This window comes from Pseudophryne corroboree, chromosome 4, assembly GCF_028390025.1.
Source record: "Pseudophryne corroboree isolate aPseCor3 chromosome 4, aPseCor3.hap2, whole genome shotgun sequence".
NCBI lineage: Eukaryota > Metazoa > Chordata > Amphibia > Anura > Myobatrachidae > Pseudophryne > Pseudophryne corroboree.
Genome location: NC_086447.1, coordinates 455,236,054 through 455,308,142, shown reverse-complemented (window position 1 = coordinate 455,308,142; position 72,089 = coordinate 455,236,054).

Below are 72,089 nucleotides of genomic sequence, written 5' to 3'. Positions count from 1 at the left end.
AGTTCTGTGAAAGTAGGGGAGAAGAACAAGCGCCTTATGGTGTAGTAAGTTATTACAAGGTGTGCTCTACACACGCCAATAAAAAGTTGCATACCAGATAGTAACTTGTATCGAGGCCTATCAGTCTCCTTTTTTGTAGCTTCTCACCACTCAGCATGGCCATTTGTATAGTTCATTGTTGAACTTTGCAGACTATCCCCAATAAGCTGATTCTGCAGCAGACTGTGGAGTAGTCCTGAAACAGTATTGGAACAAATTTAAGCCATGTTGCACAACATGGGGATCTGGTGTAACAAAGAAGAAATTCCCACCAGAAACTTGAGTTGCAGCTTTGGTCCCCCTGCAGTGTCCCACATGTGCAACATGGCTTAAATTTGCTCCAATACTGTTTCAGGACGTACTCCACAGTATGCTTCAGAATCACGCCCTGTGTGGCATTGAAACGTCGGTGCTACATCATGCTTTTTGTTATTTGAATATATCACTTTTTTTTCACGAAACCCAATGAGTGCCGCCTGGTTCCTGTGCTGCTGTTGGGGGGGGATTGCTATATTCCTGCCCAGGGGACCTTTCTGCATGTATCTACTTATGGAGGGCACCATGGTTATTACTATTTACATATGGAGTGCCTATTAGTTCGAGATATATATATATATATATATATATATAGAAAAGGTATCAAGAACCCGGCACTCCCTTGTACCATGCGGTATAGCTGCTGCGGTGCCCTCCTGGTGACTCTGTTGGTATATAAGCATGTTGTTTTGTATAATGTTTTCACTTGCTGTTTGGCCCTGAGGACGGGGGTTTCGCCCCGAAACATGTCGGCCACTTTGGTCCAATAAATGACCTGATTATCTGCGTTCCTGAGTCTGTTTGAGTGCCGCCTCCCATGCACGCTACATATAGTGACCTACAGTCACCAGGAGGGCACCGCAGCAGCTATACCGCATGGTTCAAGGGAGTGCCAGGTTCTTGATACCTTTTCTCCACATTGGAACACCCAGCAGGGATTGGCTCATACCCCTACAGTGTTTCCTTCCATGGCACCCACCGACCACATTTACTGACCACCCAGTACTTGAACATCCTGCAGCATTCAGTTTTTATTCTGTCACCTGTTTGTTTACTGCTACTTACAGTGAGGCTCAATTAATTTCTTAGTGTGACATACGCAATCCCTCAATATGACAGAGCTCAATCCGCAACTGGAGGCGGCATTGGACTTGATATACAAAGATGCCAGTGACCGCCTCAGCTTTTCAGATGCAGAGGCACAAGCTATACTTGTCAATCGTAGCATGATTGATGAACCAGCAAAGGACACTAATGATGAGTTATTTAAAGCCTGGCTTAAATTGAAGCAAAAATAATGTGACTACACATACCATTGGATCTCGCTGTCCGATTACTACCGTAATAATATGATACCCAGAGGCTTTAGGGTATGCATCTCACCCACCATAGGCAGATACAATGCGCAATTTTGCCGTAGGTGGGTTGCTATCCTCAATAAATGCTCTATGGACTTGATCCTACTCATCGTGGAGGAATCCACAAGAGAGCATGGCCTCATTACGGAACAACTTACAGCATTTGAAAGTCAACATAAGACAACACTTGGACAGGATATGCAGACCGACTGGATGAATAAGTTATCCACACAGATGGATCAATATCGACAAGACCTTTTGCGATTTAAAAATGATAAACTCATCAAAGTTAAAAAGGACTATGAACAGAGGCTGGTCTATCCCTGGCTGGGTAATTCTAGACCTAACCAGGAGCATCATGTGCCTAATAGACGCTTTCAGACACGTTGCAGAAGGGAACAACTAATTGACAACAGCACTTCAGTGAGTGAAACAGATTACGCTACATCACAAATATCTACTACCGCTGAAGGTGCCACCCCTTTAGGACCTCCGCCTGCAGGAATACAGACACGGTCCAATCGGACCCCAGGCCCCGCCCACAGAAGAGGATGCGGCGGGCACACCAAAACCAAAGGATCCTACACACAAAGACAGCCTCGTCATTAAAGGAACTTGTATTCAATTCATCTTCAACACTGCTTACGGAATCTGAGTACCGTCTCCTTGCGAAGGGATTGTCCTATGTCCCCACTTATCCCATTTATAAGCTTGAGTGGTAAATAGACAATCATCGTCTCAATAGAACCCTTAAAAGGAAAGAGTTCTTTAACGGGAAACCCACTTTGAACACAGTTACGGATGTTCCTACCCAACTGCGGCAAATTGCCCCGAAATCACAATTTGATCCTCCCACGTTGAATCCATCTATACGCACCTTTATCAGAATGCTGGAACAGGAAGGAAGAGAAGCATCGGGCACACCGGTCCATTTTAATCTCACTAAACCTAAACGGAAGACTCTACAAGATCTGTCACAGAGAACTGACATAGTCATACGCAAGGCTGACAAGTGCGGGGCGGTGGTCGTCCAGGACTTGGCCAAATATACCGATGAGTGTAACCATCAGCTGAGTGATATGGCCACCTATAGTCTATTGCACAAGGACCCCACCAAAGAGTTCAAGGATGAACTAGATAATATATTAACTACAGCCTGTGATGCCAAAATCATTTCTCCTGAGTTATGTACAGCCTTAACTGTAGAATTCCCCAGGGCACCACTGTTTTATGTGGTGCCAAAGGTGCATAAAACCTTAATAGATCCCCCTGGGTGTCTGATAGTTTCGGTCAGGGGCTCTCTTTATCACCCCATCTCAGTTTATCTGGACTCATTTATTAACCCCTGTATTCAGGCCTTACCCTCTTACCTAAGGGATACAACCACCTTGTTAACTCAATTAGAACAACTTAGCCCTGTACCTGATGATCTCCTGCTTTGCAGTGCGGATGTCACCAGCCTCTACACCTGCATCCCACATGATGCAGGTGTGGAGGCGGTTAGGCTTCTGATAGATGGTAATGTAAACTATACTGGGCCAGACTTAAACTTGTATCTACAGCTATTGAGTAAAGTATTGCATATGAACTACTTTTTTATGATGGGCGGTTTTATCTTCAAGTGGCTGGCTGTGCGATGGGGTCGGCAGTGGTCCCATCATACGCCAATGCATTCATGTTCTTGGTAGAAAAACAGATGTTCTATATGGACCCTACCATCACCACATATTTTTGGTATTACAGGCATTATATAGATGACCTGTTGGTTCTGTGGCGGGGTACACAGGAGGAGCTGGTTAACCTATGGGAGCAATTTAACTCTAAGGAACATCCGGTTAAATTTACATATGTTATTAACACTCTTTGTATTAACTTTTTGGATGTAACCATTAAACACATAGAAGATAAATTGACCACCTCTATATACATTAAGCCCACAGATAGAAACAGCTTGCTCAACTACCAAAGCTTTCACCCCCAATCATTACGTAAGGGGCTCCCTTATTAACAGTTTCAACGAGTCAGGCGTATTACGTCTGACCCGGTGGAGACTATAGCAGCACTTGACTCAATGGTAGAAAAGTTTGCACAGCGAGGTTACCCTTTGGGTGAATTGGAGATAGCCAAGCGTCAGGTTTTAAAACTCACTAGGGCCCAGACATTGAAAACCAGAGAGAAGAGACGAGATACAAACTGCCTGCCATGGGTCCACAAGTACACAACTGCCTCTGCTACAATTGTTAAAAAAGCCAAACAACTTTGGCCCATTATACAAACCGACAAAGCCCTGTCTGACCTATCAGACACGCGCTTACTACCTAGTTTCAGACGTAGCAGTAACATTGGGGATCTAGTTATGAAGCTAGACATTTCCCAAAACACTAAAACGCAATCAATGCACTTCTTGAGACCAAAAAAATGGATGTTACAGGTGCCTGGGTTGTGCTACTTGTAACACCTTTGTCCCAGGCACGACATTCAATCATCCCCACTCTGGCAGAAAGTTAAAGATAATGCATAGACTTACCTGTACTTCTACACATGTGGTTTATGTATTAACTTGCCCATGTGGTCTTGCCTATGTTGGCAAGACCATACGGCAATTCAGAGAAAGGATGGCACTACATCGTAGTGCCATTAAAAAAGCGTATGAAAAAGGTACCAGTGAACAGCCTTTTGCACGCCACTGCTTACAAGCCAAGCATGGGGTGGCCAGTATACGGGCTACCCTGATTGATCATGTACCTATAACGCCTAGGGGTGGAAATAGAGCCAGACGATTATTACAGAAAGAGACACGATGGATTTTTTCTTTAGACACATTGGCCCCTAGGGGCCTAAATGAAAATACGAATCTACAGTGTTTCCTTTAACATCATTAACACCCCTACTCATAGTGGATATGATTAGGGAAGGGACTGTTGCCCAAGTTTATCAATTTAGGGTTAAGATAAAACGTAGATTCGTTATTAGCTTTTTCTTATTAGGTTAGCACTATAGCCAGCTGAGTAGTAATGTCTATATCACATGTCACTTTTGTTATACACACTTTTGTGATGTCTTTTAATGCACTTGTTTAATGTAATTTTGTTTCACTTTCTGTCAGCAGGGATACAGCAGCGGCGCACGCACCGACGATCCTGCTGTTCCCATGGTTACTCCCCTGTTCTCCGGGCGCACCCGACACATCATCATCCAGCGATGCGGAAGACAGCAGAGCGGAATGGCTGGCGGTGGCGCCCAGAGCCGGATTAAGGGGGGGGCCCGGGGGATACGTACCCCGGGCCCCCCTTTCCAAAAGGGCCCCCTGCCACACCGCAGATCAGATCTCTCTTCCGATCCGATCTGCGGTGCTGTGCTCCCCGGCTCCCGTCCTCACTGCAGCAGCTGCGCACAGACAGGACAGCTGAGCTGAGCGACGGCTCAACTCATACGTGCACGCAGGGGGGGTTTCAGAGTACCTGGAACCCCCCCAGCCCACCGATCTATCGCACAACTTACCGTTACATTTTTTTTTTTTTATGGAGATGGAGGAGCTCCGCAGGGTGTGTGTAGAACGCGGCAGCTGTCTCCACATATTTTCTGAGCACTGGAGGCTGCCTGAATGACCAGTAGAGGGAGCTCCTCTCAGGAAGTTCCCTTGGGGACAGCTGGTTAGGCTGTACGGATGTGAGGCTCCACGGAGTGCAGAAGCCAAAAGGTTTGTGTCTCTTTCGGGGGAGCCAGGCTGGGAGAGTGATGTGTGGGTGACTTTGATGTTGGCTGGGTCAGTACTCAGTAATCCCATCTGCAGGAGTGTGTCTGACTCTGACTCGCATTCCTGGGTATATGGGGGGGGGGCTTTTATAAATAATGGGTGCTTATTTACTATTTTCTTGACCAAAACAAAAAACTGCAACAAACGAGCGCCTAATCATCAAAATAAAAAGTGAAAACCAATACGTGTTTCATAGATTTAAATAATCACAATTTTATGTTCCTGATAGTCTGCGCTTGCCGGAATACTATGTGTAGTATTGTGGTGATAGCATAGAAAAAGAACAAACGGCTGCGCTGAATATCAGGAACGAAACATAATGTACAGAGAGCCAACGTAAAAAATAACAATGTTTATTAATAAAACATATAAAAAGATTAATTGTCAAATAACCGGTGAATAATATATATAAATATATATAAGAACAATCACTAGACGTGAACTAGTGGTATATTGTAATAACTCAGCTTATTGGGGTGAAAAGTTCCGTGATTCACTTGTTAGATAGTTGATAAATACCAGGTGTGTTGGTAGGATCCTAATGAATTAAAAGTCCCTCAGTTGAAATTGATATTCAATACCTTTCCCAAATGGGCTGGTAAGAGCCGAGCGTCCTCGGCTTCAATGTCCTGCAATGCCCATATACGCTGTGCAGCGGAAAGGAATGGACCGTCTCTCTCACAACCCGGTCGTGGCGGCGTGTGCGCTGAAGCCGCTAAAGTCGGATGCTGTAGACGGAGGGTGCAGCGGGGACCAAGGAACACCTGGAAGATTTCACCTGAGCTGAGTGTGGATAGGGGCGGGTCCTGACGCGTTTCGTCACATTCACGTGACTTTCTTGCTTTACATGGCTGTTTTATTTTATTGTGAAAAAGGTGTGTGTGTGTGTGTGTGTGTGTGACAGTGTAAATGTGCTATATACTGTAACTGTGGTGTGTGTGTGTGTGTGTGTGTGTGTGTGTGACATACATTTGTGCCATATATTGCTGTGTGTGTGTTTATAACATAAATGTGTGCTAAATATACAGCTGTATGCGTGTGTCAGACATACATGTGTGCCATATCTATATAGCTGTATTATATATATATATATATATACTGTATATAAAAAATCAATGATGGCACTCCTCTGTCTGTGAATCATCCATTGATTAACAACCTTCTTCAGGGTACACACACACATTATATATATATATATATATATATATATATATATATAATTTTTTTTAATTATTATTTTGGAAACCCCCCTGCAAAAATCCTGCGTTTGCCCCTGGCTCAGCTGTCCAATAATGTATCAATGAAACAGCCTGCGTGAGCAAGCCAATGACTGAGCAGCAGGCTGCTTCATTCATACTTTATTGGACAGCTGAGCCGTCGCTCAGCTCAGCTGTCCTGTCTGTGCGCCCGCTGCTGCAGAGGAGACAGGAGTGCAGGGCAGGAGGTCCGCCGTGTGCTGCTTGGGGAGGCAAATATATATATATATATATATATATATATATAGAGAGAGAGAGAGAGAGTTTCTATGAGATCCGGCACTCACTAATATCAGGATTTCTGTTCCCGTTGCCTTCCGGAAAATGCAGCAAAGCTGCCAAATATACGTAGAATTTCGGCGGCACTCAGGAGAATAAACCACGCAGACGCAGCCACTTAGAGCAAGCCAACGTTTCAATGCTGTCGCATTTTCGTCAGGGCATTAACAAAATATAAAAACACTCACCATTATATGTGCTCCCCTCACCATCAAAGTCCGCGCCGCCGGCTCCACTTCCGGTAGGCTGACGCTTTCCAATGACGTCACCCAGTGCGCCCATCACCATGGAGACAGTGGCTAAGTGGCTGCGTCTGCATGGTTTATTCTCCTGAGTGCCGCCGAAATTCTACGTATATATATATATATATATATATATATATTCTGCCTTCTCTATTAGGGGCCCCACTCTCTTAAGTGCCCCGGGCCCCCCATGGTCTTAATCCGGCTCTGATGGCGCCGTTGAACAGGTGAGTATGTTCAAGTTTATTGGATATATTGGTATATAAGCATGTTGTTTTGTATAATGTTTTCACTTGCTGTTTGGCCCTGAGGACGGCGGTTTCGCCTCAAAACATGTCGGCCGCTTTGGTCCAATAAATGACCTGATTATCTGCGTTCCTGAGTCTGTTTGAGTGCCACCTCCCATGCACGATATATATATATATATATATATATATATATATATATATGGGTATTCAAAAAGGGCACTCAAACATATTATATCAAAAAAGCATCTTGTATTTATTTTCACCCATATCGGGCACTCCAAAAGATATTAACAGGTGGCTCCATTTCATACATGTTATTTCCTTTTAAGTGATGTATAAGCAGCCAGGCAACCAATGTGCCTACTTATCCAGCTTGAAATATGATTCTGATAAAAGCATGTTACTTATCCGTCTGTCGACTTCGGTCAGTAAATGACCGTTAAAGACCAATCCATCCAGTCATCACCACCCATATGTCCAGGAGCCATTAGAGAAAGTCTCTGCCTAAACCCAGCTTTATACTGAGCCATCACTTACCAGGTGTGTTATGCTGCTGCCTCTAACCAGCCGGCGTGTGTGTCACCGCTCTGCGCATGCGCCCGTCCTTACATTCAGCTCCTGCTGTGCAGGAAACGCAGTGCGTTCCACAGGCATCCGCACTTCCGTGTTCTGCGTTCCACAAGTGTACATCACTTCCTGTGACGAGTCCCAACAATACACAGTGTTTACGGTCGTTGCCACGGCGACCAGGTACAATGAAGACATAGGTCTCAACCCACATAACACTGCCCCTTAAGTCACCGCAGCGCAAGGCCACTAATAACACTTCATCTCAACATTGCACCTAGGGGGGCACTGCTTAGGGGTGATCGCAACTACTCGACTATGGTATATCGGCATGCAGTAGTGAATCACCTGTATATTTCAACTCAACCCGTCCTCATTAGCAACATAGGGTCAGGTGCAGACATTCACATAACTCCCGAATATTCCTTTGGGTGCCCTCAAGCAATACTATAAACGTTAAGTGATGTGCCGTATAGGCAAATCATTTCAAGCTGCATACGCAGACCCGAGTCACCCCATGGTCCCACATACAGAGAAAAAGAGCAAATCATACAATAATGTAAACATATATATGTACGCATATACAAAACACAAAATAAACGAAAAAAGAAAAAAAGAAAAAATATACATGAAAAAATTCAGTGTTATACCAATCTAATTGTTGGATTTATTAATGCCCTGTACCATGTTTCCACCATCATAAAAAGCATCGATAATTTATATTTTCATTGAGTCCCTTCGGTGACTTAGTGTCCAACTTGAAAATCCATCTTGACTCCCTTTGGAGTAACTGTCGACCCCTATCACCACCTCTAGAGTTCTTAGGGATATGAACAATGATCATGCTTCTAAGAGATGACAGTTGATGTCCATGCATCAAAAAATGACGTGCCACAGGTTTATCGCTATTTTTATTTATCATAGCTTGTCGAATTGACAGGCGGTTGTTCGCCCCAAGAAAATTGCTATTAAACAATATGTCACATGTACAACTGATCATGTCGTATACATATTAATGTGCCCATGCAGCCTTTATTATGTGGGCAAGACTGTCACTTCATTTCGTGAGAGAATGGCAAACCACCGCCTGTCAATTCGACAAGCTATGATAAATATCTGAAGATTTCACTATTTTTCACAAAGAGAGGAAAACATCAGTAAAGTACGTGGTCTAAGTGTAGAATTTAATAGCCATAAAGAGCAAATATTTCATTGTCTGTTCAGTGCACATTCCTTCCACATAGACTATTGAATTTGAAACCCATCGACTGCAGAGATTTTTAGTGTGATATTAAATGTCAAGGTGGATTCCCTCTTACCACCCAAGTACACCATGGTGGGATATTAATCTTCTTCTGATCTTGATGGCTTCTGCTCTGCTTAGGGTCATAAAAAGAATGTGCCAGACTAGAAAGACTTTACAATTTGCATAGTTCCCTGCTGGGTTATCCCCAGTGATATAGATGGTGAATAATACAGCATAGAAGGAAGTCCCCTAAAGCATCTCCGTAGGTCTAGGAGCAAGATGTTACACAGTAGCTTCAATTGCGCAAAACAAAGCACTTATACAATTGCAGCTGACATAGCACTTATTCAAGAAACCCACCTACATGATTCCTCTCTCTGACAATGACTTAGCAATTTCTTCTTCCCTTTAGCATGCTACTGTAAATCCAAGAGAGTAGCTATTCTTTTTGATAAACAATAGCCCATTTCCATTTCTGTTCAATGGTTGTAGGAGGGGAGGTGTCTGCTCCACCAAATATACTATTTTTATTCAAGTGTTCACAATTGTTAGGGCAGCACAGATAGAGTAATGGTTAGCATTACTGTCTCACAGCACTGAGGTCATGGGTTGGTTTCCCACTTTGGCCATAACTGTGTGGAATTTGTATATTCTCACTGTGCTTGTGTGGGTTTCCTCCAGGTGCTCCAGTTTCCTCCCACAATCCAAAAATATTCTGATAGATTAATTGGATCCTAACAAAATACACCCTAGCGTGAATGTGTTTGTGTACATATGTTAGGGAATATAGGGAGTAATTCAGACCTGATCACTAGGGTGCTTTTTTTGCATCCCTGCGATTGGGTAGTCGCCACCTACAGGGGTAGGGTATTGGATGTGTGCAGGTGTGTGATCACATTTGTAGCAGAACTGCACAAACATAAATTTGTGCACTTTCTGCTCAGCCCAGGACTTATTCTGATGCTGCGATGATCGGGGCCGGAGCTGACATCAGAAACCCTCCCTCCAAATGCCTGGTCCATCCTGCACTTTTTTGGACACTCCTTAAAAACGGTCAGTTACCACCCACAAATGCACTCTTCCTGTCAATCTTCTATGCGATTGCCGGAGTGTTCAAAATTTTCGTACCATCCCGTCGATGACCGGTGATTCCCGTTGCTGCAGTCCATCGTGCCTCCGCATTGCGGTGCATACGCATGCGCAGTTCAGATCTGATTGCAGACTGTGAGAAAATGAAGAATAGCGATCAGTTCTGAATTGACCCCATGGATTCTAAGCTCCACTGGGGCAGGAACTGATGTGAATAGCCAAATATTCTCTGTAAAGTGCTGCAGAATATGTGCGCTATATACACTAATATGAATTTTGTTGGGAGCCAATTAATCTATCAGTATATTTTTGGATTGTGGGAGGAAATTGGAGCACCTGAAGGAAACCCACACAACCACAGGGAAAAACTAAAAATTCCACACAGTTAGGGGGGTTGGGTATGGGCTACCAGCAGCTGTGATCCCGGTGATCAGCATCCTGACACCAGGATTCTTGCCATGGAATGCTGATGGAGTGATGGGAGGAGGGTGAGTGCAATAAGTCCCCTTGCGGGCTAGCTACGCTCACCACACTGCGGGCTTGGTGGAGAGCTATGCCATCATCACCACTGTCATGTCCACAAGATTCAATATGATCCCCTATGCTATTTACAGTATACATGCTACGACTGGGTGAAATAATCAGATGTCATGGCCTAATATACCACTGCTTTGCAGATGATACACAACTGTACCTGTCCATTGCTCTGGATGCTGAAAACCCAATAACAACCTCAAATGGCTGTCTAGCTGAGCTCCTGGAGCGGTTGAGTACCAGTTGGCTGTGACTGAATCTGTATAAAACAGAGGTCCTTATGATAGGACTACAACATCAAAGAACAAGACTGCAGCCTAGCCAACCAACTGGACTTATGCTTGGGAAATTAGAATTTGCAAACCACTGACCATGTGCGGAATCATGGTGTTGTCCTGGATGGAGGCTTGACACTTAAACATCAGATATCAGCCACAATCAAATCCTCATTCTTTCATCTGAGGAACACAGCCAGAATCAAGTTCTTAATTCCCTCTGAAGATCTGCCAAAAGTCATACATGCATTTGCATCATCTCGATTAGTCTACAGCAATGCCCTCTGCCTCCCAGCAAAAGAATTACACCGCTTACAGCTGGAACAAAATGCAGCTTCCACACTGTTTACCAACCAGCCCCATTCCAGCCACATAAAATCTATTTTCTACTTCCTCCACTGGATGCCAATAAAATGGGGAATCATCTTTAAGATTGGCTTGCTGACTTTAAAAGTACTACATTACCAGGGCCCAAGGTAATAATAATAATAATAATAATAATAATAATAATAATTTTATTTATATAGCGCTCTTCCTCCAATAGGACTCAAGGTGCTTAACAGATACATAGCATAATATAGTACAGAAAATAATGAAGTACAGAAAAGCATTACATAAAATACAAAAGCATGTAGATACTAAAGGGACATTATGGAAATGTTTGAGTAAACAGGAAAGTCTTGAGTCTACTTTTGAAGGATTCTATAGTTGGGGCCTCTTCCACTGTGTGGGGAAGTGAGTTTCATAGAGTCAGAGCCGCCTGACTAACAGCTCAACCCCCAGATGAGTTACGGGAGATTCTAGGTACTGCTAAAAATCCTTCATCTACAGATCGCAGTAATCGAGTGGGGCAGTATGGGGTCAGAAGCTGCTTCAGGTACTTTGGGCCCTGCTCATGTAGTGCTTTGAAACTCAGTAAGCCAATCTTGAAGATGATTCGCCATCTTACAGGTAGCCAGAGAAGGGAGTAGAAGATGGGTGTTATGTGGCTAGAACGGGGCTGGTCGGTTAACAGCCTGGCAGCTGTGTTTTGCACCAGCTGTAAACAGTGCAATTCTTTTGCTGGGAGATCAAGGTAGAGGACATTACGGTATTCTAATCGAGATGACACAAATGCATGGATGACTTTTGTCAGATCATCTGAGGGAATTAAGTGCTTGATTCAGGCTATGTTCCTCAGGTGAATGAATGAGGATTTGATTGTGGCTGATATCTGATGTTTAAGTGTCAAGCAACCATCCAGGACAACGCAAAGATTTTGCACACAATCAGTGGTTTGTAATTCTGAATCCCCGAGTGTAAGTCCAGTTGGTTGGCTATGCTGCTGTCTTGTTCTTTGATGTTGCAGTCCTATCATAAGGACCTCTGTTTTATCCGGGTTCAGTCGCAGCCAACTGGCACTCATCCACTCCTGGAGTTCAGCTAGACAGCCATTTAGGGTTGCTATTGGGTTATCAGAGCCCAGAGCAAAGGACAAGTACAGTTGCATATCATCTGCATAGCAGTGGTAGACCAGCCCATGGCACCTGATTATTTCACCCAGCGGGAGCATGTATACTGAAAAAAACATGGGGGATAGTCTAGAACCTTGTGGGACACCACATGGCAATGGCACTGATGGTGATGAGTATACTCTAGATGATGCCATCCAGTCCACAAAAATGTATCAGTCGCTCAATCAGAAGCTCATGGTCCACGGTATCAAATGCTGCAGAGAGATCCAGAAGGAGTAATATTGAACAGTCACCTCTGACTCTTGCCATCAGAAGATCATTTAACACACACTCCGGAGCTGTTTCAGTGCTATGTGTTCTCCTGAATCCTGATTGGAATGGATCATAGATATCATGGGTTGTCAAGCGGGTTTCCAGTTGATTTGCAACCACTTTCTCAATAACCTTTCCTAGAAAAGGAAGGTTTGATACTGGTCTGTAGTTGGTCATGCAGTCGGGATCTAAATTCGTTTTTTTAAGACGAGGTCTAACAATTGCTTCCTTTAGGGGTCCAGGAAAAATGCCTGTCTGCAAAGAGCATTGAACAGTTTTTGCAAAGACAGGACCAAATATATCCATACAACCTATTAGAAGCTTGGTTGAGGCACGGTCCAGATCACAGGTGGTGGAACGCAAAATCTGAGCAATATCATCAAAGGTACCTAAAGCAGCTTCTGATTCCATATTGGAAATTTATTGAGTCTCTCTTACATGATTCACATAGCAAATCACACATAAATGAGGCCATTGATTACCATTTTTGGTATAATTCTGCCATGAAACCAACTATAGTCACTATTTGGGAAGAGCACAAATGCATTATACATGGGAAATGTATCATACTTGATTCCTTCCTTAAGATGAAATGCGTGGGTAAAATTAATGCCTTGCTGCAGAAGGTGTTGGAAACCTCCCAAATCTCTTTGCAGTCTCATGACACATTGGCAGAGTTGAGGGCTACATTATCTGGTCTTAATAAACTACTCCATAAAATTAAGCGATCATTCAGAAAAGTCTGCAGTCATCACTTGCATTGTGGTAACAGAACAGGCAAGATGTTGGCTAGGGACCTCTGAGCTCAGAGATTTCACAGCATTATACACTTTATCAAAGATGACACAGGGAAGGTGCTGTACATAATGAAATAGAGGGTATTGCCTCATCTTTTTGCTTATATTACACAAAACTTTATAACAGGGCTAATTCAGATCCTGACCAGACAATATGCCATTGAATTATATCTGACTTGAGTTGGGTTCCCTGGACTTTTAGCAGAGGACAGGGAGAGTTTAGAGAAGCCATGGCAAGCTTGACAAGAATATAAAATCTACCTCCAAAATTCCAGGTACTGATGGTTTCACTATAAGATATTTAAAGAGTTTTCAGGACAAATTAGCTACCCTCTTGCCTGTATAATATTTCTGATCATTCCTTATTTTCTTATAAATCATGGTCACCCACGGATGGGGTGATTGCAGCCAATCTGTAGAATTGAACATAATTGTTACAGAAGCTGGAGCTCAGGAACTGGGAAACGCTTCTGCTACAGGGAACACGTAATCTTAGGAGACTTGTTGTACTGGCAAATTACAGGTACAAGGAGCAGATTAAATAATGAACTCTAGCAGTGGATTGGATGTGTGCGTTATGTGCAGCATAAGAATGCTGTGAGTTGCTGAAAGTGCTCAGCTGCTCTTAGGCAAGACGGTGACATCCTTGCAGCACTGGACCACAGCTACAGAAGAATCCTGACATGACTGGCCAGCTGACATGTGCAAGCCAGTGAATTGGTAGTGCCTGATAGGGTGAAGGTTTAATTACCAGCTTTGTGACACTCAGGGTCCTTAAAATTAACTTCTTCCCCAAGATACTTTATATTCTACAGTCTTTGCCTATTCAGATCACCTCTTATTAATTTTTGGTTGTACAGGCCCTGTTCTGTGAGTTGAGTGACTTCTTTTTAAAAAGTAGACACCCTTTACAAGCATAAACATAAAGGTGGTCCCCAGTTACCTAGCATACACTAAAATAACAAAATATTAGAATAGACCAGAGGTGCCAAGGAAAAGCAGTGTATATGGATAAAAGAGCAAGCAATTTGTGTTTTGATGATTATTGATCCTTTGCTCCCCTCCCTAGCTAAACTCTCCCACCATACTATTACCTCCACATTCACATGATGGAAGTCCATCAGAAACTGTTAATCTAGTTTATCAATGACCTAACCTTTAATTCCATTTTTTTCAATTACAAATTGTTGTGGAGGCATGGCATTCAGTGCAGGTTGGCCATGGGGTGTACCTGATTTGACAGCTGGTGGTTCCAGAGGCATGCCCTCTATTGTTATCCTGGGACAACCTGGACCTCATGCAGTTGATGAGTGGAAGTACCATCAGGTATGTCACATTTTGTGCACAAAAAACACACTTAACAACCTTTATTGGGACCTCACAGCCTTTGAGCAGATATGTGTAAGTCCTCAGCCTCCTGAGCACACACCATTTCCTAAATTTTTAAGTTTCATATACAGTAAATGACTTACAGTCCTCTATACCATACTTAATCAGGGCCTGAAAACATGAGCTTGGTTGGGAGCTGGGAGTTGGTAGCTGGGAGAAAAGTGGGGAAAAACTGTTGGGAAAAAAGAGTACTTGTAGAAACTCAGCAAAACTACTCACTCATTGGTGCTCCTTAGATGCCCTGATCAGAATGCATATTGGCATTTCTAGCAACTGTTGGAGACATTCAGTGGCCATTGGCACACCATTTAACATCTGGTGGGACTGCCCAAACTAAGACCCTTGAATCTTTGTTATAACATTGGCTGTGGGAATTCTTGGTGAAGTTATCCCCTCTGAGCCCATATTCTTTCTTTTTCACTTGGCCACCATGCCTATATTTCACTATAAAATTCCCTTTTAAAGCACATTAACAATGCAGCCAATGCAGTGCTCCAAGTCTGCTGGTACTCCACCTTTCCTCCAACTGTTGCAGTCTGGTTCTCCAAAATGTATTTTCTACAGTATATGTACATGGTTGACCTTATTCTATAAGCAGGAGAAAATTAAAAGCAGTTCATTGACACCTGATTTCAATGGCTTAATCTTAAAGAGTCATTCAAAGCTACTCGTATTTTTTGTATAATCTGTTTTTATTTTTGAAAAGAAAGGACAATTACACTCAAATGTACATGAGAACAAAAATTCACACAACTTGCAGAAATTGTATATGTGGCATAGGAAGCAGAAGAATGTGCAGCCCCATACAGCCCACTATGAAATAATAACAGTATGCAGTAGGGTGCTTAACGGAGTTATAACAATGCCATCTGATTTTTTTATCAAAACAGTGAATGCAATCATAGTAACATAAATAATAAAATAGAAAAGAAAGAGGAAAGAGCATAATATGAGAAAGAGTAAAAGATTTAAAAAAAATATAGAGTGACCAAACCCGGGGGATCATTAAGCTAAGGGAAGAGCTTTACATTCTCTTTAATTAAGCAACTGCTGTTCTCAGATCATTTAGTAGCGTATATGTAGTCTTTGTACTCTGTCGATGATTTATATTCTATCCAAAGAAACCAAGTGGCTGTGAATTCGGAAAGCTTATCCCTGGAGACTAGGAGTATGTGTTCCATGTTCATATAATAATCGATTCTAGTGAACCAAGTTTTTCATGTGGGTGGAGATGATGATCTCCATAATGTGGGAATAACTGCCCGTGCTGCATTCGACAAGTAAAAGAGTAGAGATGTTTTATATTGAGCCAATGATGTGGAGGAATGGGATAACAGCCAGAAGTCTGAGTCAGAGGGGATGGGAACGTGAAGTATATCTTGGAAAAAAGAGATTACATCATCCCAATATGGCCAGAGTAAGGAGCAGTTCCAACAGATATGTAACAAGGAACCAGTGGTATTAAGACATCTCATGCATCTATCAGTCACCCCAGGGTATATGGAATGGAGAAGAGAAGGGTGCTGTACCATCTCATTAAAAGTTTATATTGGGTTTCTCTCACTTATATGCAGACAGAACTATTATGAGCTGTAAGAAACATCATCTCCCAGTCTTTTTCGGAAAATTTAAACCCGAGGTCCCTATCCCAAGATTGAGATGTCCAAGCACTGGGACCTTACAGTAATTTATAAAGAGTGGAAACTGCATGCTTAGGGTCTCAAATAGAGACACATAGTCTCTCATATGAAGTTAGGTCCCTGGAGGCCTGAAGATATCTATTTTTGGAGTATAAGAAGTGTCTAAGCTGTAAATATTTCCAAAAATCATATTGTGGGATTTCCCATTTAGATCGTATTTCCAAAAATTGTCTAAACCCTGAAGAGATCGCCAGCTGGCCCACCCTGAAGAGCCCATCCAAAGCCCAATTACGGAAATAAGAAAGTGTTAGGCCAGGCATGAAGTCAAAATTGGCTAGGAAAGAGGTAAACTGTCCGAAGTCTGAGGAGACGAAGGACCAGCGGTGTGCTTTTTTCCAAAATGAAAGGGTCGGAGTGATAGTTGGGTGGGGAAAAGGAGGTTTGGGCAGGGAAGGGAGCCAAGGGAAGATTTCAGGATATTGTTGCATATAAAGCCCTTCCAGGACCACCCACTGTTTAGTATCCCGACTCTTCATCCAATCCAAGACTCTATTTAGCAGAATTGCCCAGTAATAGCTTCTAATATCAGGTAGTTGAAAACCCCCCTGTCGTGTGGTGCGGGTCATAGTGGATCGGCTAATTCTAGTTCTCTTCCGGGACCAAACAAATTCTTGTATCAGGAGTTGGATGAACCTAAACCAGGAGTCCGGGATCTGTCTGGGAAGAGCCTGAAGTTTGTAAAGAAGTTTATGTAGAGTGTTCATCTTTACAACATTCACCCTACCCAGCCAAGATACCATCTACTGTAATCGGCTCTAAGAGTCTGAAGAAGGGGCAGAAAGTTTAGTGAGACTTGGCGAGAAAGATCACTCGTAGTTGTATTCCCAAATAAGTAATATGGGAGGTATTCCAAGTAAAAGAGAAAGAATGTTTAAGCCTGGCCACTATGTTGGGAGGGGAGGAAATGTTCAAGGCGCACGATTTGGACATGTTGACCTTAAAATTAGAGCGTTGACCAAAAGTGGACAATTCCTTCATAAGATGGGGGAGGGAGGAAACCGGATGTGTTATCATTGCCAATACATCATCAGTGAACAGAGCCAGTTTGTGCTCTGTATCTCCCACTCTTAGAACAATAATACAGTCATTGGCCCTAATGGCCCTAGCAAGAGCTTCGATACAAAGGACTAAGGGTAAGGGAGACAGTGGGCAACCCTGTCGTGTCCCATTACTAATGGAGAATGGATCAGATAAGGAGCCATTGAATCGGACCTGAGCCGTGGGCAACCTATAAAGAGCCATAACCCTACCAAGTGCTTGGGGACCCAGTCTGATGTGCCCCAGCACAGACCTCATAAAACCCCAGTCGACTCTATCAAAAGCCTTTTCAGCATCAGTGGACAGTAATACAGCGGGGGAACTGCCATGGGAAGCTAAGTGGATGAGATTCAGAACCCTGGTAGTATTATCTTTTGCCTCTCGGCCTATGACAAAGCCAACTTGGTCAGTGTGAATAAGAGAAGGCAGGAAGTTGTTCAGTCTATTTGCCATCAATTTAGCAAAAAGTTTGAAATCAACATTGAGAAGAGATATGGGCCTGTAACTGGAGCACATCGAGGGGTCCTTGTCGGGTTTCTGGAGAACAGTAATGTGAGCTTCTAAGGATTGGATGAAAAATGAGTATCTGCGGAGATAGAATTAAAAGCATGAAGGAGATAAGGGGATAGTAAACCTTTAAATTGTTTATAGTAACTTGCCGAATAAACGTCCATTCCCAGACTCTTACCATAAGGTGTAGAGATCAGAGCAAGCTCCAAATCTCATGGAGTAAAAGGCAACTCCAGAGCTTCCCTGTCCAAGGGGGAAAGAATGGGATAACATACCTTTTCTAGATACGCCTTCGCCCATAGAATATCAAAAAGAGGGGTAGCACCCTTGGAATGGTCCTCCAAGTTATATAAAAGAATAATACTGTTTGAAACAGGTTGCTATTTCAGGAGTTTTGAAACGTAAGGTACCCTTGTGATAATTCACATTGTTAATAAACAAGGGGGTACACTGGGACTAAGAGCCTGAGCTAAGAGGCAGCCAGGTTTATTATCCCACTGGTAGTATATAGAGTTACTCTTATGGATGGAGAATTGGATGCTATCATTAAGGGTCGTCTTTAATTGTGCTCGCACGTCAACTAAATCTAAGTAATCGGATTCTGACAGAGATGATTTATGGGAGGACTCTAAAGAGTGAAGTTGCTGCAATAGCTTGGCAATAAGGTCTGACTTCTGTTTTTTCATAAATGTGCCTAATTGTATAAGTTTACCTCATATAGTGCATTTGTGTGCTTCCCACAAAATAATTTTAGATACTTCGTCAGTATCATTTATGGAGAAAAATTCAGTTAGGGCCTTCTCAATTTCATCCTTGCAATAATGATCCTGTAGCAAGAATTGTTAAGATGCCAAGTCCACTGGCCCTGAGTATTTTGAGGAACTGATAAAGTCATGAACACTGGGGCAAGGTCAGACCAAGTTATCAAACCAATAGAAGAATCTATCAATAAGGTAAGATGTCTATGGCTAAGGAGCAGATAATCAAGACATAAATAAACTTGGTGAGGACTAGAGTAAAAGGAATAATACCATGCCTCGGGGTGGAGGACCCTCCAAGAGTTAGCCAACTGGAGATCATGGAATAACCTTTTAACTCGGCGATAGTTATGGTGGGAGGCCCTGGGAGCATTGGAAGAAGAATCTAAAGATGGTTCCATTGTCCAATTTCAGTCTCCCCCCAAAACAATTATGCCTGTAAGAAGAGATTCTAGTTGGGAGAGTGTAGACTGAAAAAAGGAAACCTCATCTTTGTTAGGGGCATAAACTGCAACAAATGTGTAAGGAAGCATACACATTTTACAATTTACCACTAAAAGTCTTATGCAATAATATTTCGGACATCTGAAGAGTCCTAGAGAACAATATTGCTACACCTTTTGACTTGGTATCGAAATTGTTACTATAAAAGGCCTGAGGAAAATGATGATTAACCAGAGAAGGGCTGCAAACTGAGATTCTAAAATGTGTCTCCTGAATCAGAGCAACATCCACTCTATCGGCCCAGAGAGACTTCAGAAGGGAAGCCCTTTTCTCTGGGGCATTAAGACCCTTTGCGTTAATCGATGATATTTTGAGTTTACCAGGTAAAATCATAGGAGGTACATGCCATGGTAGAATGCATTGGACCCAGGATGGTCAAAAAGTTAAAAAAAAGGGAACAAGGGGGAAATAGAAAAAAGAGAGAGAAGCAAGTCAAATAGGAAAAGTAACAGTAATATTCAAAAAACCCACAGTGGGGTAGCTGATCCATCTAAGAATCAGAACCCAAGAGGCAAGTAGCCGAGTGTGGGTAGGGGGCACATGGGGAGACAACGCCGAAAGCATATTTTTTAAAAAAGTACACTGCTCAAAAAAATAAAGGGAACACTAAAATAACACATCCTAGATCTGAATGAATGAAATATTCTTATTAAATACTTTGTTCTTTACATAGTTGAATGTGCTGACAACAAAATCACACAAAAATTACCAATGGAAATCAAATTTATTTACCCATGGAGGTCTGGATTTGGAGTCACATTCAAAATTAAAGTGGAAAAACACACTACAGGCTGATCCAACTTTGATGTAATGTCCTTAAAACAAGTCAAAATGAGGCTCAGTAGTGTGTGTGGCCTCCACGTGCCTGTATGACCTCCCTACAATGCCTGGGAATGCTCCTGATGAGGTGGCGGATAGTCTCCTGAGGGATCTCCTCCCAGACCTGGACTAAAGCATCCGCCAACTCCTGGACAGTCTGTGGTACAACGTAGCGTTGGTGGATGGAGCGAGATATGATGTCCCAGATGTGCTCAATTGGATTCAGGTCTGGAATGGGCCAGTCCATAGCATCAATGCCTTCATCTTGCAGGAACTGCTGACACACTCCAGCCACATGAGGTCTAGCATTGTCTTCCATTAGGAGGAACCCAGGGCCAACCGCACCAGCATATGGTCTCACAAGGGGTCTGAGGATCTCATCTCGGTACCTAATGGCAGTCAGGCTACCTCTGGCGAGCACATGGAGGGCTGTGTGGCCCCCCAAAGAAATGCCACCCCACACTATTACTGACCCACTGCCAAACCGGTCATGCTGGAGGATGTTGCAGGCAGCAGAACGTTCTCCTTGGCGTCTCCAGACTCTGTCATGTCTGTCACATGTGCTCAGTGAGAACCTGCTTTCATCTGCGAAGAGCACAGGGCACCAGTGGCGAATTTGAAAATCTTGGTGTTCTCTAGCAAATGCCAAACGTCCTGCACGGTGTTGGGCTGTAAGCACAAACCCCACCTGTGGACCTCGGGCCCTCATACCACCCTCATGGAGTCTGTTTCTGATCGTTTGAGTAGACACATGCACATTTGTGGCTTGCTGAAGGTCATTTTGCAGGGCTCTGGCAGTGTTCCTCCTTGCACAAAGGCGGATGTAGCGGTCCTGCTGCTGGGTTGTTGCCCTCCTACGGCCTCCTCCACGTCTCCTGATGTACTGGCCTGTCTCCTGGTAGCGCCTCCATGCTCTGGACACTACGCTGACAGACACAGCAAACCTTCTTACCATAGCTCGCATTGATGTGCCATCCTGGATGAGCTGCACTACCTGAGCCACTTGTGTGGGTTGTAGACTCCGTCTCATGCTACCACTAGAGTGAAAGCACCGCCAGCTTTCAAAAGTGACCAAAACATCAGCCAGAAAGCATAGGAGCTGAGAAGTGGTCTGTGGTCACCACCTGCAGAACCACTCCTTTATTGGGGGTGTCTTGCTAATTGCCTATAATTTCCATCTGTCATCTATTCCATTTGCACAATAGCATGTGAAATTGATTGTCAATCAGTGTTGCTTCCTAAGTGGACAGTTTGATTTCACAGAAGTGTGATTGACTTGGAGTTACATTGTGTTGTTTAAGTGTTCCCTTTATTTTTTTGAGCAGTGTATATATATATATATATATATATATATAAATAAGAAAACAGTATCAAAACAATCATTACGCATAAGTGGTTAATAATAAAAATGGTAAACCTTGTTGACATACAGAAATCTTCAAATGAAGCGAAAAAAGAAACAATGCAGTAAGCAGGAGCTGATATAATTATTGGTTCCATAATATAAAGTAATAGGAGTGACCTAGTCCCATTGATAACAGGACAATAGAATAATTCTCACCAGCGATTAGAAAAGGTAAATCACCTAAACCTAGAGAGTGAATCAGGAGAAACATATACAAAAAGGCATCCTAAGTCATCAATCAGTTAATGCTAGTGTCACGGCCAGAAGGGAAGTCATCAGCACTCTTCCTTCTGGGGTTCCGCACCTCCTGCCAAGAGGATCCATTTCTCAGAGAAATAAAAGGTGGCAAAGCAGGAATAGGGAAGACCCAGGTGCGTCAGTCAAGTTTAGGCAATCCAAGTCCAGTTCAAAATATCAGGAGGTCAGAATGAGAGTTAAGAATGTGGGTTTTCCCAGAGGAAGAAACTTGGAGGTTGAAGGGGAAGCCCCATTGGTATTTCAATTGGCTTTTACGGAGCTCATCCATTGCTGTTGAAGGACAAGTCTTGGTAAATATATATAGTTGAACCATTAAAGTTGACCCCGTCGAGATGGCGTACTTTACGCATAATGTCATCTTTTTGAGAAAAGTAGTGTAACCTGCAGATGACATCATGTGGGTGGTCAGCTGGAAGACCTCTAGGTTTCAGAGCACGATGGTCCCTATCGAAGGTAATGGTGTTGTCAGGGTCATTACCCAATACCTCATTAAAGATCTTTGTAAGAGCATCAATCAATCTTGTTAGAGGGACATCTTCCGGCAAGCCCCGCACTCTAATACTATTTCTCCTCCCCCTGTTATCCAAATCTATTAACCATGTTTGAAGAGAGCGGATCTCGGTCGACTGAGCCTCAATAACGTTCGTCAATGACTTCAGGAACGTGTCGGAAGAGACATTGTGATCCTCCAAAGTAGACATTCGATTAGAAAGGTGAGAAATGTCTTGCCTCATAGTAGCCAATTCACGTCTCATGGTGTCCTGCAAATCTTGTTTAGTGGGAAGATTTTTCATATAGGCCAAGATGTCTCATAAGTCTCTGTCTCCCGGAGCGACATGTGATCCTTAGGAAGAGGCGTATTGTTCTTTTGAGAAGATTTCTTATTTTTGGGCATCATTCAATCAGCATCAAAAAGCCTAAGTTCACATAGGTCAGGAGATCGAGGTAGACTGAGATTACATAATGCATGAAAGGATGCCTTCAGCAAGGTAGCTCCCAGTGGGACGGCTTCAACAGAACATTATGGTATCAATGGCGGCAGTAGCCTAGAAAAGCACATATCCACAGCTTAGATCCACTGGGAAACCCATGTAGGGTAGAAAAGCATTCAATAGGAGACAATGTGCAGGCACCAATCGCCTCCTGAGATGGGAGAGCAAGTCCAAATATGGAGCATGTAGTAAGATAATGAACAACTCAGATGAAATACCTTGGAATAGCCACCAGAGGGAGTCTTCTGTAAGTGAGCAAATACTAAACCCAGTAGGTCATCAGAAAGGGCTTCTCTGCTGTGTGTCTTCCCTGTCAGCCAGGTGAACCACAACCCTCCAATGACAGTAATTAATGCTGGCAGTTGTGCTTGGGAACAACAGGGGACAGTGTAATTGCAGCAATCCAGGGCAGCTGGGTGGAGATATGGAGGCAGTTACCCACCTCTGTGTCAAGCATCAGCTTACAGGGAGGAACACTGTGGTGGGGCCATCTCCAGTTCAGTCTCTGGAGCATAAGAAGCCAGGTGGGTGCAGTGAAAGAGTGGTTACTGTGGGCAGTAGCGGAGCTCAGGATGGCAGCAGGCAGTGAGGAGTTGGATAGTCTGAGGGAGAGCGATCGTGGTCGGCTGCGGTGGTAGGAGCATTCCCTAACTCAGCCATGCAGTCCGTGATGAGAGATGGCCGCCACAGGGAATGGCCTTCAGTGGGGCACCGGCTGTCTCCGCACCACAGCCAGGAGAGAGAGTGCCCACTGCCAGGTGAGACGCTGCGTGTGCAGGGACCTCAGTGGATGGTTAAACGTAGGGAACTCCGGGAGATTGCAGTGCGGCATGTTCCTTGTGCGGCGAGACTGGAAGTCCTGGTCGGCCTCAGGGAGCACTCCAGTCCCAGGCTCAGGAGGCTAGAAGGGCAGCAGAACTCAGGGGTATTTCCAGGAGACCCCAGATCTCAGGTGGGCCACGATGCAGAGGCAAAGGGTCACAGGACACCCACAAATGAGTGGTGAGCTCTTCAAAGCAGGGAATAGGGCTAGAGAAACTCAGGCAGGGGAAGATTAGACAGGAGCCTTCTCCAAGCACGTCTGTCTTCCTAGTCCGCCCAGCCCACGCCCCCAGCAACTCTTATTTTACACCCTTCAAAATTTAGTGGAACACTATTACCTACCTAGCCCGGTGCTATGTCCCACCCTCTCTATCCATAGCTCTTGCATCTTCACCATGATGTCTTTCAGAGCTGTACCCCTGCTATTCTTTACCTCATGACTTGCATTTATATCTTTCTCTTGTTATTTACTGCATACAGTACAACTGACAGATTCACCCCTTTGCTGCTCACCCCCACTTCTCCACTATCTTCATCCGTTATTTCTCTCCTTCTCATACAAAATCATTGTTTGGATGATGTGTGGGCTATGTTCTATTGGAAAGGTTGATATTGATATCCCAGCAGTCATCATTCCAACAGTCAGAATGCTGACCACAGCATCCTGACATTCAGAATCCCAATCAACCCAGTGAGTATTTTAACCCTTACCCTCACCCTAATCCAAACCCTAACACACCCCACTCACAGCATAACCCTAACTCACACCTACCCCATCCTAACCCTAGCAATCCCCTTCCACAGCCTAACCATAACCCTCTGCTTAGTGCCTAACTCTAAACCCAGTACTTACCATCAGGATTCTGACTTTCAGGATACTGCTGTTGGCATTCTGACAGTCAGGATGGTGACTGCCGTGATATTAACTTCATTCCATTTTATCATACTATTACCTAGATGTAATGTTTCTCAGTGTTTTTCTTATTGATTTGGCCATACTAATATCATATCCTGATGTTCTTGCAGTTTATTATGACCCATATTGCATTGTTTTGTTTTCTTTTTTGTTACTGTATATTGTACATGCCATTATCTAATGTTTCTGTTGATGCCATGGTTATTTTCTCTTAAATAGCAATAAATATAAATTTGCACCATAAAGACAGCCAATAAAATTAATTTCTATTCAAGATTACACTGAGTTGTCAGCACAAGAGGTAGTTAAACTATATTAATTTGATTATACACACAGTATAGAATGTATGCACACCCTTTTTTAACTTGCTATTAGCAGTTATGTGCTGTTTTCTAAACTGATCCCTTAAATTGTTAAATATTTAGAGATTTAGATATTGGTTAACACTTCTTCATGATGTTACTTCTAATTATTTTCTAATAAAATTTTCTCCTAAAATAATTCTTAGTCTTATTAAAAGAACATATAAGATAAGTGGATGCCAGTCATGTAATTATTAAATACTGTGTCCTTTTTATCTCCAGTATGTTGAGTAAATAAATGTTTTAATAGTTGGATTATTATTGTTTATTAATATGAATTGTTGCTAAAAAATAAAGAATTTTGGAGATTATTCAGGTTTGTTAGCAAACAAGAAAATTAAGCAATTGGGCAAAACCATGTTGCACTGCAGGTGGGGCACATGTAACATGTGCAGGGAGATATAGATTTGGGTGGGTTATATTGTTTCTGTCCATGTTAAATACTGGCTGCTTAATTTCTACACTGCAAGTTAGAATTCAGTTCACACCCCAACTAAATCAAAATCTCTCTGCACATATTATATCTGCCCCACCTGCACTGCGACATGGTTTTGCCCAGTTGTTTGCGTTTTTGGTTTGCTAACAAACCTGAATAAGGCCCTTATTTTACATTCATTACAATTGCCCTTAGATCGAATTTTATTAGTCAATGTAATAAGTTTTAATTTTGTGAAAGTGCCACTTTTCCTCAGTTTTCTGTCAAGTATGCAGTCATATGTGAATTGAGACAACATTATTTGAAACCTGCCACAATCACTCTTTATTGGATACAAATCACCAATGAAGAGTGATTGTGACTTTTACCATGTGAAACATTCAAATTGACAGATGTAATAGCCTGTGTCTCTGTCAAAATGACCAAAAAATCACCACAAAAATTTGCAAAATGATATAACTGTTTCTGGTTGGTAAGATACATAAGAAAGCATGCCTATGTTGCTTAAAACCACACACCTTAATAAACTATACTGATGGAAAACATAATTAGTAATTTTTTGCCTATAAAATGTGCTACACCATTCCTGGCAATTGTGAGAGACCTGTTTTCTTTGGAATGATGGCAGTGTTTGGCAATGAGGTCTGCATTATATGCCTCTTCAGTTGGCCCTGGAATCTCTCTCAGATCAGCAGTAGAACAATTATTTTATTTGACTGGTATCACTATCAACTTCCTGAAGCTTTATGAACAGAGCGAGATTGCAAAGAATCCATAAAGGGAAACAGTTATCTGGTGTCTGGACTGCAGAATGAAAGCAAATCCTTCACTTTATGGTAACAGGCTCATTTAAGACTTTGAGCTCACAAGAGACACAAGGAAGACTTTCTAGACATTTAAATTAAGTGCTATATGGCCTAAAAAAAGGTTGCATACACATACAGTACCTCCTACCACAGCTTAGAATCAAAGTGGTGGGGCCTTATGGAAACCTTCTATAGGATCTCTGACAAGCTAAGGGTCTTGGGCACCATAGAGGGCACTCTTATTGCACTGAGAGCATCATACTTGAAGCTAGAGGTATACAAGAATCTTCACCTTTGGCACTCCCTCAATATGCAGGGACTCAGTTTGCAAACCTCAAATCAATGAGTTGGTTCACAGATTTTCATTGGTCCTGCCACGATGCCTATATATAATCCTGCACTAGTGAGCCCTAGATGAGAGTTTTGAGAATGGAGAAATGCCAGTGAACTGGCTACTAGGTATGAAGAAAACTATTTGCTTACCAAAGGACTTTTGTCTGCTTTAAGTTTATAATGTATATAATGCCATATCCATATTCATTTTATAATAAATCATTTTGATTTTCTGGAAATACAATATATGGTTGTTACTCTTGGTTTCTGACACCTGTTCAACTTCTGAAAAGCATGTGTTTTACTAAAAATATGTGCATAATTAGTATATAGCATATTATCTATAACAAACATCACAATTATGTAAAACAAGAAGGCATGAATTCAAGTTAGTCAAACATTAATAAATATAAAACATTGGGATGCATGGACAAGTATTTTTGCTTATGAAGTGAAATGTTTTTGGCACATGAAGCTAAATTACAAAAAAAAATCTTTGTTTTACAGAACTCTCATGGTTCCCCTGTAGTCTTTTGAAATGATGAGCATCACATCACAATCTTTACTTGGGCACTTTATAAAAAATAAAATTAAAATGTATTAAGCCAGTCAAATATGTCATATATTGCAAATGAAACCTAATGTCTTCTTCACATAATTAGTGTTGTAAATCTGTTTATCATTCTATATATGTATGTGTTTTTAAATATCTGGGTGCAGTTATATAAATGACATATTGAGCATGGCAGATTTTTTAATTTTTAGTATCCTGGAGTCAAAAATGTGTTTTGGTATACTCACTTTCATTTATGAATACAATTATGTCTACAAAGAAAAAAATACAGTAATTACTGTATAGAAACAAGATCCACTATGCATAGACATTTTATTTGATTATGTAGCCGGTCTAGTGTACCCATGCAATATAAAAACATTGTATACTCCTTCAGGTATTAACATATTTCACAAATTTATAAAAGCTTTATGAATGATTTTACAGATTATAATTTTTATAAGGAATAAGCTAAAATTAACATGCTAAAAAGTTTCCCAAAAATCGGTAATGAGATTATAAGAGTTATTTTGATATTATGTTTTCACCAATAAACATCAGTTATTTAAGTGTTACTGTAAATGTAAAAAAGCAATAAACATTCAACGTCATCCATAGTAACATGCCGTAATTTCATTTGCCATGGATCTGTTAAATGTGTACTGAAAAATTATAACTCTTCTAGTTGTCAAATTCTAGAATTCAACTAAATTTGGGAAACAAATGCTTTTCACTGAATAAACAAGTATCATTGTTTTCGATACTGCTTATCTTGCAGGGGTAATTTTCTGGCTTCAAAGAAATGATACTGGTCTGGTTAAAATACATACATACATACATAATTAAATGGTTAGCAACGGTTCTTTTGTACAATACACTGTGTGGTTCTTTTGTGAGATAGACATAAACTGCATCTTTCTCCAGACTTGCCAGTCCTGAAACAATTAGCAGGAGCCTTTGGGCTAGAGGTTCTGAAACGCGGTCCTCAAGGCACCCCAGTGGTCTAAGTTTTAAGTTTATCCATGCTTGTCCATAGGTGACTTTATTAGCACCTTAGACAATTTGATTTAATTATCTGTGTTGAGCCATGGATATACCTAAAACCTGGACCTTTGGGGAGCCTTGAGGACCGCATTTGACAACCTCTGCTTTGGGCAATGATTATGAACTATTTTGGGCCATCTGTGTTGAAGACCAGTTTCCTTAAGATTGCTGCCCATGAAAGAGTTAAAAACTGTAAGAAAAACTGTGCACATACAATTTTTAAAAAAGCCTTAATAAAATATAAAAAAAACTAATTTACCACTTTATCAAATCTAAAATAAAAAAATCCAAATGGAAAATAAAATGTTGTCCTCTTTCTTCTATTTTGACCTATTGTAGTCCAAATGGGGAAATAAAAAAAAAATCCCATAAACAGTTATTTACCTCATACCAGTTCTGAAAACTGATAAATGAAATGCAAATACTTCAATGCCGTTTACATACAAATTGGCACATACAGTATGCTGAATATTTAAAGTGTGCACAAGAAAATGATTGCAGTCTAACAAAATGTTTATACCTGTAGCCTACTAATGAGATAGTAAACAATACAATAAAATAAAATAGTACAATTATGCATTTTTAAAAAGTGAAACATTTTAAGCAAAAATATACAGATTTATTTTATGATCACTCTTTCAGTTTCTTTATAATAAAGTTTTATCCATGTCCCCAGCCGCAGTCATTCAATCACCAGATTATATTATTTCTTGGTAGTCATATATTGAAGAACGTGTAGGGTTTTTACAGCTTTTCTTTGATTAGATAGTTGAACTTTGAATGCTCATAAAGGTCATTTATATATTACACGCAGAAGTAAACAGAGCAATATCATCTGTAAAGTATTTAGGAATTAATATAGGTTTACCAGAGAACATTTAAGAAGTGTGAATGACCAACAATATTTATCAATTCAACCAATATCAATAATTTTTACATTGCCTTTCAGTCAAACCTGAGATTTGCTAAAGGATGGTTTGATTAAAAACAAACTCTTATTTGATGCATGAACTATTATAAGCTGGAAGCTACTTGGAAGTATTATAGAATTATAGTTATTAATGTATCCTGAAGAAAATTGAAGAAACTTTGATTTTATTGCCTCTATAATATCAGCAAAATATTATTTTGTATTAACTTTGTTGAGTTTTAAAGCTACTGGGTCAAAGAATATGTATTTTAACATTCCACAAGTTAAATGCTAATTTGATTATTTTGCTTATGTCAAAATAAATTATTACAAAGGAAAATGAAAGAAAACTATCCATATTCCAATGTTCAGTGAGCATGTATATTGAAAAATCCAACTAAATTATTTTATATCAGTGTATCAAATCAATGTCCAGGACTTTTTTTCCATAACTTTACATTAACTGGTTATGCTATAAAGTATTTTTGTTTTTACTTCTCATTCTCTACAAGCATTTTTTTCTTGAGGAGATATGTATTTTTCTTTTAGTAACATACAGATATATCAAGTGTAGGGACTGGAATGTCACAAGAAGCATGCCACAATTTTATTGCACTGCACTGTTGGTGTATTGGGTCAATTTACTGTAACAAAACTCTGTTAATACTTTTAGCTTGCAGAGCAGTAGTAGCCACTTGACAGCTCTTTATGATGATGATGATGATGATTATTATTATCTTTTATTTAGATAGTGCCACCAAGTGTCCATAATTATACACATGAAAAATGACAACAGGGTAAACAGACAATAAAGTAGAAAAGAAATCAACGGTCAGTACATGGACAAAAATCTAACAGTGAGATAATTATACAACAAAATTAGATAGTTAAACCATAGATACTGTATCTGTGATCCCATGATGGAAGGGTGGACAGAAGAGATAAGAATGCCCTGGATATAAGGATAGCGCAGGATAAAAACCAAGAGAGTAAAGGTCCTTGGTCAAGAGATCTTATAGTCTAAAACATTGCAAAGTTTATTCATAAAATTGAATTCACCTGATAACTCAAGAACAAACAAATATAAATGTGCAATGCCTTATCTCTAAAATCCAAACCAGCACCAATACTATACAGTCTTGCCACTAAGACAACAGAAGAGTGAGTGCATGGTCCACATACCTAAGTGAAAACCACCACTAGCTGAGACAGACTATGAAAGACCTCACTATAACAGATAAAGTTGCTGCTCCCTCTCCACAACCCCCTGTCATTGGAGATTGGTACATGCCTGTTAAGCACAGGACTTACTCCCAAACACTATTAGGGCCATGCTAAAAAAAACTATATGTTTGACACCCTGGGCTGTCTAACAGAGGTAATAAAAACAAAATCCATCCTGGACTGTCAAGTTTTCCATCCCAGTGTTTCCAATAAAGTAGTAATTGAGCTCATAAAACGAATTCCTCATTATTCTAATATAGTATAGATAGTTAAAAAAAACACATTTGATTTACTAAAATAAAAGACATACTGAAATGCTCTCATTAACCACATAATTATACTAATTCTTGCTGTAATTAAATTAAATAGGTGAAGTCAACTTGCATTTACAGTAGTGTTGAATAAGGGACAAATGCATTTTCCTAGACAAGCCTTCAGTAATAAGATGATCACAACAAGTTTCCCGCTAGTGACACTGATCATTCATTTCACAGCCATACTGCATAGGGCTCTGCACGGTGTTCTCACAATGTCTTGAGTTTTTTTTTTATTCTCTATACATTAGTAATGAAAGGGAATTTCTACTGCATTTTATCAATATTTTATTAAGTTATAGAAGATGGGTTTTGAAAAGGTACTTGTTTTATTTGTTACTGGTATAAAACATCTGTATTTTATTACATTTTTTTACTCATTTAATTTGTAATAATAAGAGTAATACTAATTACTTGGTGTACCCTAGGGTTGCAAGTTACTTCACCAAGATGCGTTCAATAGTAATTATTATTTGATAACCCAGAGCCCATGTGTGCCAGGAAGAGTCTAGGCATGGTTCTAGACTGAGGGGTCATACTCATTTCTGCTAAGACCAAGGGTACATAACTCTGTACAGTAGGTCCATATATTAAATATAAAAAATTGACATATCTAAAGATATGTTTGTCTTAAAATACAAGGTTAAAACATATGTGCAGACACTACTTTGTCTACATATCCATGGTGTAGTTTTGTGTTTAACTCTAAATGATGCCTTATTTATCTCAAAGATTAATACTTTAACATTTTGGCCAAGATTTAGCAGTCCTTTGAGAGTGAGAAATGGCACAGTACTAAAGTACCAACCAATCAGCTCTTAACTGTAATTTTTCAAACACAGCCTGTAACTTGGCAGTTAGAAGCTGGTTAGTTGGTACGTTTTCACCATACAATTTATCACTCTGCAAGGCTTGATAAGCCTGGGCCATAAATAGAACTTTACAACATACACAATTTTAAGTTGCAAACAAAATAAAATACAGCTATATCAGGCTACACTTTACACCATTTGCCTGTGGTATTTGAGGAAGAGTGAGTGTATTTCTATAAGGCCACTTTTTATTAATTGCTGTGATACTAATTTAATGGCGGAGCTGTGTATTGCAGTCAAAAGTCACTACATACTGTAGGCACTGACAGATGGTTTTTTTTTTTTGCTCACATAGGGCGGGATGTAAACTATCAGACAATCATCTCCTAACTGTCATTTTTGAAACCCAGCCAGTGACATGGCAGTTAGGAGGTGATTGGCTTGTAGTTTATCACAGTGAAATTATCACTTTTCAAGGCTTAGTACATCCTGCCCACAGTGTCGGACTGGGGCATGTAGGGCCCACCGGGGGAATACAGTGGTAGGGGCCATGTTTAGGGGTGTGGCCAGTCTCTAGAGGAGGTGTGCCCAGCCGCCATATTGATTTGCCTAACCATTTTGCAAGTGTTGGTCCCCTAGATAAATATATACAGCAAATAATGTAGTGCATGAATGATAATGTACTAGATTACTAACAGTACAGTCTGGAACCTGATCCCAAAAGGAGGGGGTGGGCCCCCAGGCAGTAGGGTTCACCGGTGGTTTCCCCTGTACCCCTGTGGACCAGTCCAACCCTGCCCGCCCATAATACGAATGGGGAGATACGAGTGGAGAGAGATAAAGTACCAACCAATCAGCTCCTAACTGTCATTTTTCAAACATAGACTTTCAAATGTAGGTGCTTTCATAACCATGGATGCAATCTGAATTACTGTAACTACAAGTAATTTCCTATTCTAGTTGTACCTCTATGTTACTAGAATGCATTGGGTAGTTCAATGAGAAATGCACAGAAAAAGACAGTATTAAAAGGTACAGGAATTTTTTGATACAGAAGGTAAAAAATAGTATTATCTTCTTCAAACCTTGGGATCCAGCATTCTATTGTATTCAGTGGGCAGCTTGTTATTTGCAATATTTTGGTAATCATTTCCGTGTTGATGCTGTAGCATGTTGTCATTGACTGCATAAAAAATGCCTGCATGCAACACTGCCTGCATAAAAAATGACCACATTGACTGAGAGAGGAGAAAATTGTCAGATCATTTCATTCATTGCAGGCATACAGGATTTATGCAACAGTTGATCCCAAGTTTGTAATATTTCCTAATAATGTTAAATTTATGAAGAGTTACTGACAAATTAATTTTCTACTTAAGGTGATATTAGCTTTTAGTGCCTGACTGACAATGTAGCTTTTCTATAATTTAGTACAATGAAGAAAGCATGTGTTATCTAAAGCCAAAACTATATTTTACAGTATGTTTTTTTAGAACAATTTAATGGTGTTCTGACTCTTGCTGTTTCTTGGGATGAAAGATCAGTCCACACAGCAGTCATAGATTTTGGAATACAAAATTTATATATCTTATAGCCAGGAGATTTGCAGAAGAATAATCTTTAGTCTCAAAGAGTTGGAGCTCTTCCTCTGCCAGGTCTGCCTTATTTTTATTTTATATTTATTTCTTAGTTTATTAATTGTATGATGAATGAAGTAAAATGTAGCAAACAAATATGAATGAAAAACATTTTATTCTATTGAAAGATTTAGCAAAGGACATAATATTCTACATCATTCTATAAAGGGAAATATTATTTATACTTTACTATTACAGTGCTTGTAGTTTGCAGCTCATAAGTAGACCTTTCAGTATTGTTTTGTGTAACTAACACATACTTATCAGGCAGAAAAAAATTGTGATGTCATAAGTGCAGAATTTCATTTTTTATAATCCTCATCCATCCTACTTATCCAGAGGATAGAGAGCAACTCAGTTTCTTTTCCTTAACCTCACCAAATTTTAATCCTGACTTAAAAAATGCAATGTTTACATTGTCCTTTCAGCACAGTTGTACTCTTAATAAGAAATAAAGCAGTAACACCAAAACAAATACTACTAAAAGACATTTAACAATCAATGATAGTGCTGATTCTTGCATAAATAAACCATTGGATTGAATAAATTGTATTGAAGCATAACCACTATGTTTTTACAAATAAATTAATGTTGTCTACATACTTAAAGTGTGATGTTACAATAAATCAGAGTGTTGATAAAAAAAGATGTTCTGTGCCCTATTTAATTTCTTGAGACATCTAGATAAATTGGAGCTCAGTCAAGGATTACATGAAAGACACCACTCTGAAGTTCCAACAACATGCCATGTTTTGGATATTTAAGATATATTATTAAATAACGCAAATCCAATGTTTGAAAATGAAGACAAGTATTGGAAACACGATGTTCAACCTTTTAATTTATTAGGATGGGGTCAGCATTTATTATAATGATAGCAGCAATCTTTAGTTTATTTAAATGAGGGTAACCTTTAGTTTATTAGGCTGTGAGCATTACAGTACACACTTGTGGCACAATGAGTGTTTGTATGCACTTGTCACCTAATAAGAAAGCGTGCAGTACTGTGTGAATCTGGCAATTTTATGGTACTACAGTGCAATAGGACCAAGCTCAAGGAGGAGCAGGCTGGGCTGTCAGGAAAAATGTTTTACATTTACATTCACTTTTACCCTCTATTTTGGCCTAAAGTGCACATAAATTGTGGTTTGAATTTTCACCCTGAAAACCACATTTCCATGTGTGGCAGTTTTTCAAACCACATAATAAACCATAGTTTAATAACTTTCCCTGAGGACATTGTGGTGTGCGTAGTTCATGTTGCTGTGTGTGTATTTGGTGGAAGGATACACTAGATCTCATTGTTGATAAAGAAATATACAGTATGTCACAGACTTAACGCTTGGCGATGAGGAATAAACTCTTCATCAGTATTGCTCCAGTGATCAGCATATCACCAACTGGACTGACACAGACTGTTTGTGGGATGCAAGGGAGCAGCAAATGCATTCGCCCCAATATCCCAGGCTGAATAAAAGGGCATGTTATAGTGTTCTTTCTCTTAGAAAGTGAATATAAAGGACATTAAAAAGTCAGGATACATTTGCACAATAACTGCTTTTGATAGTGCTATAGAGGACTGGGTCACATAGATTGAAAGAGTGGAACAATACTGTAATTCTGATAATGTGAAGGAAGACAAGAAAGTAGCAGTTTTACTCAGTGTAATCTGTGCCGTAAAAGACAATTTACTGAAGAGTTTATTAGCACCTGAAGAGCCAGCCAGCTAATCATTTAATGATATTAGTGGGCATTTTACAAAAGCATTTAAATACTACACCATTATAAATTGCTGGGAGATTTTGGTTTCATAGAAGAAACTACTCTAAAAGTAAAAGTATGACAGAATACATTGCTGAACTTAGAAAATTATCTGAACACTGTCAATTTAGAGCAGGGTTATCTGATGCCATAAGAGACCATTTAGTATGTGGGATGACAAGTGAAGATGCACAAAATAAATGGCAGGCTGAGCTGAACTGACCTTCGAGCTGACTTTGTCTATAGTAATTTCAACGGAGACCGCAACCAGAGATACATCAGAATTTCAACAACTGGGGCTAGAATGCCAGGGCCGTAACTAGGCATGGGCAGATGGTGTGTGGCACACAGCACAATTACCCTGTGGGTGCAACCGTCCGCATCCACCTGCTATCCTCTGTGTATGCACCAGCTGCTGGGCCATTACTGCAGGGACTGGAGTGGCAGCTGTCACTTGCAGGAGCCGGAGGATTTACAGTTGCCAGTTCCTGAAGTGCAGGGAACGGAGCGGCAACTGTCAGTATGTAGGAGCCAGGGTCTGCTGCCGCTGTGCAAGTCTTTGGTTGGGTCCTGGCTGGAGGAGGGAGGAGGAGCCACGCTCCCTTCTCTCTTCTCTTCCCCTCTGAATCAATAATGCTGCCTGTGCTGGCTGGTCAGAGGGGGAAGAGGGTCCGCTCTCTTCCTACTTATATTCCAAACACCCACTCAAACATACCCTAACCATTCCTGGTGCCACAGCAGCAGCTACTGATTTATCACTCTCTCTCTCCTTCTCTCTGCCCCCTCCCTCAAACCACCCCTCTATTTCTCGGCCCTCTCTCTCTCTCTGTTGCACTCTCTTTCTCTTTCAGGCCTCTCCTTCTCTCCCCATCTCTCCCTCGACCATCTCTCTCTCATCACTCTCTCTCTCTCTGATTATTCTCCCTCCCTCCTCTTCTCCTCCTCAATATCTCTCTCCCCTCACTCTCTTCCTCCCTCCCCCTTTTTCTTCAGCCAGTGCCGTTTCTTGCGGCGGGCGAGCCGTGCAACTGCACAGGGCGCCCGCCGCGGCACTTCTTGAGGACTTTCAATCCCCCCTCCCCTCTCCTCCCGAGTGCCCAGCTCGGGGCGCGGGGTTTCGCGGAAAGACACAATTGCGTCGTGACATCACAACGCAATCGCGTCATTCCGCAAAACCCCGCCCCCCGAGCTGGCCACTCGTGAGGAGGGAGAAGGGGGAGCCAAGCCGGCCGGCGGCGGCGCCGCGCAGACGAGGGAGAGGCGGCTGAAGAGCGGGAAGAACTGCTTCAAATGTAAGTCAGCCCCTCTCTCTCTCTCTCTCTCTCCCTCACCCCCACCACCACCACCTGCCGTACTGTGTAAACTGGGGACACCCGTCTGCCGGAATGTGTAAAATGGGGACTCTTGCCTGCCGGAATGTGTAAAATGGGGACTCTTGCCTGCCGGAATGTGTAAAATGGGGACTCTTGCCTGCCGGAATGTGTAAAATGGGGACGCAGTCTGCCGGAATGTGTAAAATGGGGGCACGTGCCTGCAGTACTGTGTAAAATGGGGGCACGTGCCTGCCGCAATGTGTAAAATGGGGACACTTTCCTGCCGCAATGTGTTAAATGGGGGCACATGCCTGCCGCAATGTGTAAAATGGGGACACTTTCCTGCCGTACTGTTTAAAATGGGGACACATGCCTGCTGCAATGTGTAAAATGGGGGCACGTGCCTACCACAATGTGTAAAATGGGGACACTCCATCCCCCTCGGGACACTCCATCCCCCTCTTTCTTTCTCCCCCTCTTGCTCTTTCTCCCCCACTCTCTCTGCCTCTCCCTCCCTCGCTCTTTCCCTCCACCTCCCCACCTTTATTTCTCTCCATCTGTCTCCCTGCCTATTTCTCTTTACCTCCATCTTCTCATCTCTCTATATCTCTGTTCCCCTACACTTCTCCTTCTTCCTCTTCACCTCTCTCACTCTCTCACTCCCTCCCTCTCTCTCTCTACTCTACACTGGTACTAAAATCATTCAGCACATTGTATATACTTATACTTTATATAAAGGGCTTTAAATTACATATATTTTATAATAGGGGCTCTACTGTGTGATGTAATGTGAATTGGTACTTTTTTGTGGCCACGCCCTTTCCCCATGAATTGTTTTTGACATATGCTTGCAGCATGCTATTTCCCTGTTTCTAATAAGGGGAGGGGGCACCTATTCTCTTTCTGGCACAAGGCAGCAAAAGGTCTTGTTATGGCTTAATGTGTAATAAGGGGACTCTACCTGCTGTAATGTGTAAATAGGGGACTCTGCCTGCATAATGTGTTAAAGAAGGCTCTACCTGCCGTATGTAACATGTAAAAGGGGACTTTGCCTGTTGTAATGTATGAAAAGGGGACTCTACCTGATATACTATGTAAAAGGGCTCTACCTGGTGTAGTGGCACTATGGTGCGGGGTAATTTGAATAATGGAGACTACTGTGCACCATAATATGAATTGGTATTATTTTGTGGCCACACCCCTTCCCCATGAAGCCACACCCCTATATATTTTTTGTGCATGCCTACGACACACATTAGCAGTATTTTAAATAAGGGGGGGCGCCGATGCCATTTCTTGCACACAGCACTAAAATGTCTAGTTACAGCACTGTACAATGCACTACATAGCCTATACACTGGAATCACAGACAGTCCCGTCTCTGCTGGGGGGTATTTCTCACATGATGCCAGTCAGTGCTGGTTTAAAAACAAAGTATGTGGAAAATGCTTCAAAAAGGGCCATATTAAAAGGGTGTGCTGGTCAGAGAAGACACCTAACCACTTACAAGTGTCAATAGGCCATGGGAGAAAATATACAACACCCCAGGTGCATCAGGTAACTGACATATATTGGCTGTACTGTTTATTAACTAACATTCTGTTCCAACCTGCCAAGCTGCTGTTGTCTGTGCACTTAGTCTTCCTAAACTATTTAGAGTATATCTCCCATGAGTTGCAGTAAAAGAGCTAACCCTGTACAGATGGGTATGGGTCGTTGGTTCGACACAGCTTAGGTTGACAGTCATTAGGCCAAACACTATTGGTTGACATGCATAAGTCGACAGGGTCACTAGGTCGACATGGTCATTAGGTCGGCATGTACTAGGTTGACAGGTCAAAAGGTCAACATGAGTTTATTTTACTTTTGTTGGTGTCGTCTTCTTCGTAAAGTGACGGGGAACCCCAATTAGTGCACCTTGTCCCCTCACATGGCTTGCTTCACTTGCCATGCTTTGGGCAGGTTACCATTCCCAATTGAAGTCCACGTGGATCGTAAAGTATGAAAAAGTTAAAAAATTTAAACAATTTTTAAAAACTCATGTCGATGTTTTGAACCGTCAACCTAGTACATGTCAACCTAATGACCATGTCAAACTAATGACCTTGTCAACCTAATGCATGTCAACCAATCATGGTCGACCTAATGACTGTCGACCTAAGTGATGTTGACCTAATGACATATCCCGTACAGACCTAACCAAAGTGCTCTATGTGGTAATCATAACGCAATACGATAATCTAAATTTGTCTCGTGGACTTTGTAGGCTCTCTTACACTAATCTAAACATGTACAAACAATGGCGGTCATTTGGTTTTTAACCAGTGGATTTAGGGCCCCATTCAGCATGGGTTGTAGTTGTGCGATTTTTTTGCCAAAAATCCCACCACTATAACCCTTTTTACTGACAAGCGGGGGGACACCCAGCACAGTGCAAGTCCATCCCACAATGCAAGGTCTCCCCCTGCTAAAATGTGAGAACTTCACTGCACTTTGGAGGGCCAAAATCTTTTGGGTTGCATCGGCTGCTTGTGACATCACAAAGCCACCACGGCCTGCCCCACAAACAGTCCAGACACTCCTGCATTGTCCAGACTATGCCCACCAAACTGTGCATCGACGCCCAAAATGCAGCATTGACACCCCATCACCGCCCTCCACAAGGATTTAGACTGCGTTCTGAAGAGAACACAGTTTAAGACCTTGCACATGCATACACCAGCATACGCATATGAGCACATGTGCTGAAATCACTTCATAGCAATTTCAGCACAATAGCGTGAGATGCTGCATCAGCCCTAAGTCTGCTCAGCAAACTTCAATGCTTATGCTTATTCTCCACTCTTAGGATATGCCTCTGCAAACTGCAGCAAAGTGCACCCTTTTGGGCAGATAATTTATTTGTCCTAAAGTGTAAACAGCTTGGCCAACTCAAAATTCCTACCACTTTAGTACCACTGGTTTTGTAAAAAAATAAATGACAGTCTTCAATTCTTACCTCCAAAAATACTGCTCAATTTAGACTTATGCATTTGTTAAATTAATGACGACAAATATCTTACCACTAGAGTTTAAGTAAAATGCCACATGGTGTCCGGGCGATGCTCAAACACATGAGTAGTCCAAACTCGTCATATCAACATATAGAAAGGGAGATTATGTTGAGCACTCACTTATTGATGAGAATCTATGACGTTATATGTAAAGGGTATATAAATTGTAGTGTACTGTAGGTGTAGAAATAAAGTGATGGTTCACCTATCATCTCTCTCATTTTACAGTATTTCTATACCTACTGTACATCACAAGTAATATACCCCTTAAACACAACATCACAGATACTGATCAGCAGGTGAGTGCTCAACATAATCTAGCTCTCTAAATTAATCATGAGAGTGATGGAATATCAGAAATCCCTTTCCATGATTTTTATTACATTTATCACATTAATTGCGTGATTCTGATTTTGATGCAGCCATACACATGACTGTGACCTTTGCTGGTTGTACAGTATATTTACACTTTGTGCAAATGTCACTACAAAGCCCTTCCCTGATGTACATTAATGCCTCTGAATGACTAAAAACTAAGATTCCCATTTTCAGCATCCATAAATGTTGAAATACTCGGTGTGTCTTTAGATGCACCATTGGTCACATCATCAAAACTTGCACCTGCCCTCTGAGTATGGCCTTGAGTGTCTGTGCATCTCTGTACGCAACTGCTTTCAGCAACACACTCATGACATTACCATAAAACTCCTATAACATGTCCATCTACCAGTGTCCCCCAATCCACCTCTCTGTCACTGCCCAGGAAAACCCCAATACACTTTAAAAATATTTTAGAAAATGTGCATCTCCAGTGCACTTTAATCACACTCTGACCCTTGCACACACTGGGCGCTTGTATTCAATGATGCAAAAACCAATACAGTGCAGTAACTATTACGAAGGTTTCAATATTGTCCTCCTCAGTCGACTGTGTACTTGATTTCAATTCAAGGTGATATGATACATGAAATAAAGAAAAAAATATATATAGTGTAACACCGTTTTGAACAAAATTATTTTCCTCGTGATTTTTATAACACAAGGTGTCTCTGTATATGACGTTTTATCCAATATTAGCCAAAGCGTACCCCACTCACTATGTAAATGATGTGGATTAAACACATAAAGGTATATTTTAATCAATGAAGAATGGCATATCCCACTCGCAGTATGATGGATGATATGAAGCTCATCAAGGTATCTTTCTTGTGAAATTTGGGACTTGTCCTAAAATCCAGATTATTTTAATCCAGAAAAAACAATCCCCAATGTGTAGTATAATTTTCACAAACATGTGGGTCAAACAATGACTATAGGGTCACATACTTAGATTCAATGTCTTATGATTTAGGAAATAAGCGTACCCCACTCACATAATAGGAATAGTTTCTGTACACATCAAGGTATCTTTTGTGAACTTGTTTTCAAGGACATAAAATGCATACCCTACTCACAGTGTTGTGTGGCATTTCAAAAGCCCATCAAGGTTTCTTTCACTTTCAAATTCCTCAAGAAAAAAAGGGGCTGGATTTTCTTAAAAACCATAAAAAATGTATTGCACAAAGTCCCAAGCAGTAGGAAAAAAATTCCAATATGACAGTAACCACAATAAAAAAAAATAAAAAAAAGAATAAAAATTAAAAACATGCACCATCCATGCTAAAACTCTGGGGTATATCTCCAAAAAAAACAATAAGCCAACAATTTTAAATAGAGATTACCTGATCCAGAGTTTAGCTGTGTTTTGTGGATGGTAGAAAAAAGCTGGCTGTCCACACTCCTTTTTGTCAGTCAATGCATTTTGGTCTAAATGACCTTTTTCAAGACATAGGTCGAGTGTGGAATACCCAGCTATTTAAATGGTGAACAGCCAATCATCTTTCAGGAGGAAATGACATCATATTAAACCAATAATTCATTCATGTGGATTTAAAAGATAAATCCCTATATTATACAATATTTTTAAGCTTCTGTATATATAAACAGAGGTTTATAATAAAGAACTTTTTAATGAACATGAGTAAATACAATCTCTTTGCTTATAACAGTCTTTCTCGGCTAGTTGCCGTGGTTACGAATCGCTGCTATGTCTATAAATATAATTTCACTCTGTGTACGTTTAATTAGATACTCTGGATCGGCCCCAGTTGGGCATGATATCTTAAACCCTTTCATTAAGTCTTCCCTATTATCCAAGGAAGGGTTATGTCTAAATCCATCCGCGTTGTCATGGAGACTGGCCCGGACATGACGCATGTGGAATGGATCTCCTGAGCCTATGAACAAATTCGATGTGTAGGCCCGGGATCCTCCTGCTGGAAGTGACGCTCCCCTGCATCCAGCGGTGTCTGCGTCACAATGGAGCCAACCCGGAAGTGATGGCGCGGCACTGACCACTTCGAGCCCCGGTCCAGAAACATAAACAAACTGCTTATGCAGCCTTAAAATTACTCCCCCGAAGTGTCGCTCCTGAATAGATTTACACTTCCTGGAACGCACTCCTGGAAGTGGCCATCATGAACCGCATATGTTGGCCATATGAAAGCTTATTTTGACACACACAGTGATAAAACAGGAACTGTGTCACAAACCCCCGGAATGTAAACATGGCAACCGTCCGTTACAATCTGTTTCTTTCTAAATCAAACAAAAAAAAGAAAGAAAAATATAATTAAAAAACAAGTTTAATCAAGACAAATCCCATACTGCATCTTACCAAGTGACTGTGGATGTTTAATAAAGGCAAATCAACCCATTGATATCCATCATAGAAACCACTTTAATTCGAAGTCACTGTTAAGACCTCCAGGTATAAGTATCTTACATTTATAAATGTAAGACATTTCTGACTTCGCTAATTGAGTGGCACTATCTCTATATCTTTTACTGGGTTTAATTGCTTTTATTCCACAGAAACCAGAGATCTCTGTAAGGGAACAATTGTGATTACTTTTAAAATGGGATAAAAGGGCATGGGTTACAACCCCTTTTTTTATATTTCGTGTGTGTTCCCCTAAACAAATTTTTAATGGACGCGATGTTCTCCCAATATAATACTTATTACATTTGCATTTAATCGTGTATATTAAATTGTTTGTATTACAGGTTATAAATTCTTTTATTTTTAATTCCGTAGCATTGATATTTATTGATCCTGTTATTTATGACCTCCCCCTGGGATATTTTTGCAACCTATACAGTCGCCGCATCTATAAAAGCCAGTGGAGGTGATAAATGACTTAGATGATGAGGGGGCATGCATACTTGAAACCAAAGTATATTTAAGATTGGGGGCCCTTCTATATACACCAGGGTATCTCAGGTTGCAATGGACCTAAGATCGTGTCCTTTTTTAAGATATGCCAGTGCTTTCGCAATATCTTTTCTACACTTTTGTGTTCTTTAGTATATTGCATAATAAATGCAAATTCTGAATCACATTTAGATTTAGGTTTCTTTTGGAGGATATTATTTTCACCATTTTTTGCCAATTCACATGCCCTTTCTATCTCGTTTTCATTATACCCACTTTTAAGAAACTGATTGCTCATAATTGTGGCGTGTACGACAAAGACTGATTCTTTCGAACAGTTTCTATACAATCGCTTAAACTGTCCTTTGGGTATGGAACGTAACCAGTGGTCATGGTGGCAGCTGGAAGTAGGGATATAACACCCCGAATCTGTAGGCTTAGTGAAGTTCTTAAATTGTACAGTATTGTCCTCAATATATACTGAGATGTCAAGGAAGTTAATCACAGAATCCTGGATATCAAAGGTAAGTATGATATATTTGCTATTAATATTTAATGAATTGCAAAAATTATTGAGGGTTTCTCTTCCCCCTCTCCACACAAAGAATATATCGTCGATATATCTAGTGTAGGACACCAGGTTCACTCCATAAGGGTTGTGGGTCCAAATATTTTCTAGCTCCCACAGTCCCAAAAACAAGTTTGCATAACTTGGAGCTAACCTGGTGCCCATCGCTGTGCCCTTCCTCTGTAGAAAAAACTCATCCTTAAAGAGGAAAAAATTATTTTGTGATATAAACATAATGCCTCTATCATAAACTTGATTTTTTTCTGAATGAGTAATTTTTCTGTTTTTCTAAGTCTCATTTTTATAGATCCTTCCAATTCTTTATAATCCTCTAAATTAGAGTAGGGCTGTATTAAAGATTTATATTTTTTGATGTCATTATCTAATTTATTTAATTCTCTTTATATTTCTTGGATAATAAGTTCCATCAAAGAAAAAGAACAGTTGTTAATTATATCGTCCCATTGTTTTTAAAGTTTTCATTTGCAGTAGAAAACGTGGAAGTTTTATTTATTTTATGGCCTCGAGGTATTAATTTATGGCCCATGTATTTTTCCAGAGTCACTACCTCCCACCAGGTTTTGCTCTCTTTCGTGAGAACTTTTTCTAATTTTGACATCATTCCCTCTAAATCTTCATCAATCAGATCTATTGATTCTAAATTTTCTCTAAAGGCTCTTTCGAAGGTTGATACCCTCGGGTGTAATGAGAACTCCCCCAAAAAAATTGGGATTTCCAAAAGATTCACAAAGTTTAAGATTTAATTATAAGGAAAAGAATTCTCAGTATTATAGAAATTATAAGAAAAATAATTTCCATAGGAGGGAAGATTACAAGAATTCCATTCAAGAACGGAATAACCCCAGTCACATGTATACAAGAAAATATTACAATAGAGGATATCATAGAGAACATACACCAGAATGGAGAGCACCTCCACAGAAATATGGGGGAAAATATATAGAGAGAAGGAGATTGGAATCTAACAATACACCCAAATTGTCCAATAGATACTTACCTTTGAGAGAAGAGACGACACATGGCATGACTCGTCTAAAGATGATAGGAGACAAAGATCTTCTTTTTTAGAAAGAATGAGACATCACAAACATTACGGTTAAAAATGTATACTTATCCAAGAGAAAAGAGGGGAGATGTCCGAAAGAAGAAAAAAAAAACAAATAAACGTAAAAGGAGACCAAAAAAGTCCATAAAGAAATCATTAGGCCTTATAAAAAAAAGATAACCAAAAGGAAATGCCCACGGTTAAAATGTTATTTTGACACATGATGAAACATCACTATTACAAAAAGGGCTTAAATATGCACCCACAAATCACATAGATTTGTTTGACACATTTGTGGACGTTCAAAAATCCGTCCGGAAATTAACTTTAAAGAAATGTTTTCACAACCAGAATATTAGATGCACGGATGAAAGAGAAAGTGATCTGGGTACATAATTTCGACCCAAATCAATCTTTTTCCCTCAACACTGTAAAGGGCCATTAATAGACACTTTTAGCACTTTAGTCCTAGATGATCTTAATAATTTGGATATCAATTATAAAAATTCAAACTTAACAAGGAAAGAGAAGGAAGCCCTAAAAAACCTTAGACAAAATAAGGAAATCATCATAAAGCCCGCCGATAAGGGGGGGGGGCATAGTAATCTTGGATTGTCAAACATATGAAGCCGAGGTTATGCATCAATTAGCTGATTCTAATACTTATAAGAGATTAAGAAGTGATCCCACTAAACAAAAACAGAATAAATTAGCTGTAATGGTAAAAAAGGCAGTCGATAAGAATATTATCACACAGAAAGAAGGACAATTCATAATTAATGAAAATCCCACTATACCGGTAATTTACATACTGCCTAAAGTGCATAAGTGCACAAAAAATCCCCCGGGAAGACCCATTATCTGCGGGGTCTCATCAGTTACTGCTAATTTGTCAAAATTCATTGACTTTCATTTGCAGCCCTTAGTGTTGCTAAATCAATCTCATTTTAAAGACACGGGGGACTTTTTAAAGGTTATAAAAAATATCAATTGGGAGCTAGGAGATTTGTTAGTAATGGCAGATGTCAGTTCCCTTTATACCCTCATTGATCACAATGATGGTGTGGAGACATCCAAATATTTTTTAAATTTATCCATATTATCTAAGGACCTCCAAGAGTTTATGATAGAGGGCATTGAGTTTATATTACAAAATATTTTTTCCTCTTTATGGATGAGTTTTTTCTACAGAGGAAGGGCACAGCGATGGGCACCAGGTTCGCTGCAAGTTATGCAAACTTGTTTTTGGGACTGTGGGAGCTAGAAAATATTTGGACCCACAACCCTTATGGAGCGAACCTGGTGTCCTACGCTAGATATATCGACGATATATTCTTTGTGTGGAGAGGGGGAAGAGAAACCCTCAATAATTTTTGCAATTCATTAAATATTAATAGCAAAAATATCATACTTACCTTTGATATCCAGGATTTTGTGATTAATTTCCTTGACATCTCAGTATATATTGAGGACAATACTGTACAATTTAAGAACTTCACTAAGCCTACAGATTCGGGGTGTTATATCCCTACTTCCAGCTGCCACCATGACCACTGGTTAAGTTCCATACCCAAAGGACAGTTTAAGCATTTGTATAGAAACTGTTTGAAAGAATCAGTCTTTGTTGAACAAGCCACAATTATGAGCAATCAGTGTCTTAAAAGTGGGTATAATGAAAACGAGATAGAAAGGGCATGTGATTTGGCAAAAAATGGTGAAAATAATATCCTCCAAAAGAAACCTAAATCTAAAGGTGATTCAGAATTTGCATTTATTATGCAATATACTAAAGAACACAAAAGTGTAGAAAAGATATTGCGAAAGCACTGGCATATCTTAAAAAAGGACACGATCTTAGGTCTGTTGTTACCTGAGAAACCCCGGTGTGTATATATAGAAGGTATATATAGAAGGGCCCCCAATCTTAAATCTACTTTGTTTTCAAGTATGCATGCCCCCTCATCATCTAAGTCATTTATCACCTCCACTGGCTTTTATAGATGCGGTGACTGCATAGGTTGCAAAAATATCCCAGGGGGAGGTCATAAAAAAATAGAATCAATAAATATCAATGGTATGGAAATAAAAATAAAAGAATTTATAACCTGTAATACAAAAAATGTAATATACGCGATTAAATGCAAATGTAATAAGTATTATATTGGGATAACATCGCGTCCATTAAAAATCGTTTAGGGGAACACACAAGAAATATAAAAAAAGGGGTTGAAACCCATGCCCTTTTTATCCCATTTTAAAAGTAATCACAATTGTTCCCGTACAGAGATTTCTGGTTTCTGTGGAATAAAGGCAATTAAACCCAGTAAAAGATATAGAGATAGTGCCACTCAATTAGCGAAGTCAGAAATGTCTTACATTTATAAATGTAAGACACTTATACCTGGAGGTCTTAACAGTGACTTTGAATTAAAGTGGTTTCTATGATGGATATCAATGGGTTGATTTGCCTTTATTGAACATCCACAGTCACTTTGTAAGATGCAGTATGGGATTTGTCTTGATTAAACTTGTTTTTTAATTATATTTTTCTTTCTTCTGTTTTTGTTTGATTTAGAAAGAAACATATTGTAATGGACGGTTGCCATGGATACATCCCAGGGGTTTGTGACACAGTTCCTATTTTATCACCGTGCATGTCAAAATAAGCTTCAATATGGCCAACATATGCGGTTCATGATGGCCACTTCCGGGAGTGCGTTCCAGGAAGTGTAAATCTATTCAGGAGCGACACTTCCAGGGGAGTAATTTTAAGGCTGCATAAGCAGTTTGTTTATGTTTCTGGACCGGGGGCTCGAAGTGGTCAGTGCCGCGCCGTCACTTCCGGGTTGGTCTCCATGGTGACGCAGACATCGCTGGACGCGGAGTAGCGTCACTTCCAGCAGGAGGATCCCGGGCCTACACATAGAATTTTTTCATAGGCTCAGGAGATCCATTCCACATGCGTCATGGCCGGGCCGGTCTCCATGACAACGCGGACGGATTTAGACATAACCCTTCCTTAGATAATATTGAAGACTTAATGAAAGGGTTTAAGATATCATGTCCAACTGTATCCATTAAGATATCATGTCCAACTGTATCCAGAGTATCTAATTGAATGTACACAGAGTGAAATTATATTTATAGACATAGCGGCGATTCGTAACCATGGCAACTAGCCGAGAAATACTGTTATAAGCAAAGAGATTGTATTTACTCATGTTCATTAAAAAGTTCTTTATTATGAACCTCTGTTTATATATACAGAAGCTTAAAAATATTGTATATTATTGGGATTTATCTTTTAAAACCACATTAATGAATTATTGGTTTAAGATGATGTCATTTCCTTCTGAAAGATGATTGGCTGTTCACCATTTAAATAGCTGGGTATTCCACACTCCACCCTTGTCTTGAAAAAGGTCATTTAGACCAAAATGCATTGACTGACAAAAAGGAGTGTGGACAGCCAGCTTTTTTCTCCCATCCACAAAACACAGCTAAACTCTGGATCAGGTAATCTCTATTTAAAATTGATGGCTTATTGGTTTTTTTGGAGATATACCCCAGAGTTTTAGCATGGATGGTGCATGTTTTTAATTTTTATTCTTTTTTTTTTAAATTTTATTGTGTTTACTGTCATATTGGAATTTTTTCCCTACTGCTTGGGACTTTTTGCAATAAATTTTTTATGGTTTTTAAGAAAATCCAGCCCCTTTTTTTCTTGAGAGGAATTTGAAAGTGAAAGAAATCTTGATGGGCTTTTGAAATCCTGCACAACACTGTGAGTAGGGTATGCATTTCATGTCCTTGAAAACAAGTTCACAAAAGATACCATGATGTATAAATAAACTATTCCTATTATGTGAGTGGGGTACGCTTATTTCCTAAATCATAAGACATTGAATCTAAGTATGTTACCCTATAGTCATTGTGTGACCCACATGTTTGTGAAAATTATACTACACAATCGGGATTGTTTTTTCTGTTTTGGGTATACTTGCATTAAAATAATCTGGATTTGAGGACAAGTCCCAAATTTCACATGAAAGATACCTTGATGAGCTTCACATCATCCATTACACTGTGAGTGGGATACGCCATCTGCTATTGATTAAAGATACCTATATGTGCTTACTCCACATCGTTTGCACAGTGAGTGGGGTACGCTTTGGCTAATATTGGATAAAACGCCATATACAGAGTCACTTTGTGTTATAAAAATCACGAGGAAAATAATTTTATTCAAAACGGTGTTACACTATATATATTTTTTTCTTTATTTCATGTATCATATCACCTTGAATTGAAATCAAGTACACAGTTGACTGAGGAGGACAATATTGAAACCTTCAGAATGGTGACTGCATTGTACTGGTTTTTGCATCATTGAATACAAGTGCCCAGAGTTGTATACCTTCCAAAAAACTTGGTGTATTTGTTTATGTGTCTGAGATGTTTGGTGACATCTAGGGTGGTAAACTATCTAGGGCAGCTCTGACCTTTTAGCGCCAATATAGTAGGGATTCCCTTCTTTTCTTGTTTCACCTTGCACACACTTGGCCTAATTCAGCATGGATCTCTATTGTTACCAAAAGTGTGATTTTTTGCAAATTTAATTGCAAAGAATCGCCCAGAAATGGAAAAAGATGCCCATTGCAGTGTTTATGATGCACATGCAATTGCATATGCATCGTAATCCATACGTAAAATCAGGATTATCGAAGGGGTAAATTCAATCTGCACCAAACCAGTGCATCCACAAATCTGCACATGCTGTTGCATGCAGGTGATCACAGATGATGTCAGAGACCTTCCCACAAAACGACCATGACATGCTTGATTTTTGCCACCACTCCCACAAAATGCTCTGCTACCACCCCTAAATGCTCTATTCCTGTCAATCATTGTGCGATCACTTCACTTTAATATTGCAAACACAGCACGATTACAATGCACAACTTGCACATGCATATTACATATACAGAACATATATTACGTACACAGAACATGCATGGTCTTTTTCGATAATTAGCCAAATTGCAAAAAATCTCAATTGTGATGTTATCTAAATTAGGTGGACTATCTGGATGTATATGTAATGTGAAATAGATGAATGCATAGAAGAAAAAAAGATTGCTCTGCTGTGTCCAGCATTTCCGCTGTATCCAACTTCGGGGTAAATGTACTAACATTCATGTATTGGCCAAGATTCAGCTGGTTACAAACGTACTCAAGTGTACTTTAAAAAATTTCCTGGTAATTTACTAAGCTCCCATGTTTGCTGGATTCATGTATGCATTCATGTTTGGCTGCTGGCAATCTTGTGGTTGATCGCAGTTAACCATGTGGTTTCCTGCAGACCAACCCTATTCCCACCATAGACTCTGCTTGAGTGACAGCTCAGGAGCACTTAGCTAATCAGGAGAGTGCTACAACATGGTGCTTCCCTTATTGGATGGCGACAGATGTCATGTGGAGGCCTGCCATTCAGGAAATGGAATCCATGTGTATGCACATGGATTCTTTTTATCTGTTGGATAGGGAATTTCTTTTTTTTCTTTTTAACTGTTGAGATGCCTACATGGAATGAAGAGGACCAATTTAACACTGGTTACAGGTTACCTATGGAATACTGCTAGACAAGGGGACCGATAACACTATGGATGATAATAGGTCAGTATGTGTGCATGTGTGTGAGTGTGAAAGGATGTTTGATTAGAGTTGTTCTGTCTATGGTATCTGCATCCTGTCTTTAATGTTCCACATGCTGGTATTTGTGGTCCGTCAAGTACTAGCAAGAGGGAGAGGCTTGCTGGGACCTGTAGTTCCACAAGTAAAACACAATCATACTTCTAATTTTTACACTCAAATGCAAACTTGGAAACCACAGCCCATGGAAAAACTGTGTTGACACTGATTCTAGCACCTAAACATTGCACCACTAGACACTTTACCAAGCTAAATTCCTCAAATTGTCACAGCGCATATTGGTGGATTGGAGAATCATTATATTGGGTTAAAAAACTACAGAATCTGTGAATCTTTTTTTGTGATTGCTGATATGTTGGCCCTTTAACCCAGTTGCAAAAGGAAAAATAAAATAATATATTTATCTGGTTGTGGTATGGAAGGTAGATAGTAACTAGGTCAACAGTGTCTAGGTCGACCACTATTGGTCGACAGTAACTAGGTCGACAGGGTCTCTAGGTCGACAGGTCTTTAGGTCAACATGGTCTAGGTCGACAGGTCAAAAGGTCAACATGAGTTTTTTATGTTTTTTTGGTGTCCTTTTCTTCGTAGAGTTACCGGGAACCCCAATTAGTGCACCATGTCCCCTCGCATGGCTTCGCTCACCATGCTTCTGGCAAAGTGCCTCGCTCCGCTACCGCTTCGCTTGACAGTTTACCATTCCAATCGTAGTCCACGTGGACCATTAAGTATGAAAAGGTTTAAAAAAAAAGAAAAAAAATTGTGAAAAATTCACGCCGACCTTTTGACCTGTCGACCTAGAACATGTTGACATAGAGACCCTGTCGACCTAGAAAACCTGTTGACCTAGTTACTGTCGACCAATAGTGGTCGACCTAGATAGTGTAGACCTAGTTACTGTCGACCTAGAGACTGGATCCCATTTATCTACAGTATGTCTAAATTTGAAATGCGACCTTTTGGGGTTATTCAGAGTTGCTATTCGCAAACCAAAAAAGCAAACTAATGGGATTTAATTATCTCCTCTCCAGGAGAAACCCAGAGAGGAGACACTGCAGGAGACTTTGGGGTGCATGGCTGGGCTATGACATCATTAAGCCCTGCCCCCACATCTGGAGATGCCGCGATTCGCAGGTCCCCTTCCCCACACCATTTTTAGTCCTGATGTCCATTGATTTTTTTTAAATTCAGTTGATCAGCAGTTATGTACTTTGCCATAAAGTTATTTGTGTTCAGTGCCATTTAGGATAATCCATCAAAAGAAATTAACCAAAGACTCAATGGCAATATAAAACCAAGTAATTTTATTAAGAAAATGGTCAATTTCTAAAAACAGAAACCATTGATAGATTGTATTAAAACTGTAGGTTATGCTGGACAAAGTCATGCATCTTCAGGCAGGTCTGCTGTGCTCCAATTAGCTGAGTGGCCATGTGTGATGTGTTACTCAGGCAATCAGACCATACAAGACATTGCTGAAGAGTTCCTGGACCTGACCAGGAAACACCTCAGTGTTACAGACTGCAGTAGTAGTAAAATAAGAGGCATAAGGGTGGGCATAAGCATTTTAATAATATTCTTTTTTTACATCAACTTAAAACTGGTGCCCCAGTTTGACTGGCATAAAAGCAGTGAGATAGAATCCAGCTATACCATACCTCCATGGGGCCACCTGATGTTAGGGGTTGGTTCTTCAAAACAAAGAAGCAGTGAGACCTATCAGGGATATATTGGGTCCCTCGCCAAGCCAGTCTAACAATGATAGCACATGTGATATGAAGTGCCTTATTATATTAAGGAGGTCACCTGACCAAAGTAATTATTCTCCATTACATGGTGATACTATACACACATATAGCAACATGACAGTATTAATTATCATTGTCAAAAGAATATAACCAAGCAAACCCACATACCAAAAGCCTCAAATATCTGGAATGATAATCTGAAGCTTACTCAAAGGTTATATTTTGTTTATATCATATGTTAAAAGTAGTTTGTTATCAGCTAAAATAAAATTCCAAGTAAAAACTTTTTCAAGCATCTATAAGGTTTAGGCTACAAAATCAATTTGAGGCTTTTTTTCTATCTTGCTACTGTATAACTTTCATACATTATATGCTGAAAAATCAGAAATGAAACCTCTCTACTAATAAAATTTCTATGAGCTGTCACAAAGTTATTGAAACACTTATGATGGTAATATTTTTAATAAAGTTTGACTTGTACAGTACATGTTTCACATAATGTTTAAGGTAGTGTTTATGGTTCAGAAAGCAGCGTATTACTACCACTAAAGTGGAGTAGTGTTAGGCTGTTTTATTTAGTTACTGTACATTGTAAGCGCCTAATTTCTCGGCCTAATAAATTGTAAAAAAAAATTTACTTGACATTTGGAAATTATGAATAAATGTACTTTGGATATTTTCTTGAAAATTCATCCATTTTACCTGATCAACAGTCAGAGTTGAAAACTGGCAGGCAAAGCACTGCACCCTAGCTTTAGCAGATTCAGGAAGAAATGGGGCACTGAGGCACCCCCTTTTTATTTTGGTGCTGATTTCTTTTCCTTTATTAATTATTATAAATGCTTTTCCCTGCACACTAGTATCAGCAGCCAAGGTCAGGTTTCATCAGCTTGTGGGCTGTCGAGACTTCTACCAAGTCTTTTGAGAGCCAGCTTCCTCTCTCCATCTATGAAACTCATCCCTCCAACTTCAACAGCAGAGGAGATGTGTAACTGCTAGAGATAATGGAGGTAGCTGTTTCCAGGTGAAAGCCCCTGAAAGAGCAACTCCAGGCCTCCATTGCACCAGCTGTAGATCCTGATCCGCAGACTGATATTATGCTATGTCTGCAATGCCAACAGAGAGAGCAGCTGCTCACTAGTTGGACCAAAAGACAGGATGCAGAGACAGATAAAGAAAATACACCAGTAAAAGGAAAGCAATATACTGGAGGCAGGGTAGGCAGGGCACAATAAGGTGGTTTTTGACATTGCTGTAAAAGTTAAAACTCTCAAGAGCCACCATCACCATGGCCTGGATGATGGCTTCGGCTCCTCTTTACAATGCATTGAGTAAGACAGGTTACTCAGTCTTTCCCCGTCGGCTAGATCTCATGCTGGGATCAAGGAACAGTATGCAAACTACTTGCCACTTTTCAAGTGTAGTCGAACTGCTCAGTAGCCAGCCAGCAAATTAAGAATTATAGTTGTACTGTAATGAGCAGTTGTGGCTTTAGGGGGGTGAATCTATCATCCTGTGTCTGTATCTGTCCCTTCAGTCTATTCTAAAATTAGATGACCTGTGTGTCCCTAATATTACTACTACCTCTACCCAGCTCATCCTATTACTACCACCCACACTCCCACCACTTCTCCAGCTGCTAAGTGCTGCTACAACTACTCCCACCTAGTCCATACTACTACTAATATGTTTACCCCCACTGCCTTTCCAGCTGCCATGTGTCAATATAACTACCCACACTGAGGCCTTACTACTACTACCACCACCACTAGAATCAGACACAACATCTCCTTCAGCTACCAGGTGTCATCACAACTACTTCCACCCAATCCCTAATACTTCCCAATTACCCTTTCCACCTCCCCCAGCTGCCATGTGTTACTAAAACTTTCCCTACCTCTACCCTGTCCCACCTACTACACAACCCTCACCACCTCCCTAGCTGACATATGTCACTACTATTACCACCATCCACAGCTGTCATGCATATCCCTTCTCCTATTTTTCCATTATCATCTATGTCTCTGGTACTAATACTACTACTACTACTACTAACCCCAGCATCATCAGTGTCCATAGTCCTAAATCTATCCTTCAGCTGTCATCCTGTTTGTTCAAACAAATATTATACCCGAGTTGTTATATGTGTCCCTAATACTGCCACCACACGTGTCATATGTGCTTATTACTATTACAGTATATCTCTGGATGGCGATAAGAAATGGTTGTAAATATAAATGAGTGTTTAATATTTGGAACAGCTATAGAGATGTAAATTTGAGACGTCTTAATGTAAGTACATATTAATCAATGGTTCTTGACATTATCCGAGGAGTACCCGTAGCAGATATGATAAATAGTGACAGGACCATTTTTGTAGTTTATTAAATTCTATCCACTGGAGGAGCAATCCAAATTTTGAATCAATTGTCCATTTGGGTGTTCTTATTCACGCAAGGCAAGCCATGCATCGATAATGGTATGTCAACCCCCTGTTCATCCCCTTAGGGGAGGTTTTATAAAATTCTAATTACATAGTTTTCCTACTGTATATCCCACCTGAAGAATACCTATGTTAAATTTCAGCTTCCTAGTATATCGGAAAGTAAGAGAATTAGTGATGAGTGAGTGAGAGCTTTCGCATTTATATATTTAGATTTTAATATCTATTACATTATTTATCAAATGTATTTTATTATTATGTATAAATTTTATATCCCAGCATTTGTTATATTTCATTGACCTGCTTAGTTTGACTGTCACTAGGATGCTTACTTTATTGTGTTTCAGCCAGTAGAATGGGTCCCTGTGTTGTATATTGGTCACTAGAAAGCTTCCTGTATTGTAAAGAAATCACAGTAGTTCTCTTTTAAATATCTAAATCTTGCTTTCTCATCAAGATTTAGATATTTAAAAGAGAATTACTGTGATTTCTTGGGGCTGGTAAGTATTCCATTTATTTAGCTATTTTTGATATACTGTGTTGGCTATTTAAACCGCACACACATTAGATAAATGAAGCCCACAATCATGGTGCTGGTAGAGAAGACAGTTCCACTTGCTTGTGCCAGTAACTTAAATTTCCCAGACAGCCCCTGGCTGCAGTTTTTTTGCCATAAATTTTTTTTTTACTCTTCCAAGCAGAATGTTATATTGTTTTTTGGGGAAGATGGATATTTATGTCCATTATTTGCTAAATGGAGCTCTAGGCACATTTTGAGATTAGGTGTATGTGGACACATCTGTACAATGTTGAGTAATTTCTGGTTCTGGGCAGTAGCAAAAAGGCGATACAAATCAGGACTACATTTTAAAAAATACACTAAGTACATAAAATATTCAAAGTCTAATATGCAACTTTATACATACCAATATTCTAAATCTACTGTTCAAAAACCCTTTGCCATTTTAATAAACATTCTGGATGTCTTTGATTTTTTGCTTTGTATTTCTTCTTTTACATTTAATTGGGATTTTCTCCATTTTACAAGAGCAGGTTTGTAATGCAAAATTATAGCAATCTCTATCAAAAGTACTTTCCTAATGTGTCCAGGAATCAATCAGGTGTCTAGAGGCACAACTATTCTCTTTTTAGATGTGAGCTGGCTTCCTCCTGCCTCACTGAAATTAATTGCTGCTAAAATCACACTGTATGCAGGTGCCAGCGTTAGTAGGATTTATGGTGATTGCCTTAAATGTTGGGCAGTCATTACTATAAAACCAATGATGGTGGCACTGAATGGGCTATGAATCTACTTCATCTGTAAAACTTCAATGTTAAGTGTTGATAGTAAAAGAATGACTTTTAAATCTTTTATGAAAAGTAGCAGAGTAACAGTTTTGGTACTCTCTTCTGATATCAATTCAACATTTGTTGAAAGCAAACAAAATTCTAATTGATTTCTACTGTTTGGAATATTTAATTAAATTGTAAATATTATATAATCAGCTACCATATTTAAAATAATTCTACAAAATCTTGAAAATATTTGTCTATTTGTATATTTATATAAAGTGGCATAATTCTTTCTATGAATAATATGTTTGATTACAAGAAATAAGATGTTTTTATTAGAGATGACCGGGTTCAAATGTAACACCAGAATTAACACCAGTTCGGATTTATGCAGGTTTTTCTAATTGGCTATCCAAAACACATGAAATCCGTGAGCCAATAAGATGCCGTTTTGAGAACCGAGTAAAACAAGCAAAACCGAACCTGCTCATCTATAGTTTTTATCTGATGTAAGTTAAGTAAGTTATTATTTTATTTTAATATTAAATGTTTTGTGGAGTTTATGATGTAATAATGTCTCAATAGTTTTAATAACATCTTCCACATGTTGGACATTTACAAATTTACCATGTTTGAAAAACATATTAAATATAAGATTATCCTCAAAACAATGATTTGTAATGTTAGCATATATTTTCTTTTGTTTGGGAGATACTTAGGGCCAAATGTAATAGAGTGACAGTTTCAAAAAGTGAGAGATTTGGTAAGGTTTTGCAGTTTTTTTAAAGTGGCAATCATTTACACAGCAAGATCAACCTGGTTTTGCAGTATAAATGATTGCCACTTTAAAAAAAACTGAAAAACCTTACCAAATCTCTCACTTTCTGAAACTCTCACTCTATTACATTTGGCCCATAATGTCAATGATGCAACATTTTAACATTTTCTTAATTTAATGATTGATGTACAGATGTAGCCACCTTTATCTTGACCGATTCTCCGCCTAGACGGATGTTTAGTCATGCTAAGGCGATAGCTGAGTTTAATCACAGGCAGGCACGTTGAGGCGGTTCTAGATACTCAGCATACATTACACATCTCCACCACTGGGTGGCTAATGCTCCACTAATCCAGTACTTTCGATCATACAGTATAGCGGCGGATTGATCTACAGCTCTGGCAATTGGTCAGTGACAACTGTAATGTTAATACTGTAGGCGTAACGGGAGGCGGTGGAAAAAGATGGTGACCTACTGTAGAGTACTGTATGTGTATGGAGATGCAACTAATTGTGTAAAAGGAAGAATGTACAGTACAATGTATAAACACCGTACTTTTAAAATACATGTACAGTACATGAGCATCTGAGTTCCCTAAGGCATAATGGGAATGGTGGGCTAGCGGGAGGTGGTGGAAAATACCGTGCTTTACAAATGCGAGCGTCCGAGTCCCCTAAGGCATAAACCAACACCAATGGGGAGGGGGCCGGGTGCTGTTTGCTGTACTTTTACACATGAAATTGGGAATCTCTCATGAGGCGTGGTGGGCTAGCGATGAAGGCTCCCATGCTGGGAGTCCAGGGTTCGAGACCTGATGTGCCTTCTTTTTTTTTATTGTAATAATATACTGTATTATTTTATTTTCATTGTAAGACAGTCAATGGAAAGGTGCACACAAGTTACATATAAATCAGAGTACATCTGCAGGAGCAATTCTTTACGCTAAATGCAACTACACAGCGGCAATGAGTAGAAATGAGTGTAATCTGACGCAACGAATTGAGCAAAACAGTACTGTAGATCTTCTGCGTTTGTGTATTGCACAGGACCTGAATTCCCTCCCTGTCTACTGCATGTCCTGTGCAGGCTCCCATGGGGGAAGGGCGATGGGGGTAGGGGGAGACGATGGAAAATACCATGCTTTTGAAATGCAATTACATGAGCGTCCGAGTCCCCTACGTCATAAACCAACACCAATGGGAAGGAAGTGCCATCCTTTTTTTTAATGTGTTCCCGTGACATTCTCTTTAATATTATTTTTTTCTCTCTAATACATCCAATGGAAGGATGCACACAGGTTTCACATAAATCAGAGTAGATCAGCAGGAGCGATTCTTTACGCTAAATGCAACTACATAGCGGGAATGAGTAGAAATGAGTGTATTCTGACTGAGCAAAACAGTACTGTAGATCTTCGGCGTTTGTGTATTCCACAGGGCCTGAATTCCCTCCCTGTCAACTGCATGATCTGTGCAGGCTCCCAGGGGGGAAGGGCGATGGGCTAGCAGGAGGCGGTGGAAAATACCGTGCTTTACAAATGCGAGCGTCTGAGTCCCCTAAGGCATAAACCAACACCAATGGGGAGGGGGCCGGGTGCTGTTTGCTGTACTTTTACACATGGAATTGGGAATCTCTCATGAGGCGTCGTGGGCTAGCGATGAAGGCTCCCACCTCCCACGCTGGGGGTCCAGGGTTTGATACCTGATGTGCCTTCTTTTTTATTTTTTATTGTAATAATATACTGTATTATTTTATTTTCATTGTAAGACAGTCAATGGAAGGGTGCACACAAGTTTCACATAAATCCGAGTAGATCTGCTGGAGCAATTATTTACGCTAAATGCAACTACACAGCGGCAATGAGTAGAAATGAGTGTATTCTGATGCAACTAACTGAGCAAAACAGTACTGTACAGTAGATCTTTGGCGTTTGTGTATTGCACAGGACCTGAATTCCCTCCCTGTCTACTGCATGACTTGTGCAGTCTCCCAGGGGGGAAGGGCGATGGGGGTAGGGGGAGACGAAGGAAAATACCATGCCTTTGAAATGCAATTACATGAGCGTCCGAGTCCCCTACGGCATAAACCAACACCAATGGGAAGGAAGTGCCAACCTTTTTTTTTTATGTGTTCCCGTGACATTCACTCTAATATTATTTTTTTCTCTCTCTAATACATCCAATGGAAGGATGCACACAGGTTTCACATAAATCAGAGTAGATCTGCAGGAGCGATTCTTTACGCTAAATGCAACCACACAGTGGTAATGAAATGAGTGTATTCTGATGCAACTAACTGAGCAAAACAGTACTGTAGACATTCGGTATTTATATATATATATATATATATATATATATAGACAAAAATATACCCTTAACGCGCTAAAGAACAGCTCTGCACCACTGAAAGGACCCCTGTTAGCAGGAACTTAAACAATAAACATATACAAATATACCACTTATATGGAAACCCCCACATGCAAATCCTGCGTTTGCCGCTGCATTACACCATCTGTCATTTCTGTCATTTTTTAACGGATATCTTCTAGTTTACAGAAATAGTTGTATGTATGTATGTATGTATGTATGTATTTATGTATGTATGAAATAGTTTATTTTTATCAATTAACAAAATGCAAAGTGAATGAAAAGAGAAATCAAAATCAAATCAATATTTCGTATGACCTCCCTTTGCCTTCAAAACAGCATCAATTCTTCTAGGTACACTTGCACACAGTTTTTGAAAGAACTTGTCAGGGAGGTTGTTCCAAATACCTTGGAGAACTAACCACAGATCTCCTGTGGATGCAGGCTTGCTTAAATCCTTCTGTCTTTTCATATAATTGCAGACAAACTCGATGTTGCGAACAGGGCTCAGCCTTACTGATCTATACTAAAGTACAAAACCTTCACTAAGGAATTATCCTCTTTCCTACTAATAATGCATCACAGTCCAGAGCATCTATTTGCATCACAGGTTCTGTTGTGACATATTCCCATAATTCCAAGCTTAATTAAGATCTATTTCTATTTGAATTATTGTCCCATCACCCTGTTTACTGTTGGTGTGAAGATCTATGACAAGTTATTAGTAACAGGTTACAAGCCATCTCTAATTTGGTTGATCCTGATCAGGTGGGATTTGTTAAAAGACTAGATGGACGCGACAACTCATCTGCATTTATTAATATTTAGCATTGTATTTCTTCAAGGGAAGAAGATATGGCTTTTCCATTGTAAAAAAAAAAAAAAAAGCTTCAAATTAATTTGTGTATACTAGCAAGAGTCTTGCAGCACTATTGCGTAATGTACATACAGTAGACCTCGCTTATCCCTATCGCCCCTGTGTATTTTAGCGAGGGGATTGTGATGCTCCTTCAGTATTGCCCCGTAGCCTTCAAGACTTCTGCTATCTCTCACTCGATCTCCGAGCGCTGCCTGCCACGTGGTGGGGGTTCAGGGGCGATGGCCATTTTGACAGTGTGCTATGCGATCGAGTCCGGTGTACCGTAATGTGCATAGACATCGCTTATCCCTATCGCCCCTATGTATTTTAGCGAGGGATTTGTGATGCTCCTTCAGCATTGCTCCGTAGCCTTTGACGCCCTTGTGTGTTAGCGAGGGGATTGTGATGCACCTTCAGCACTGCCCCGTTTTCCGCAAAATCTATGTCGTCACTCACTCCATAGCTTAGGGTCTCCATGGGGCAAGGAATCACAGGCGGTAGCCATTTTGATTGAGTCTGCCCTGCTACAGAATTGTATGTGTACCATATGGTGCATAGAACCTTAACAGTACATCCGCTCCTGCAGCTTTGCCCTGGTTTATGTGAATAAAAAAAATTATAAAGTGTCTGGAAAAAACTAACATGCGTTCGTACTGTACAGTACTTTAGGAATCGAACACGGGACTCTGAGTATAGGAAGCGGAACACTTCTCCACTTCACCGCAGACAGATTAATAAATCCATTAGTTTTGATTAAGTCATAATGGCTACGGGATTAGGATGCTAACATACTGTACAATATTCCTAATATCATTAGGCAATAATGAACTTCTAACACGTCCATTTGCATCAGTGTACACTACTGGATTTATGTTGCTTTGTCTGCGGGATTCAGCGTAACGAGACGCACTAGTAAAGTAGTTCTTACTATACAGTATACAGTATTTCAGTATTGTATTTTACGGGAGCCCACACACATGCGCAGTGGGCATTGTAAAAAGCGACATCTGGTGGATGATCGCAGGTATTACACATAAAGGTAATGCCAAACGCCAAACATCTGTCTCTGTGCGATTAGATAGCCTCTCTGTGACTAGGCGCGCCTCCCTACGCCCCAGTACGCTGCGTATGCTCGATCGGGACAAACGCCTCAGCCACTCAAGATAAAGGTGGCTACATCTGTACTGTATGATGTTCTGTTGTATAGTGTTAAAAAAAATCATTGCTTATTAGATAATTCTTCAGTTAAGAAAAGTGTACAAGCTCAATGATGTACAGTAATTTGTATTGAATTGATTAAAATAGAAGGACTTGTTAAAGTCTGAGGCACATTTTTTTCCAACAATTTTCTATTACACATTTCTAAATTATCTGATAATTATTATTACATGATGTGCACTACTAAATCTACCATGTCTTGATACCAATTTATAAATATAAGTCATGCTTTTTACTTTAAGACACATGGCTAATCCCATAGTCATGTAATAATGTTTTAATCATTTATAAAGTGTGTTTTAATTTAAAAAATACCCATAATTTTATAGTGTATCTTAAAGATTGAAATATTGAGGTCTATGATTTTTTATTATTAAAAAAAAATAAAAAAATAAAATATATATATATATATATAGTAGGAAAGGAGTAAGCGGCACTCAGATTTTCAAATAGTCAAAAAGTGTATTAAAAACACACCAACAACTCCAACGTTTCGGGGCTTACATGCCCCTTTGTCAAGGTGTACAGTAGTGTATAAATAGTGAAAACATACCTTTATAGGCAAGAGAAGAAGCCACAGTGTGTGTAAGCGCATTTGGCACCGTCCATACACATGGATCGGCGCTTACCGTTGATGTCATCATGCTGCGGCCGTTCGTTGCTATGGAGATCGGGCAAGCCGCTGCCGCTATTAGGAAGTGAAGAATAGACGTGTGTGATAGAAAAGTTACAGAAAAAAAACAAACTCCACTAGATAAACATAGTACAGTTTGCCCTAAGCTAAAAGTGTATTGAAAACACTTGGATACCTAAATGAATACATATAAGACTATAAGGGTGGCCCCAAGGTCTACATAAGTTACATTGAATCCGAAAGATACTGGAAACAAACGGAGGACTCGGGTTCATATACACAGTTTCAGATTAATAGCTGTGGGCATACTGTGACAATGTTTAATCTTGAAACAAAGTAAAATAGTGCAGAAAGTGACGTGCTGGCTATATTAAATGGTGAGAAGTGACAAAGAAAAGACACATCTACAGAGGGTCATCGAATCATAACAAAACATTATATATAAAGGCATAGATCTAGAGGCAGAGATCAAAATGGGCAATAGAGGGAGAAGAAAGGAATGGGGGGAACGAAAAAAGAATGAAAGAATAGATAGGGAGATGGGGATGGGGGAAGAAGGAAGGGGAAGGGGGGAAGAAGGGGGGAAGGGAAGGGGGGTGTAAAGGGATAAAAGGGTGGGGGAGTAAAAAAGGGGGACCGGGAGAAAAAGGGGAGGAGAAGGAAGGGAAAGGAAAGTAATGGGGAAAAGAAGATGTGCAAAAGGGGGAAAGGAAGGGGAAGTGTGGTGGTGTGGGGGGGGAGGAAGGGAGAAAGGAGGGAAAGGGGAAATGGGTTAAGGAAAAGAGTGGGAGGATTGTGAATGGAATTGGTAGGGGAGGGACGAGAAGGGGGGTAGAAACGGGTGGGCGGCCGTCCATTAAGGTTGGAAAAAATACATGAGGGTGGACGGGGTACAAAAATAGTCCGCCAAAAAAGGAAGCAAATATAGTTCCCACAAAAAACAGTAGGTCATCTGTGGGTAAACAAGTTCCAGGGCATCATCTCATTCAGGCCATTTGGACTGATAGTGCCAAGTCGGTGGATCCAACGGGCTTCCAATCAAAGAAGCTTGCCTTCTCGGTCTCCTTCTCTCAGAGATTTTGCCACATGGTCAATGATCATATGTTTGAAGTCATTGATAGAGTGACCAGCTAGCATGAAGTGTCTTGTGACTGGTTGATCAGCTGTTTTTCCTATAAGGGCCTTTTTGATGGCCGATCTATGAAGGGCCATCCGCTCCCTCATAGTTCTGATGGATTTACCAACATATACCAGATTGCAGGGACAGATGATGGTATAAATTATAAATGACGAAGTGCAAGTAAGGACATGTTTAATCTTAATAGTACGGTCCTCATGTGGGTGTTTGAAGGACGATCCAGTAAGCATGTGTGTACAGGTGGTACACTTCGGGCATTTGTAGCATCCTGCAGATCTCGTGAGGAAACCTGGGGCACATTCAATTGAGGCCTTAAAACCTGTGATGTCCGTATGAACAATAATGTTCTTGATGTTATGGCCTCTAGTAAAGCAAGACATTGGACGTTTGTTCTTAAACACTGGAATAGACGGGTCGGATGCCAATAAGGGCCAAAGGGCTCGGGATGCCCGTGGTTCAATTGCGCTGGTGGTATTATATTAGGAAATAAATGGAATCACTTCCCCTTGATCCTTTTTAATGTTGGAAGAAATTAAGAGCTCCCTTGGGATGGCCATAACTTCCTGTTTCTGTCTCAGAAGAATTCTATGATCATATCCTCTGAACAAGAATTTGTCAACCAATTTGTCAAGTTCATCCGCCAGTACGGAGTGGTTGCTGGTGATTCTGGCTTTGCGTATCATCTGTGACCTGGGTAGTCCTTTGATAAGACCTTAGGGGTGATGGCTGTTAGCCCGAAGAAGGGTGTTCTGATCAGTGGGTTTCGTATAGAGACCTGTGTGGATGATCCCTTCCACAATGGTAATCTGTACATCCAGGTAATTTATTGATGATTCATTGGTAGAGTACGTATATTTAATGGAAGAATTGCGTGCATTGGTAGTCGCCATCAATTAATGCAAAAGGGTTAAAGGACCGGTCCACAGAATGAACAAATCATCTATAAAACGTGTGTACAGACGAATATGTTTGGCAATGTTGGGATCACTAAAAAAGACCTCCTGCTCTTCTTGAACATGAAAATATTAGCAATGGACGGGGAAACGTTACTACCCATAGTGCACCCCGTCCTTTGGCGAAAGAATTGCCCATCGAAAAGAAAAAATTTTCGGGTAAGAGTTAATCTGAGAAGATTGAGGAACAATTTGTGATCCAAGTCTGTCATTTGCTCCGAGATGAGGAATTCTTCCATGGCTATGAGACCTTGGTGATGGGGGATACTGGTGTAGAGGCTACACACGTCTACTACACACAAGAAGGATCCAGTTGGTACTGTTCCCACAGAGGATAGTCATTGGAGGAAGCATGTTGTATCCTTGATACATTTCTGTTGCTTGAGGATGAGTGGCTGCAAAATACTGTCGAGAAAGATTGAGATGGGCTGAAAAATGGAGTTCCGAGCTGCTATGATAGGGCGGCCCGGTGGGCATTGTAGGTTCATGTGTGTTTTTGGAACTGTAAAAAGTACCGGTACTTCGGGGTGATCTTGAGAGAGAGCTTTAAGGAGTATACTGGAGATAAGACCCTGAGAGCAAGCTTCTTTAAGAAGAGTGTCCACTTCCAATTTGTAACCCACTGACAGATCCTGGGTCAGTGCTTCATAGGTTACATCATCATTGAGCTGAGAGTATGCTTCGTGAATGTAGTCACTCATATTCATGACCACAATCCCCCCGCCCCCCCTTGTCGGCGGGGCGGATGATGATTTCACGATAAGAGACCAATTGTCTAAGCGCTATATGCTCCTGCCGGGACAGATTGCTGTTGTTTTCACCTTTGTCCCTATGGTATCTGGACAACGAGTCATCGACCAAACGTAGGTAGGATTTAATAGAGGGATTAGAAGAAGGAGGGTCAAAAGAGGATAAGTGCCGTGAGTTGATGAATTTATTGTGAATCAGACTTTGAGTGTCTGGTGCTCCCCCAGGTATCTGTGCCTGAAAAAATTCCTCTAGCCTGAGCTTTCGTGCAAAGCGGTGGATGTCAACCTGCCATGTAAAATCGTCAAATTTGGTTGTAGGGACAAAAGACAATCCTTTTTCTAGGACTGAGAGCTCCTGTGGAGAAAAATTGAATTATGCTCACCATGATGCACCTTTTTGCACTTTGAATAAATAAGCTGCTGTTTTCAAAAAGCCGTGGAGTGCCGCCTGGTCCCTGCCTGGGGGAATTATTTGGTTATTCTACACCAGTGGACTACAATTGTGTGTATATATATATATATATATATATATATATATATAACAATTATAATGATAAGATGATTGTATTTCAATTATTGTCTATAGTGCTGGATGAATTTTCAATATGCTATTCTATTATTTGTTGCTTGATAATAATTCTACATTTTGAACTAAAATACTTTATTTTTTGATCTAAGTGTAATTTTCCTACTAGTTTTTGATATTTTATTGTTCTAAGTTTTATTGATTTTATTGATAGCATAGGAAGTGACATAAAAAGAAACTATAACATATATAATAGTATTTTTTAGCATTTGGTTTTCCAAACATAAATCTTTTTTTTATCATTACATACAGATTGTGCATTTTTATGCCATCACATTATTTCTGATAATTACATTTATGTAACATACAGTTTCAAATTAATTATAAAAATTACTTTTATTTCATGCTTTATATGTAGGTTGAATTTTAAATCTGGTGCTTTGGTATTGTGTTTGTTTTATCTATGTTATTGATGTATCTTTTTACCAGTATTATTATTATTACATTTTGAATAGCAGTAGCTGCATTAGCAATTGTCGTAAGTATATTATCACCAACTAAATTAATTAACTTCATTTTCATCCTCTTCTAAAATAATTATTTAAATAAATGCATTTATTAAATGGCAAGAGTTAATGTTTCAGTACATATAGTGATGTGAATTATGGAATTTTTATGAATACGTAATGCATATAATGAATAATGAATATTCAATATATTCATATGTATTCTAATGCTTACTGTATGGGCACATACTGTCTGGGATAGTCAGAAAGGAAAGATAGAAATGGTGTGTTCACAGCAAGAAGCTAGTTCAGATGGAAAGTGGTTAAAATACAGCTAGTCAGGATCCCAGCAGACACAATGCCGATGCCGCAATGACGGCTAGTAGTGAAATGCCCCTACCAGAATACTGGTGACACAGGCTATTCTCCCTCTGTGAGTGTCTACAACACCCATAGAGGGATAATATAACCTGTCGTGAATGCAGCGAGCCACCATGCATGCAAGGACCTTTATAGCGCTCACCTTGCTGCTGGCATACAGGTGGCCAGGATGCCACTGTCGATATACTGACGGCCAGCATCCCAACTGCCGGTTTGCTCGTTTTTTTATTGTTTTTATAATAAAGATTTAAACTTGGGTTCTGGCTGTTACTACTGATTACTTGAGAATAACTCACTTAGCCATGTTAGTTGATGAATTGAATGGGAACTCAAAGACAGCTACTGTCTTAGAAAGAAAAGAGAATGTACTCCTATGGTAGACATTGACCTGGTGACATAGGTATGCTTGTTACCTTATCCACTTCCTGTTTTATAGGAACAATTAATTGACTTCAACAGCTACTTCCTAGATGAGCCTTGAAATTTCTGAGTAAGATCCAATTAAGATGTGTTGACACTTAGAACTAGAAGGGGAACCAACATGGTTGCCTGTTTGCAAGTAGCTTTGGGGCAGTACAGATGGTGTAATGATTAGCATTACTGCCTCACAGCACTGAGGTCATGGGTTCGATTCCCACCATGGGTACTTGCGTGGTAGGGAATAGTCTCTGTAAAATGCAGCGTAATATGTGGGTGCTATATAAATAACTGGTAATAAATAAATAATGTAGTTGCAAAAGCAGCAGCTGGACAAGAATATTTGAATTGAAGTGATGCTTACAATTTGCATTATAATTCAGTATGTATTCAGTGATCTTGCTCTCAACAGGATGTTTCCTGATATAAGGATGAGAAATGTATCACTGATGCTGAAAGATTTTAGAGCAATAAAAAAGGAAAGCCAGTAGCAGATACTGTGGATCTCCATCTAAACTGGTAGAGTTGACATACAGATTAAACCATGTAGTTAAGACAGGCATGATGAGTGTGATAAAGACTTATTGGTATGCTATTGGAAGCCAGTACACATAACACCTTCTCAATTCCTACTATACCTATTGAAGGACCATTCCAGGAAATACATTTTGACTTCCTTCAAATTTCCAAAAGTGAAAATGTTAAAGTATGTTTTTATAAATGTATTGGAAATGTAAATACTGTATGTTTTCAGTGAATATCTGTCATATGGGCTTACTCAGCATAACAGCAAAGAAATTGTAAAGGAATATGTATGTGGATACTGGATACCAGAAGGTATTTAAGAAAAACATAGATTTATTGGAAGTTTAGGAAACAATTTAGATGGGAGTGGCCAGTGCACAGGTGTATGTGCATAAGTAAGAAATGGTATTTGCATATTATAAAAGGTACATTTTTGATGATGATCTCATTTGTAATCATTTTATTTTATAAAATGAACAAGAAAGTTAAGTATATCTGGTGGTGCTCCCATAGAGTCAGGAATAAAGATTATATATATGAGAAAAGGAGACTATTTTTGTGGGTGTGCTCTTAACAACACATTTAAAATGAAACTTTTATTTAGGTTTTATTAAGAACCCATAGACACATTAAAACTATTTCATTTCTTACACTCCAAATACATTTCTGCAACCACTTTATCTACGCTTTTGACTCTTTTCATACTAAATCTACACCCCTTGAGCCTACACTGCTTTTCTCACCTGCATTTCAGCAAATCTTCTGCTTGGATTCACTTGCAGTCTCCTCTCCTACTTCCACTTTCCCTCTTACCTATTTACCTACTTAACACTATATCAAGGCTTTCCTATACTCCCCACATCACTCAGTGTCTACATAATAATGTATCTTTATCCTTCCCCCCTAGTCTCCTACACCTCCTCCTCTCTCCCCTCCTCTGTCTCCCCTCCATCCCTCTGTTTCCTACCCCCACCTTTCCTGTTACCCCACTTTCATTCACCTCTGCCCCATGGTCCTGCTACCCCACAACTCAGCCCTGCTCCCTCTCTCCCTTCCCTGTCACCTGCCCACACCCCCATCCACATCACACTGACCTCCCTCCCTGCCCACCTCCTGCAGTTTCCCCTCCTAGCTCAGGCACCCGTACCATCACTACTCTCTCATCATCCCTGCCCTCAAAGTTAATCCCACCTCATCGCTACAGCAATCCTGAAAATCTCATTCACATCTCTCCCACAAACTCATACCCCCTATCCTGTGCACTCTGGAATGCCAGATCTGTTTGTAACAAACTGGTCCCCACTCATGACCTTTTCATTTCCAACTCCCTACACATACTAGCCATTACTGAAACTTGGATTACACCCTCTGACACTACTTCTGCTGCTTCTCTCTCTGCTGGGGGCCTCACATTCACACACACACCCCGAACTGGGGGTCGCCATGGGGGTGGTGTTGGGGTCCTTTTACCTTCTAGTCACTCCTACCAACTCATACCACCAGAACCATCCCTTATATTCTCTACATTTGAGGTCCACGCCATACGCCTCTTCCAACCAGTCCATCTTAGAGTAGCTGTCATTTACCGCCCCCCTGGCACTGCTTCCAAATTCATCGACAACTTTGCTTCCTGGCTTCCTCGCTTCCTCTCTTCTGACATTCCCACCATTATCCTAGGTGATTTCAACATCCCTATTGACATCCCCACACAATCCCCTGCCTCTAAACTCCTTAACCTCACCTCTTCACTTGGTCTCTCCCAGTGGACCTCCTCACCCTCCCATGTGAATGGGAGCTCACTGGATCTGGTCTTCACTCACCGCTGTGATATTTCTGATTTCTCCAACTCCCCATTTCCCCTCTCTGACCACCACCTGCTCTCCTTTAACTTATCTCTCTCGACTTCCCCATCTCTACCTCCTAAGGCTACCATCACTAAGCGTAACATTAAAGCTATTGACACCACATTCCTTTCCTCCCTGTTTGACTCACTTCTCTCTCCTATTCTCTCTCTCTCATGCCCTGAACAAGCCACTTCCACATACAATGCATCCCTTACTTCTGCTCTTGACTCTGTTGCTCCACCAACCACTATTCACCCTCGCAAATTAACACCTCAACCCTGGCACACCAAATGCACCAGATATCTGCAAAAATGCTCACGTACTGCTGAGCAACACTGGAGGAAATCACGCTCTAAGGCAGACTTCCTCCATTTCAAACTTATGCTTTCATCCTTCAGTGCTGCCCTTTCTCTTGCTAAACAGTCATACTTCAAGAACCTCATCTCCTCCCAGTCTTCCAACCCCCGGCGCCTCTTTGCCTCTCTCAACTCACTCCTCTGCCCACCTCCACCTCGTCTCCCTTCCTCACTCTCTGCTCTTGACTTTGCCACTTACTTCACATCCAAAATTGACTCCATACGTCAGGACATCACATCACACCAGACCTTCAGTAACCAGCCTTCTCCCATCCCTTACCAACCCTCCCCATCCCTCGCACCAACTCTGTCATCTTTCTCCCATGCATCTGGAGAGGAAGTCATGGCCCTCATTCGTTCCTGTCCCCTCACCACCTCCCCACTTGACCCTATCCCCTCCCGCCTCCTCCGCTACCTCTCTTCTTCTGCTTGTTCCCATCTTTCCCACCTTCTCAATCTCTCCCTATCATCAGGCACTGTCCCCTCTGCCTTCAAGCATGCACTCATCTCTCCTATTCTTAAAAAACCTATCCTTGATCCAAACACTCTCTCCAACTACCGACCCATCTCTCTCCTCCCTTTTGCCTCCAAACTCCTTGAGCGTATTGTCTACAACCGCCTTACTTCCTTTCTTTCCTCACACTCACTGCTTGACCCATTCCAATCTGGCTTCCGTCCTCTCCACTCCACTGAAACTGCCCTTACAAAAGTATGCAATGACCTCCATGCTGCTAAATCTAAGGGACACTACTCTCTACTTATTCTACTTGATCTCTCTGCTGCTTTTGACACTGTGGACCATCCTCTCCTACTGCAAATCCTTCACTCCATTGGTCTGCGTGACACTGCCCTCTCTTGGTTGTCGTCCTACCTTTCTAACCGTTCATTCTCTGTCTCCTCTCATGACTCCACCTCCCACTCACTTCCACTAACTGTAGGGGTACCCCAAGGTTCTGTCCTTGGTCCTCTTCTCTTCTCTCTCTATATGTACTCACTAGGTAAGCTCATTAGTTCTTTTGGTTTCCAATATCATCTTTATGCTGATGACACTCAAATCTATCTTTCCTCTCCAGACCTCTCCCCTACTCTCCTCACTCGTATCTCCAACTGTCTCTCTGCTATCTCTTCCTGGATGTCCCAGCGCTTTCTTAAACTTAACATGTCTAAGACCGAGCTGATCATCTTCCCTCCCTCCCGCATAACCTCACCTCCTACAATCTCATTATCTATTGATGGCACTACTATCTCCTCTACCCCCCAAGTGCGCTGTCTTGGAGTAATCCTTGACTTCTCCCTCTCCTTCAAACCTCACATTCAGCACCTCTCACAAACCTGCCGTTTTCATCTAAAAAATATTTCCAGGATCAGACCCTTTCTGACCCAGGATGCTACTAAGACTCTTATCCACTCACTGGTCATCTCCAGACTGGACTACTGTAATCTCCTCCTGACTGGCATTCCTGACAAATACCTCTCTCCACTCCAATTTATCCTCAATGCTGCTGCCCGGCTCATTTTCCTCACCAAACGCACTACGTCCACCTCTCCTCTCTTACTAGACCTTCACTGGCTCCCCTTCCCTTTCAGAATCCATTTCAAGCTTCTCACACTTGCTTACAAAGCCCTCACCCACTCCTCTCCTATCTACATCTCTGATCTTATCTCGCTTTACACTCCCACCCGTCCTCTTCGCTCTGCTAATGCTCGCCGACTCTCCTGCCTACGGATTACTTCCTCCCACTCCTACCGCCAAGATTTTTCACGCGCTGCACCACTTCTCTGGAATTCCCTACCTCTCCCCCTCAGACTCTCCACCTCTCTACAAAACTTCAAACGGGCTCTCAAGACCCACTTCTACACCAAACCCAGCCAAATCTCATCCTAAACCTCTGTTCCACGCTCTCTATGTACCCCATCTGTCTCACCCCTGTCTGTCTACCCCTCCCCGTTAGAATGTAAGCTCTCAAGAGCAGGGCCCTCTTCCCTCATGTGCTTACCCTTTTCTTACTTTAATAATCTTCAACTGCACCAAATCCAGCAGTCTTCTGCCACCTGATACTTATTCCAGTGTCATCTGCTGATGTAGCTATGTTTATTTACCCTGTACTTGTCCTATATTGTCGTCAACTGTAAGTTGCTGTTTTCTTGTTTGATTATTTGTTTATGTACTCTGTAATTGGGCGCTGCGGAACCCTTGTGGCGCCATATAAATAAAGGATAATAATATTAATAATAATGTGCAGCGAGCACTTTTTGTTTTTTTGTGTTTTGGTTTTGGTTCTGGTTCCATCCTCGTGTTTTGGATCTGGATTGGTTTTGCCAAAACAACCCTTTCGTGTTTTGGTTTTGGTTTTGGATCTGGATGATTTTTGAAAAAAACATAAAAACAGCTAAAATCACATTTGGGGGTAATTTTGATCCTCCGGTATTATTAACCTCAATAACATTCATTTCCACTCATTTCCAGTCTATTCTGAACACCTCAAACCTCACAATATTGTTTTTAGGCTAAAAGGTTGCACCAAGGTGACTGGATGACTAAGCTAAGTGACGCAAGTGTGCGGCACAAACACCTGGCCCATCTAGGAGTGGCACGGCAGTTGCAGACAGGATAGCAGATTAAAAAAATAGGCCCCAAACAGCACATCATGCAAAGAAGAAAAATAGGTGCAATGAGGTAGCCGGATGGCTAAGCTAAGCGACACAAGTGTGCGGCACAAACACCTCGCACATCTAGGAGTGGCACTGCAGTGGCAGACAGGATGGCACTTAAAAAAACTAGGACCCAAACAGCACATCATGCAAAGAAGTAAAAGAGGTGCAATTAGGTAGCTGTATGACTAAGCTAAGCGACACAAGTGTGCGGCACAAACAACATGGGATGTGCTGGAATTTGCCCAGATGTAATACATGCACAATATTGGTGGCACATGAGAGCGTACCCCTAAACCACACATAAACACGGCAAAGCCTGTAAAATTAATTTGGATAATAATAACCCTTTTATTTGGAGCTATTATAATAATATGCAGCACAGGCGAGCGTACCCCTACTCCACACAGGGCAAACCCTGTAAAAATTATTTGGATAATAATATAAGTAATGTATATAACCCTTTTATTTGGAGTAAATAATATACAGCACAGGACACCACCACTGGACTTATGGCAGCACAAGACACCACCACTGGACTGATGCAGCACAAGAAAGCACCCCTGGACTGGACTTATATGGCAGTACCCCTGGACTTATACGGCAGTAACCCTGGACTTGTATTGGAGTGTCAGACAGGATGGCGCTTTAAAAAATACTAGTCCACAAACAGTACATGATGCAAAGAAGAAAAAGAGGTGCAAGATGGAATTGTCCTTGGGCCTCCCACCCACCCTTATGTTGTATAAACAGGACATGCACACTTTAACAAACCAATCATTTCAGCGACAGGGTCTGCCACATGATTGTTGCTAAAATGACTGGATTGTTTGGGCTCCTACCAAAAAAGAAGCAATCAATCTCTCCTTTCACAAATGGCTCTACAGAGGCAAGATGTTGACCTCATCCTCATCCTCCGATTCCTCACCCCTTTCCCTGTGTACA